The sequence below is a fragment of the Strongylocentrotus purpuratus genome, unplaced genomic scaffold (genome assembly GCF_000002235.5).
Source record: "Strongylocentrotus purpuratus isolate Spur 01 unplaced genomic scaffold, Spur_5.0 spur5_scaffold_15, whole genome shotgun sequence".
In the NCBI taxonomy this organism is placed as follows: domain Eukaryota; kingdom Metazoa; phylum Echinodermata; class Echinoidea; order Camarodonta; family Strongylocentrotidae; genus Strongylocentrotus; species Strongylocentrotus purpuratus.
Window position 1 is genome coordinate 27628271 of NW_022145600.1, and position 72089 is coordinate 27700359.

Consider the following 72089-nt stretch of genomic DNA (forward strand, 5'->3'; position numbering starts at 1 on the left):
TGCAAAGGAAAATGGGAACATGTCGAAGGAAAAGGGGCACGTGTCAAAAATAAAAAGGGTACTCGTCAGAGGTGAAAAGGGGGAAGGGGCACTTTTACTAAGTAATAGGGGCACTTGTCAAAGTAAAAGGGGCACTTCTTACAAAATAAAAGGGGCACTTTTCCTATGTAAAAAGGAGCACTTTTGGGGTATCTGAAAAAGTGGGGGGGGGGGCACTGTGCCCCCCTGCCCCCCGGGAGGGCCGCCTCTGCAAGATATTGCATACTTGCAGTTGGATGTGATGGTATGAATATTTACTTGCGAGCGAGCGAAGTAAATTTTTAAAGATTTGTGAGGTTGCAGGGCCAACAAATTACACCTTTAATTATAAAGAGGAAAAAACCCAATCCTGATAGAGTTATAAGCACATTCTCATAACGGAAGACTGAAAAGACCTTTGACAAGTTTATTGTATCATTAATAAATGCGAGCGAGCCTTGTCAAAAGGGATGATTATTAGAAAATAAAAGGGGCATGGTTGTGTCAAAGTACAAAGGGTGGTTATCAAAGGTGAAAATGAGATTTTTCTTACACCTGAAAAGAGGCACTCACCGGGGATGAAAAAAGGCCCTTATGATAATGAGAAATGGGCATTTGTCGACGGAAAAGGGCACCCAAAACATTTTGATAGGGGCATTTATAAGAGGTGAAAGGGGATAGGTCCCTTATCAGAAAGGAAAAGGGGCACGTATCATTGTTAAAAGGGAAATTATCAGAAGTGAAAATGGGCCTTGACCAAGTATGAAAAGGGGCATTTATAATAAAGGAAAATGTGCATTTGTTGAAAGAAAAGGGGTACCGATCAGATTTTAAAAGGGGCACTTATCAGAGATGAAAAAGGATAATTATAACCAGGCACGTAGCCAGAGTTCGATGTTTTTTTTTTTTTTTTTGGGGGGGGGGGGCACATGCATGTAATCGATCAAGGTAAAAAAAAAAAAGAGGTCTAAAAAAGTTCAACCGATCTTGGAAATTTTAGGCCCCCCCCCCCGTGGCTACGTGCCTGTAGGAGGGAACACGCATATGCGTACCTTAAATAACACTGAGTGGGGCGCACAAACCCGGAGTCCAAAGGAGACTTGTACGTGTCCCCCCCCCCCCCCATTTCAGACAACCCTGTTTATATGTTTTTGAGTTTTCATCCCCGGTAAAAAAAACTTTAAAAATTTTAACGAAAAGTGCACCGTGTTATGAATTTGACTCAAAATATTAAATCCTCGTCAGTCTGTATCATTAATATCATCATCGTGATTACTATTACATGATTACATGATTAAAATGATAGTTATGAAGGGAGATTTTAAATTTTAACCCCCCCCCAACTCCGGGGTCGGAATGACCGCATGCGGGTTACTAAAATGTCCGGTAAAGGGGTACTTTTCACGCACCAAAGTCCGGCTGGTACATACACAAAATTGACTTACACACCGGACTTAGGGGTGTTTTCATTACCAGGCACGTAGCCAGAGTTCGATGTTTGGGGGGGGGGGGGGGGGGCACATGCATGTAATCGATCGAGGTAAAAAAAAAAGGGGTCTAAAAAAGTTCAACCGATCTTGGAAATTTTAGGGGGCACGTGCCCCCTGTGCCCCCCGTGGCTACGTGCCTGATTATAACGGAAGGGGAAGGGGCACTTGTCAAAGTAAAAACGACCATCCCTCAGATTTGAATAGGGGCATTATCGGAGGCCGGGGGCACTTTTCATAGGTGAAAAAGGGGCAATTATGAGCATGAAAAGGTTTTTTTTTTTTCAATCGGGTAACTTATCATAATGAAAAGGGGTACTCATTTACAAATAAAAGGTGCGCTTATCTGAGTTAACAAGGGGTAGTTATTAAAATGGGAAAGTGCAACTCTCTGATAGGAATAAGCAATTATCAGAGGTGAAGGGGGGCACATATAAAAAGTGAAAAGTGGGAGTTCTCGTACCTGAAAAGGGGCACTTACTAGAGATTAAAGAGGGCACTTATGAGAATGGAAAATAGACACTTCTTGCAAAGGAAAATGGGAACTTGTCGAAAAAAGGGGCACTTTTGGGGTTTTTGGGAGCGCCGCCTCTGATCCACATGTCGCCAATGTTATTGTCCTGGGTCTCGTCTTATAAGGAATTGCGACTGATCCGAATCAATCCAAGTCCTCCAATTAATCGCAAGTTTGCAGTCTCTTATCTCTATCGATCTCTTATACCCATGTACCGTGTGAGTAAAAAAAAGGTTACCCTAAAAAAATTGTCATTTATTTTAAAAGTCAGCTATGAACGAAAGGTTCTCATACATGTTTTGAAAGATAGTTATATCCCGAATCGTTTGGTATCATTTTTGTGTAGTATGTGTTCACGCTTGGATGAACAGGGGGCATTGTTTGCGAGAGTGCAAAAAAGGCGACTTGCGTGAAAGTGAAACCTCCTTTTTTTCTCACACCCACCCCCGCCTTTGAGAAACAACAAAGAAACAACATTTTTTTACTCTTTTTTTGCCAGGGGAGGGGAGGGGAGGGGCCCATTTTCGTTTTTTTCAAATGTAAATTATACGTTACCGTCTTTAAAAAAACCCTGCATTATGGCCCCCCTCCCCCCCCCCCCACCGTGGATCCGCCCCTGATCCCAACCATCCCATGCAGTGGCGGATCCAGGGGGGGGGGGGTTGGGGGGGGTTGCAACCCCCCCCCCCTTGGGCGGCCCCCCCCCCCAAAAAAAAAAGGAAAAAAAAAGAAAAAAAGAAAGAAAAAAAAGAAAGAAAAAAGAACGCACGCTGGAGAGAAACCCTTTCAAGTGCAAATATTGTGAGAAGATATTCAACTCATCTGGTAACTTAACCAAACACATGATAACTCTGGATATAACTATGTATTAAACTGTTACTTGATTTAAAAAGATGTTATCATGCACTGCTTTTTATGGTCTCCATTGTGTTAATAGATGCCAGGAAAACATCACTTACGGGGTTCAAATAAACACCCCCCAAAAAATCGGCTCGCCGCTTCGCGGCTCGTGGACGATGCTCCGTATCGTCATTATTTTGGTCAAACCCCCCCCTTAGCAAAAAGCTAGATCCGCCCCTGCCATGATATACTGTTGGTACGTACATGCATCATAAAAACAGAAACGAGAGTTTGAGAGATCGAGAAGAAAAAAAATATGATCAGCAGTAGTAAATTACTTACACTGTCGTACTACTCAGTATTTTGATTTAGCACATCCTGATTCATGTATCAATTTTCGACAGAGCCCCAGTAGTTTTCGCTGATCTCTTCTTTGCGTTCTAGTATTGGTAGCTGCGTAATAAAATTGATAGTCTACATTCCAAGTAATTCATCATTTGCATGAGTATATAATCGCCAAATTGTAATTCAAATATGCAATAACTCGACAATTTTTTTTTTGGTATTTATTGATAGATATATTAGTAACATAAAAATTGTAATTACATGTTTAACATATTCTTTTTCAGGACTTCTACAGTAATGTATTAATTAAAATGTATGAATCGCAACTATGTAAGTGTAGGCTGCCATATTGGCGAGGAAAATGCTAAGGAGCGCCTCTTATGTTTACAGAAAAACATTACGAATTTACGTCGTTCATCGAAGTAAATCGAGTCTTGAAATATTTCATTGTATAACTATAATATCACGGAAGTAGATTGAGGATTAATCATGAGTTCTTCTGACAGCAAACGCTCCAAAAGACGGAGAAATAAACGAGGTGGTGGGAATAGTCGTCCAGCACCTGCTACTGCTAGCAGCGGCAATGCTAACAACACACAGACTGCTAATGCGAAGGCAGATGGGCAGGTAAGCGAATGTGCGCTGTCTGTGTGATTGTGATAATGATAGAGTGACTGACTGAGCTGAGCTGAGCCGTGTTAGGAATGTTGATGTTTCTATGATTTGCCGAAAACTAAAGGCTCAATTTGACACTCCTTGATAAAGTAGAGTCGTAGTTTAAATTGAATGACTGAGGGATGAAAACGGTATGGTAAAACTAAAAAGTAAGACCGTTTATTAAACGGTCAACAGTAGGGACAGGGGCCAGGGGCGCTGGTCCGAGAATGAGGATCGTCCGCACAAACAAGGGTATCCTCGTAAGCGCGGACAAATCGTGTCCTAAAAAATAAGGGGCGACCGCATTTGCACCCACGATCCTTATTACTGATCTGCGTATTGGCGATGCGAAAAAAAGATTCCGTGATGATGCTCCATGAGTCGACGCTTGTCTCACTTACGCAGCAGAGAGACTTTCACGTTATGAACGATAAATCCTTGAGAAGACGGACTTCTCATAAAAGTAGATTGTTTTCGCATTGCCAGCGCGTTGATCGGTAACCCTACACCTGCAGAATGCTGAAGAAAAACAAATGTTCGCAGACGATCCTTATTTTTTAGGACGCGATTTGTCCGCGTTTATGAATATGAGCTGAGGATATATCCTCGTTTATGCGGACGGTCATCATTCTCGGACCAGCGCCCCTACTGGTCACTGCAATTCAATGGAACTTGAAGTTGGACATATTGGAAGGAGATGGAACATGTCAATGAAAAGAGAGCTTGGCTCCTTTTGCTTTGCAGTGGAGTTCCACACTTATTGATATCGTTTCATGTCATCGTTTTCCAAAGTCTTGTCAAAATATCACAATTAAGAGCAATAATGCAGACTATTTTGAAGATGTGTCTAAGTAAAGAAACTTTTAATTTGTATCATTCTATGAGATAATGAGTGATGGTGTAAACTTACAATTTGAAGATTTTTTAATGAAAAAAGGTATTATCTAAAACTGAAATGATCTGTTCTCATGTTTCTCTTTGCTGTAGCGCTGGACATAATGACTTAAAAATATGTATGTTTGTAGCAATCTGGGCAGCATTTCAAGTAGACCTGCAAGTTTGTAGACATCCCATCGAAATTGCATATTGAACTCACACACGCTTCAAAACTTCAATGGGATGTTGCCAAACTTGTTCTTGTGACTATTTCGTGAAGCGATGACCTGGTAGGCTGGTACAGGTATCTATTTTGATACTTGTACATGTAGGCTGTGCAGAAAGACTTCTGAAAATATGCTATTTTGCTAGCTGATTTAGTGAAGAAATAGAAAATGAAATTTACTTGCTGTTATTGCATGATTATTTTGATGTGGCTCCTGTAAGCATAAAAATGTGTAAATTCCTGTCTTTCTTCAATTCATGGTTCCTATTTATTTTTCATCAAATAATTTGTGTCCTTTTTCTATCTTTTCTCTCTCTATCTGTTCCCCATTATAAAAACACAACAACAACAACAACAACAGAAAAGTTATGGAAGGGGTTGGGGGGGGGGGGGAAGAGAGGGAGGGTGAAAGGATTTTGTAGATGTTTGAAACATGTAGGGAAATGTTTAAAAGAAAGCTGTCAACATTAGCGGTACCCAGATTTTTATTATACATGTAGGTGATTAGATCCTAGACTGGGAACCAAATATTATATTTAAAGATAGACTGTCTGGAGTTTCTCTAGTTCTACATTGTAGGTAGTGAGTTAGAATTCACTCACTCAGGATTTGGTCACATTCACGTCTCATTTTATGTCTCATCATTGCTTTGTAACACTCACAAATTTCCTTTGCCCCCCCCCCCCCCAAGATACAATATTGACCACCCCTACATCAACACAATGCATATACCGGTACATGTACAAGTATAATTCTTGCTACATCAACTGCTTTATTTTGCCATAGAGGGCAGCACCAGCCATGGGTATATTTGGCAAAGACACTTCCGGTTCCCACTAAGCACACACAAATACCATGGGTCTAGAACTGGAAAGATAAAACTATATTTTTGAAACCAATAAATTATGATTATGATGATGCAGTCAACATCAACGATCAAAGTCTGTAGAACTTAGCAGGAATTATAAATATGTTCTATCTGTGAAATTTAAACGTTAGCAGTGTCCTAGTATCAAAATTATGCAAGGAAACCTGTTTGCTTTCTAGACTTCACTGTCAGACATGATTGATTAACTGACTGACATTCTCTTTCCTTTGTTAATAACATACATGTACATAAAATGATCTGTGAAGGGTACACTTTTTGTATAAAGTATAAGTTTTTCAACTTGGTGCTCAGAAAGAGATTTGAAATCACTCAAAACATCGACATCATGGTAGGTAGAGAATAAGTCTTGGGTTCATTCCTTGCATCTAGTCTTGTTTCAATATTCATGTGGATTTTCACGACTTTATCACAAAAATAATCACCTAGGTCATTCACAAACTTATGTTTATCAGTATTACAAGGTATCAAAGGTTGTTTTTTTGACATGCTCATCAGAGACTTGACAACATTGAATAGCTCCTTTTGATTATCCTTATTTTCCATGATAAAATTTCTGTGATATTTTCTACAAGCTTTGCATTTCGAACTGACTTACATGTATAGTTGTCCCAACCACTATCGGCCCTAGTTTTCAACCAATGCTTTTCAGCCTTTCTGTTTTTCCTTTTTCTGTCCTGACACCGTCGGTATATCACGTTACTTGGGGACTTATAAACTATATATATGTGCCTGTTTAGTAAAAACATGTATACATACATTGTACATGTACAGTACATGTATGTAGAAGTGTCGTGGTAGAGTGGATATGTCACCGGACTGTTGATCACAAGGTCCGCGGTTCAAGTCCTGCCGCAGCACTAATATCCTTTGGCAAGACATTTGCACTCCCCACCAAGGTGTTCTGTAAATGGGTACCCGGTAGGATGCGAAAGGCTAATGTGCTTAGATTAGCAATTGTGCACTTGTAAAAATGAGGCCTGGCTGGAATGCTCCCCAGGGAGTGGAGAATGTGCATACAATACTTTGCATGCAGGTACATTTGTAAGCCTAAATCCGATGACCGGGGCAATAATATTTATCTGTAAATCTCTTTGAGAGGGCCTGCGGTCCAGGAAAGCGCTATATAAGAACAAGCTCTTATTATGTACATTGTTTTTGTAAGACTTGTCTTTAACATTTCATGTTCATTGTGTAGTATTCCTTTTATTTAATTTCTTCTCATTTTTTCTCTCTTATTTGTAGGTACTAACTACCATACCAGTTCCCAGTTCATTGACAGATTTGGACTTAGATAACATTCCACAGGTAAGAGCAATGAAAAATAACCATCATTAATTGCAAGTTCTTCTTCTCCATGATGAAACCAAAGATACAATGGAGATCCATGTTCTTGATGTAAATTTCTTGGTATTTCTTTATTTTTAGTAACACTTTACGTATCTTTACACAGTAGATAGTAACACTTGTTTAAGTACCTTTACACAGTGGATATGAAATAACAGGTTTACAGAAATTATGTTTTGATGTAAATTCTCATTCTTATTTTGACTCCACCCATCACTGTGTGTTGGCCTTTTAAGTACTAAAGTACTTTTGAGTTACTTTTGAGTTTTGAAAATGTGAAAGTCCTTGAGTTTTTGTCAGTTCAAGCTTATTATGACCCCTGTTTCCTTTAACTTACCCTCTCTAGACAGAAAGGGAAATAGGTTTGTAGTTGCACCTTGTGTGTTATGATGATGCCTTTAACACAAACACTTCCATAGTGCAGTTTCATTGTACAGTATGTATACGGGGCCCTGTTTCACAAAACTTTGTATCAATAACAAATGCTAAATTTCTCTGAATTTTTTTCTCTCAGCCAATCAAATCCCACAGTTTCAGTAGCTGATTTAGGTATTGTAACTTGTTACTGATGAGTGATAACTAGTTTATGTGAAACAAGGCCCAGAGATCCAGAGAAAGGTGTTTGAGAAGAAAATGGGTCGATGGAGGAATTTGACATTAAATCACTGAATTAATTCATATTGTGACAAATAACACTTTACCTCTTGGCAGTCATCGTTCCTGCGTGCTTTCAATCAATATAATATTGTTGCATAATGAGCTCAAAAAGGGAAACCGATGGATCAAGAGATCCTGGACCCTGCCAAACAGGAAATAATATCTTGTCTGGGCAGTTCATGTGAAAGATGATACGCTTGTAGAGCCAAAATTCAAATTGTTTTGAATGAAAGGAAACTGAGAGTTGGTCAAAATGACCTAGAGATACATGTAGACAGAAAGAGGAAAAAAAGGGGGAAATGGGGAGGGGGCATGTTGATCTACAGTGTACATGGCATTTCTAGGCTAAAGAGAAATAGGCTCCCACAGTTTTTATGTTCTGTGCCTCTTTATTCAATAATATTGATGTCTGAATGCTAGATAGTGGGAATCATATTTTCTCTGAAAGACTTGATTTTTACACATTGTACGTGTACTTCACTTTTCAGCCTTTTAGAACAGCATGAGAAGAGTCTTTGCTCAAGGCTCCTCGGTGGAAAATATGTATAATTTGTAACTGGTTTTCCCTCACATACTGTACCTCCTTTTCTCAAAACTTCTTTTGCAAATAATTTTCAGGACAATCATTCCATATTTTGTTGTTTGGCTTAATAACTTTTGATTCATTCAGAGCTCTAAAGCAACATCTGTTTTTCTTGGAAGACCATATGGTGTGTGATGAAAAAAAGAGAAATGAGCTTTAAAATCCTCAAATCCGCAACATAATGTATATATTGAGAGGTTCAAAATCTTTATTTTCCATTAAAATTTACAATTTTTAAAACTTTTGGCAAAGATCCTACACATGGATATTGTTTTTAGAGACATTACAGTTTTTTAGAACAATGTAGCATTACATGAAAACTATTTTTGTTGCCAATTTGAAGAACAGTATGTGACCAATTTATTTAACCCTGGCTTATAATAAATCCTGTCCTGAAAGTGAAAGAGTGAAAGAAAAACCACTGATTTCAACAAAAGACACAATGACCCCCTTAAAATGAATCCAAAGCCAGGTGGTATATTTGCTTGACATTCAACAATGGCAAACTGGTGAACTTTGCTATCAGTCATGTTGATGATACACGCAAATCCAGGGACGTCATCAGCACATCTACATGTACATGTAAATTTCACATCAAAACACAGAAAGTAAATACTGGCATACATGTAAGACCCAAGAATTTTCTTTCACTAGGTTCTTGTTGCCCCCTCCTACATGTATTTTTCAGTATTTTTGTTTGAACATTATAATGATTTGAGGAAATCTGGACAATAAACAAAGATGAGTTTTTCCTCGTCTCGTTTTAACCATAGCAGTTCAGTAGTTTAATTTTAAAAAAAAGTAGTGTTTAATTGACCAAGTAGGATTCACATACTCTTGGGAAAACAATATCAAATAACATTGAATCCCCTCCTCATTTTTTAAAAATCTGGAAAAAAAAACGTATGTTTAGAATTCAATTACCTTACATGAAGAAAGTAATGGTTGCCCAATGCCAAGAGTTGCTTGTGGGTAAAATAAGTGTGTTTCGGTTATGTAGACATGTTTCATCATAAATGTATGTGTTGTACATGTAGTCGTACCAGGGGGAAAAAGATGGAGAAGAAGAGTTCATCTTTTATGAATTCTTCTATGACGTCATCTAGTCAAGACAGAAAAAAACCAGTTGTCATGGATACTTACCAAAGAGAAACAAGTCACACTAAAACATTTGTGTTGTGTAATAATATAAAGAACTTAGTGCTGCCTAAAATAGAAAAGGAAAATGGCATTGAACATGACAGCAATATTTCATTACAATTTAAAGGGACCTTGTTCATGGAAAAACGGTTGGGAAAATTCAAAAATGTTTGGGAGAATATATTGTTTAGAGGCTGTCGCACCATACAGTGTAGATATCTTTGTGGTTTGAGAATTTTTCCCGGATTTGTTGCATGTTACAGGGTTAGTACAGTAAAAGGAATATAATAAGTCACATTTCATACAAAAGTTACAGTTTTTTTGTCAACCTTCAACAATGTTACCAAGTCACTTTAAGGCCAAACGTGAGGTGTTTTGATTTAACCAAGCTCATATATGTGAAAAGCCCAGCATCAAGTTGGACTCATTCAGTACAATGTGCAGGACGTTATTCATCTCATAATTCTCATGATTTAATTACATTGTAGATTATACATGTACATGTATACCGTACATGTACATGTATGTTGTTTCACTATTTCTTTTCCTGTTATGAGAGAAAAATACGAATAAACAGGAAACATGTTGAGATGAAAACTGATTAAAGGCTAATTTACACGAGAAGAAATATCATAAAAATAAAACCAAAATCAAAAAATTGTATGAAGATAACATTTTAACAAATTCATTTTGTTCCCAAAGTCATTTTAATTTGATGTACGAAATTCACACAAAAAGCACCTGATACTGTAATTATTATCTGCAATAAACATGTAAATATGTACCGTTTGTATGTATGAAATTAGTAAAATGTCCTTGTCATAATAAAAGTTATCCTTGTCATAATAGACACTCTGTAATGTGTAATCTTTAAAGTTTACAGATGAGGGGATACATGCACTGTACATGTGCAAGTATCTTGTATTTCTTTTATGAACTACTGTAAGTGAAAGGTAAAAAGAAAGTATTTTGCTGTCATATGCTCGTGTACACTCAGGACAAGGACATTGTAATCTTACCTGGAGGCATACATGTGTTGTGTGTACGCTATACATTCTACACTCTTTTGTTGAGTGTACATTGTACATTCTTTTGTCAGTAATCTCCTAGATAATGGGTACAATGGTCAAGCTAGTCTACAGGAAATTCCCCTTGGTAAACACAAAATCCACAGGTCATGCATTTTACAAGGAAACATTAAATTTACTGTACATAATGTCTGTGCATAAAGACTGCTTACACATGTACATGTACATACTGTATGTGTACCCCCTTGAACTTGATATCAGTGGTACTGTGAAAAATATAACGACATTTTTGAGGATGCTATGGACAGAGGATGGTATCGAAATTGTTCAGACTTTTTATTTTCAAAATTTCAGCTTGCAGTTACTTTTTTTTTAATGGGAAAAAGTTTGGTGGAGCAGTTGAGGAAGGGAAATTATTCATTACGTGGAATATGAAATCATATCATAAACAGTCAGATTTATTCCAGGGGATTTTGCAGGAAGTTGTGTTGTATTAAAAAAAAATATATAGTTTCATGTGTATGATAAGCAGTATTAACAAAATCTTGACTTTAGACTTGTTTACAATTTCTCTATACAAGTATATGTAGCTTTTACAATTAACTTTGTGGGTAAGCTTTAGAGAGCAAATTATATTTCTAATTTTACTAATACAATGAGAGTTTAGCGAAGTCAAGTGTAAAATTGCATGTACATGTATACACTGTACATGTATGTGTTGTAAGGTAAGGTAAGCCATGTTTGTCCTACCCTAATTTACAACTAATGTTTTCAATTTAAATTTTGACTAGTAATGTAGTATCAGTTACAATATTCCTGACAGGTGAATAAATAATTTCGATCGGTGCTTCACAAAGGCATTTTTTAATACATGTACATTACAAAAATGGACTATTAACCCAGACAAGATCTTACCATTTAATTTTACTAGGGTTTGGCCTTGTAACAAATGAACTTGGAAGCATTAGTTTTTCCAAAATAATCTAACATTTTGCATGTTCGTGTGAATTAAAATACATGGCATGTAATTTGTGGGGGCTATCGTTTGTTGTGCATTGTAGGCAGATAGGCAGACATGCACAATACTTCAGATTCTGAGAACATTTTCTGATGTTCATGTGTTCATCTTTTGTGAAGAGCTGTGCATGTTGCTGACTGTATTTTGACAGGACTTCTGAAAATCATGTGCTCCCTCAACACACAGATATTGCTGTGTATAGATAGATACATTATGTGTGTACGTAGCACAATCAACAATGTACTTGTCGTGCATGAATGTTTCAGCGCACATTGTGCCCAATACACTGCACTCTCTATGCTAGTATACTGTGTGTGTGTGTAAGTGAGTGTGCATAACACAATAGCTATTGGAAGGATGACACATCCCCATACAGTTCCCACATGTCCAAATAGTACCGACTCTACCATGTAACATTGCACATGAATGATGAGCTTGTGGTCTGGTGAGCTGAACACCTCTCTAGCCACAGCCCATGTGTACTTGTAGTAGAAGACCTCTTTTTTCCTTTTTTCCCCTTTTTTAAAATCAAATTTGTATTGTTGGGTTGGTGGGTGTGTACATGTACAAGTGCATGTCATTTTTTCCCCTCCATCTTTGTTGACTATAACATTTGCAATATAGGCTGTGGTAAACATGTCATACTGTACATGTACAGATATATATATATATGTATGTCAATTTAGTATTGGAATGATTTTTTCTTCTGGGGGGGGGGGGGGGAGGTTTGGTGTACATGTATGTAGTGCATGTTACCATTTAACTAGCAGCCCTGTTCAGAAGCATATAAGCTGATATTCAATTATATTCTCCTTTTAAATCCAACTCATATTTTCTAAATTCTATCATCTTGTTTATTATAAAGTCTTGCATGCAAATATGATGTGATAATTTAGTCACCACCACCATCAGGAACAATCTTAACTTAGGGATATACATGTACATGTAGTCATTACTAGAGTACAGTATTTTTATAGGAAAATTAGAAATTAAGAGTTGAGGGAAAATATTAAATGAACGCAAATATTTTTTTCATTAATTCAAAGTGAATAAAAATTAGGCCTACATTACAAATACCTGCTATGCATTTAGGCCTATACATTTACCTCCGTTTTCACGGCGTAGCCATATCATAGGCAGTATGCTGTATCTACTATCACATTAATAAACAAAAATCCATGTTTTTATCAGCAAAATGTTCTTTTTAAAATCTCCTTGTGGACTATTATAAACTCCTTGCTTTTTTCCTTATAGCCACATGTGCCCGATAGAATCCTATATTTAGCATTCAGCATTTATCCTTACTCTTTAATTTTTTTTTCCTTGAGCCCCCCTCAGTCCTCCCCTCTATGTTTTCATCCAAAGCACCGAGATTTTCCCACGACCCTACTCTGCTTTATACCCGGGCATTCGCAGACACTACTACCCACACACCACAATGCATACAGTGTGTGGCAGCCTGTATCATGCACCATACACACATTCCTAAGGGGCGCGAGTGCTCCAATGTACATTACACATGGCATATACAGACTATGCAACAACCAACGCAAGTCTCTGCATGCGTGTATGTGTGCAATGCATATGGGCTAGTTCATGTGTGACCGTTATTTGCACTTGTGTTTACAAGAGAATCCTAGCTGGCTCGCTAGAGAGGCTGAGGGTTGTACTGTATCAGCAGTAAGGGAAGTATAATACATGGAGACATGCATTGAATGGTTCCATAACCTTTCCTGCAAGTGCATAGATATCTACAGTGCCATCGGAACGAGATACATCATACAGGCCTCCAGGAAACACCCATAGAACTCCGTGTGTAAGGAACGAGGCAGAGTCTTGTGGAAACGGGAATTAAATTGATCATTCTACATGTGAATCTTCAGTTGCACTTGATACTATGCATCATATACTGACTAGGACGCTCCCTTTGGAGTACATGGTAATGCTTCTTTGTAGCGTAATATTAGGTTGACTGGCTTCTTGAAAATGATCCCATTATATATATCTTCTTGTATTGATGTATGGATTATTTTCTGATGTTTGTTGATTGTTTTGCAGTAATTATAAGCTTAGTGTACTTGTAAAGAATAAACAGAACTTGTGAAATGTGCTAACATATTTGTTTTGACGTCAGTAAGGATCCTTGATATTAAATTTTTATATTCCAATTTAGACTGATCAGGAATGTTGAGTACACATACAGTATGTACATTTCACAGTGTCTTTATTTATTGAAGGTATCCTTAACTCTTGAAAGTCTCCAACAGCGAACAGACCCCTAGCACTTTTTTGTTGTTGTTTGCATTGTAGATCATCAGTGCTAGTTTAGATATTGAGTTTGTCCTAGTTTATGAAATACATATGACTCTAAATTACACTGCAAAAATGCAGTACGCAGGTACGTCTATGCAATACATGTATGCTCTCATGAATGTGGCCTGCCAATATGTGCATATTTTTCACATTGTGGGACCCCAAATGGAGTCTGAAATATAGGCACCTTGCATTTACCCATCGGAAGAATAGCAAGATGCTTGTCTGTAGTGTGAATTACCAATTTGTGTGAATCGCTTCTTCAGGCATACCAGATGGTCATTTTGTTTCCATCACATCAGGTCGTCAAGTGTGTTGACCTTCATTAGAGGGAACGGTCAGACATCTGTGAAATGCCAAGAGGAAGTGTGTGGGTTCATTTACGTAGAAATAGAACAGATGGACACAATACCTTTCCAAATAGCCTTCATTCATCATGTTTTGTAGGGTCCATGCAGGGATATAAACTCACATATCCCTGGTCCATGCTTACAATCATGGACGTATATTTACATTTACAAGTAGATCAATGTTTATAATATATGTATTGAGGACAATTTATGACAGCATTGTTGTTATACTGTACCATTTGCCAACCATGTAGGTTTCACGACAGATTAATTTTGGTGCTACCAACTACATGTACATGACTGCTTCCAGAGTTATTGAGTTGCTCATTCTTTCAGCTTCAGGGAAAAAAAAAATCGGAGGCTACTTTTCAAGCTTCCCTGCATAAAAATAAAATTTGTTTTGCATTGAACTCTATGCAAATTTACGGGGGGCTCTTTTCTGATTTTCGGGGGCTCTTTTGGGCATTTCGGGGGCAAATTCGCCCTGAGCCCCCGTGTGTTTTTTTCACTGTTCAGCTTCAAAGCAATATAAGCTATGTTCACAGGGTACCGTCTTACTAAATGTTTGCGGAACCTCAAAAGTTATAAGGAACGATCAACGAACCATGACGAGGGTTGGCACAGGACCCCTAGTACTCAGAGCTAACCACAAGCTGGGGAAAGCATTCAATTAGCTCTAGGACTTAAAGCTCTCCAATTTAGCAGAAACTTGCTGCAAGTTCAAAGTAATTCCCAAGTAGGCATCAAATTTTGCTACTGTGTGTGCATGATATGTACACACATGAATTCAATGTCCCACCAAGTCTGGTGAAAGCCAGTTACAATGTGTGATAAGATGCTCTTAGAAACTGCCAATTGTATATACCCGTATTTGCCGGCGTAAAGGCCGCACCCCCGCATAGGCCGCACCCCCAACTTTGACATTTCGTAGAGAAAAAAAAAAAAAAAAGGAAAAAAAAAAAACGGACCAAAGAAAATAATTGTAATTTTCCCGTAGAACTCTATTTCTCCTACAAACTAATACCAAAATTATCAATCATTTTATAAATTTACAGGAAGTTTACCTAAGAAATGATCGTAATTTAGCAAATCTTCATCGATTTTTAGGCAGATTAGCACATTCATGGGACACTAGAGGGCGCTTCGCATGCATACAGAAACCAGAATGGCCAACCTATCGCAGGGTGGAAGCATGGTGGAAGGATGTTTTTTTTTTTTATAATGTTATCCGGTCTTACCCCTATCGTACCGTCAAATGGAGAAAATAAACAAGCTTTTGTATTGTTATTAGAGATCTACCGAGGTTAGTTTGTCGCTTTAATTAATTAGATAGTCTCAATTATAATTCAGAATTATCTTACTGAAAAGTTAACAACACCGATGATTGCGCTCTGTGCATCTCCGAAGGTGCGTTGGATTTGTTAGCAACTCCAGCCCCGTAGCTCCCCACCACAGAGTGTGTGAGTAAGGTACCAAAATCATACCTTACTCACACACTCTGTGGTGGGGAGCTACGGGGCTGGAGTTGCTAACAAATCCAACGCACCTTCGGAGATGCACAGCGCGCAATCATCGGTGTTCTTAAGGACATTTTTACAACTTTACAAGTACGAGTTTCTGGTCAGTTTTCTTCTTATTTCTTTGGTTGCACAACGATTAAAAAGATAACTTCTTCAAATTTGCTGCTGACGTGGTTCAGAAAAGATCTTGTCCGATGTGTTTTCAAGTCAATTTTGTTAATATATTTTGTTGTATGAAGTTGCCTACAAATAATGGACGTGATGTTTTGACCGCTGAATTTTGTTGTTGTTGCGTATACGCCGCACCCCGACTTTTTGATTTTTTCTCACCCGAAAATACTGAGGCCTTTACGCCGGCAAATACGGTAATGGTATACCCTGCAATGGAAATCCTCTGCATTGGTAATTCCCACACTTGTCATAGGGCCAGGAATTTGACCTCACTTTTCAGTCGGATCAGGGATACTACCGAGAACTGAAACTATGTGTATATGTTCTTGTACATGTACATGCAGCTCTCATTTCCATTTCATTTAAAGCCCTTTCCCATTGCCCTGTATGAAATAATAAATCACTTTCTTTTCCATTGCGGAGTAGAGTAACATAACATGTACAGTACTGTACATGTACGTGTCATAGACCCACCCCATCAATCCTTGTAGTTGTACAGTAGTCTCATGGTGCAGACTTGAATTTGATAATTCAATGATTTGATATGATCCAACTACTCCGGAGTAGGTTTGTTGCTTTTTGTTGTATCTGTGGACGAGAGACCCACCCCCTTGACACATTAAAAAAAAAAAAATGCTACATGTAACGTTGCTAATGCAGAATGCCTCACCCACAGTCCCACACCAAATGAAATTATTAAATAAACTAAGCATGTGTATGTAGACATGTAGAGCGCCCATCTATCCCTTGCCCCTCAGCTCATCTACAAGTACATGTACATGTATGTTTGTCTGTCGCTGTCTCTTTCTCTGTCCCTTTCCCTTTCTCTGTCTCCCTGTCTCTCTCTCTTTCTTCTTTCTACTTTATTTTTGTCTTCCTGAGATGTGAAGAATCTATTTTAGTGCTGTAGCCGAACCGCCGAACCGAACGGAAGTTCGCCGAACATGGCACTTCCGAACCGAACCGAACCAAACCGAACGCAAAGGCCTGGTTCGGATGTTCGGCAGAAAAATATAAAAGTTTTTGCAAGCTAATAAACTTGCCATTTTGTACCTAATTTTCATGTCATGATTGCTCATTTTATATTTACTTTTTTCCCATTTTCCGCCTTTGTGATTTATGCCTATCCAGGGGTGGGCGCGACTTCACTGGCGCCATTTAAATCCCAAATCCTGACCATGCTACGTCGCGATCGTAAGCCATTTAACAAGAATACATGTGCGTGATCAAAATATGTTCAGCTCAAACCCCTTCAACAAAAAATTAATATTTTAATTGTAACAATATCGGACAAATTTTACAATATAAATAATGAAATATATATATATTATAGTATGGTATTTATTTATTTATTCAGGAAAAATAGGGATTTTATATTTTTCCTATTAAAAATCAAAACTTATACAAAACAGTTATTGACGAGCCTGAATTTTTATTCAAGATGGCAGCTTTCATGACTCTAACATTAGACAACAACTGTCTTGGAAAATCTTTAAAAAATATCATTTATTGACAAATTGAAAACATGATTCATTTGAAATTGAAAATAAAACACGATTCAAGACGGAAATACGAATGTAAGTAGTATTTTTCTTCACAAATAATTACGTTTAAAGCAGTGGCTATAATGCTGCTTGCTATTATATTACCGAACTCTGCCGAACCGAACCGAACACGAACATAGCGTCGGACTTACAGCACTAATCTATTCTTAGGCCTTTGTTATAGTCATTGGAAGAGCAATACTAAAAGTGCATTTTTCAAGGTCACTTACATTACATGCACTACGTCTACTTTGCGTTAGTGATGTATGCTCCTTGAACTATAATGCCTTCGAATGATTATTCATTATTTTTCTGCAAAACAATGTAACGCATATTTTGTAAATCATTGTGTTTTCTGACCAATAAAACAAGATAAAAAAAGATTACACAAAATAATATGCCTTCGAATACATTTGAAGATCTGTATTTTGAATTAGGCTTCTGAGTTCCAGATGGAATGTCATCGTAATATTACAGGTAAATGCCTGATTAAAGCGTGTGCTGTATTGTGCAAATGTCAGAGGTACCTTGTTGCCTGCCACTACAATTTTCCATTTTTGTTTTCTTTGGATCTCCCTCCCTCCCTCCCTCCCTCCCTCACCCTCTCTCTCTTTCTGTCTCTTTCTGTCTTTAGATACATCTTTTGCTTTATGTGACACGGCCCTTTTCATATGTGATTTCAATGGATATTGTATAAGATATCAGAATTCCAAACGAATATGAAAATGCATAATTCTGTAGAGCCTCTTCTCCATACAAAGTGCTTAAGAAAGAGAAGAGGAAGAAAAAGAGAAATGGCTGTACTGTATTAGTATTTCAAAGCGATTTACTTTTTTTGCAATTGATGATAAATGGAAGTTAGCAAGTTCATGGATATTACATTGTATGTATTCAATCTACACAGGTTTGAATCAGTTAGACCTACACATGGTTATACTGTTTCCTTACTACATGTATATTATTACCATCCTCCTGTTCCTACATGTACTCTGTACTGTAGTTCCATCGACACGGAGATGGATGATGAAATATTGATTGGAGACCGACCTTTGAAATGAAGGGTAAAAGTGAAGTATAATTTGTTGCAGAAGGCTAAGGTCAGTTGACTGTAGAAATAAGACGCAATTCTGAGCTGGACGGCATCAGTTTATACAGCTCCATCTCGTCATCTTGAGGGTAGCACTGCCATATATCTTCCTGTAGCCCCTCCCATTTTGCTTTATATCTGTCTACCCCTCTATACTGATCGTATATTTTACTACATTTTTTAGAAAAGCGATGCTAGATAATTTTTGTTTTAATAAGAAATAAAATCAGATTCACATATTGCAGTGTACATGTGTATTTGCTTATGTAGGCAATAAACATTCATATTTATGTACAGTACATACAAAGTGACAGTGTACATGTACATGTATGTACCCCCATTGTGTCGTAGCTCTGAATTCATGACATCACCATTGTATCATTTGTTTAAACTGGGATTTCCCCAAATGCAAAAGATTGCATTATTACCAACGCAAAGGGGAAAATATCTTTAAGAGTACATGTACAGGTGTACATGGAAGGAATTGCATTATTCCTCATTAGTATGGCCCCACGTTAAGTTTAAGGATTCTCATGAATTATTCTGACCTATATGTACTGTAGATGTAGATATTCTCGTGCCCCCCCCCCCCAATCAATTTGCTGATTGCTCCCTGCACAGCCACCCTCAAAGGTTTGTGCAGATCACGGACAGACAGGTGTCTATGTTAAGCCTCGGTCACAAATGCCATTACGAACTGCTACGAACGCCTTACAAATGATTTTCAGACAATGGAAGTTCGGGAAGACAATGGTAAAACGGAGATTTGCACGAAATTATCGTTCGTACAAACCTTTGTGACCGTAGCATAATGTACATGTACATGTAAAAACTGTACAGGCACATGGTGGCTCAGGCATAGGCCCGTGGGTTTTTTGCTTGTCTGATGCATGCTGGGGTTTACATCCTGGGCCTGGGACATGAATTACATGTATGTGTTACATTTCATTGTTCAATATTCTATTAGACTTAGAGGAAGGGAAAAGATAAAAACAAAACAAAACACAAACTGATAACTTATATTTACACCTATAGAAACGCAGGCCCTGTTTCATAAAACTTGTTGAATCAATAACAAATGCTAAATTTCTGTAACATCTTTGCTCTCAGCCAATCAAATGCCACCATTTCAGTAAACTGTCATTGTAACTTGTCATTGATAACAAGTTTTATGAAACATGGCCCAGGTGCAATATGGTGTGAACAAGTACACTGAACCACCACAGCACATGGAGATTTACTCATTCCTGTACGTTTCTCCTAAGGAATTTTAGAAATGCAACATGGGGAAAAAAGAGCTGTCAGTCATAGTTGAGGTTGGGGGCAGAAGAAGGGTATAGGAAAAGGGTACAGGGAAACTAAGGATACAAAGTATAGGAGGCTGACATTATTTGCTTACGGATGAGATTACGTATACAGTACATGAACGTATACATGTTTGTAGGTTAGGATTGGGGCGATGAGGGGCAACATTAATCCACAACTTTGCAGTCTTGACCACAGATTTGACATGTAAATATATTTGTTAAAAACATTTTTGAGCATTTTTTAAAACTATGTACATGAACGAGTTGAATTTAATTTGTCCTCAGTAAAATGAGTTTGTATTCAGGAATGCCCATCTTTTACTTTCCATTATATGCATAAGCCTGTAATGAAAATTTTCATAGAAAGAATTACTTGTAAGCAGTTTTGAAATGGTAGCAGCCATGCAATAAAGCAGTATGTGTACAGTACATTGTCAAATTTAAGAATTGTAGGAAACTCAAAAGTTCTAGAAACAGTGCTTTACATGTAGGAAATGTGAAAACAATTGTAGCTGATATTTGTTTTAAATTTCAAGAAATCTTGGAAAAAAACTTGCCAATTTGCAGGAGAAAACAAAAAGAGGACAGACAGAAAGAGAGATTGGCCTTGCTGGTATCCCTTTAATTTGTTGTCCCAGACGGCTTCCTGTTTGGCAGGAATTTTGCCAATGAAGGAGAGAGGATGAATCAAACATTACGCCAAGTGCCAATGTTTTCATCTTATTAAATGAACCGTAGTCTACTTTCAACTGCCAGATGTTTTTTTTTTTTTTTTTTTTGGGGGGGGGGGGGGGGGGGGGAATCAAGGTGCATCATGAAATTCATGTGTGTAAATAATACAATCATTGTTTACAAGGGGAAGAAATTGTGCACTAACTTCGTCATTAGTGTTTATGCATGGCTAATATTGGGCATTAATATGGATTGGAGATTTGGAGGAGGGCTGTGAAATTGACACCAACATTCATGATGGTTAATTTTGTTAAATGTGAGCAGCATTTAATAAGGCTACATACATGTAGTACATTTGTAGATCAATTCAGAGAGACTATTTTCTTTGTGTTGTAAACAATTCACATTGTAAACAGCTTTGCATGACTTTACAAGTTGTAGCATCTAGGCAAGGAAGGAATAAACTATTACATGTATGATTGATGAGCAATGTTTTTTTCCAAAGTTATTTTTTATTTTCTACATTTCATGCAGCACTACCATGATTGATAGCGGGTGCTGATTGCTTGATTTATGATTTTAAAAAAACAACTTTGTCTGATGTTAAAACAATTATCATTACAATAAAAATTTCTTTTCACTTTTGTCTTGCAGCCGATGAGCCAGATGCCTCGCAGTCACAACCCCTACCTGGACAGAGAGCATTGCCTGCTATGTCGCCGTGAGAGGCCAGACCCTCCAGCTAATCGCATCCCCCCTGGGGTCGGAGGAAGTGAGAAGGAAAACAACAGGCAGTTACCCATTACACAGGTAGGAAGCTGTGAGGGATGGAGAGTGGAATGGTCGGGGAAATTTCAAACTTACTGACAAGTTTTGACCAGATGCCTTTTGGGACGCATTTGAACCGTTTGGTAGCATTCATGCATATTAAAGATTTTGCTGATTTTAATATGTTAACTATCTGCTAAAAATATTTAGCAAAGTGCATTCATGATGCACTCTGAAAATATGAAAGGTACCATAATTTTCTTGTAATTTGGTTTTGAGGAAGTCATACCCAGTTTGTTTGTACATCCATGAAAATGTTCAAGGTAATAACACACAATCAAGGAAATGTCATTTAGGAAGGTGTGATCCTTCAGTTTCTGTACATTTCCTTGTATTTGTTTACCAAGAAGATGGAGGGAGGGAGGGGGGAGGTAAAAAGTGGAACAGCTCACATATGTACATTTAACCAAATTATTCATACCCTTGTAATTTTGATTCCCCCCCCCCCTCCCGTAACTCAAGAATGACAAGTGGACTTGTTGAATTAGGGCTGTTGTTGAATACTGCTACATGTAAGCTTTAAAATGTCACATTCTCAAGAAACATAAATCAGGAATATTTATTTTTTCACATACTTGGAAAATTACAAAACTTAGTAAGAGTATGAATAATTTAGTTGTTGACTATTATACACATGTATAAAATGGTATGGTAAGACATTGAGAAAAATAAATATTTGGGTTAGCATTACATATCAGTTGTGACAAGAGAATGTGTGAGAATGAGATTGCAGTGAAATTGAAGCTGCCCCTCCCTACAAAAATAAGAGAAAAGGGGAGGATATCTCATGAATACATACAAAACCAGGAAAAAGCATGGTACCTGTAGAACCTTGATTATGCAATATGCATGCATATTGTGAGTCATATTGCATTTGCCATGCAAAGTACATCTTCATCATTTTGGCAGTGTACATTAATTTTCCCATGACTTATGTGTGAACTCTCCTTGTGAGTTGGCTAGAGCTTGCCTGTTGTGCATTCAATTTAATAATTGGCATGAATATGTATAGAGGAGGTAGTGTACTCTGTGAGAGATAAGGAGTGTGTACATGTACATTTTTTACTACTTGATGCAGAGAGGTAAACAGAACATTGTGATAATGTGACAAACAATCAAATTGATGCAACATATCTTTAGAATGTTCAGCCTGAATGAGATAGAATTTGCATAAATTAAAAGGATTGTACAGTTCCCCCTCCCCATTTCCTCAGAACATGCCCCTTCCCCAATAAACTCGTCCCCATAATCAGGGCTCCACAATAACATTTTTGTTTAGGGTCTGGACTTAAATTTGTTTGGCCTGTATGTAGTGGGCCCTTTGTAGAAATTAAGAAATTTGGGGGCCTGGACTTTGATTTGGGGCGCACATGTGTCCTGGGGTGCCTGTTTATAGTGTCAAGCTCTGCCATAACGATTACTTGCAATTTTATGCCTTTTTTATCTTCTTATTTGTCTTCATGTAAAGATGCCCCTTTGGTTGTGTCCCGACTGCCGTCGTACTGTAGAGGAGGAAGAGGCTCATTCCACCAAAAACTTTGGTCCATCAGCCATTGGGGTAAGTCAGAGGAGGGCTCCACCCTCACCAAGATTGTACTTGCCGTCTTACTAAGAGCAACATAATCTTGTTAAAATACCCTGTTATGGGCAAGTTGGTTTCAGTTACTTTTTAAAGTTTTGACTTTTGATAAGAAAGAGCTTTGGGGCTGGGTTTTACATTTTAGTAGGATTTGGGCCAATTTGATTTTGAAGAGAGAAAACATTGCACTACAGGAGTTAATCTGAAGAGTAAATCTTTCTAGCTGCCCGTAGAGGGAGGTATTGGTCTAGATTTAGTATAAATCTTAGAACAAGAGTGCAGGTAAAATCTTGAAATAGGAGGTAGGCCTACATGTATGTTTCTTTACAACCATTATTAAAATGCTCTTTTGTTATTGTGATCTATTTAGATATTTTTCTTGCTAGACCAATATGCATTTTTAAATGACTGCCGTATGTTAAAGGTAAAGACCAGTTATGGTCATGCGACTGCATTGTGAAAGAAACGTTGTGGAATCGATCAGAAAAGGTTGATCATCTAGCATCTAGCATCTGCAAGGTTCTGGAATCATTAAAATGATAAGAAATTTGGCCCATTCTTCGTAAAGTTACAAGCACTATACACAGAAAGATGTATATGGGACTACCCTATATCTCTCGCAGACCATGAGAGAAACACATTTACCAAATATATGAATTAGTAGGCGGTTTCCCGGCAAATTTTTTATCATCATGTATTAGTCAAAACATATCCTTTCACATGATTGGTAATGAGAGCTTCCATTTCATTTTTTGAAATTGGGGCGTTTCCAATACTGGTCTTTACCTTTAAACGTACATCTAAATTCAAACAATTTGGTCGTGACGTAAAGCAGATTGATTTAATTAGACATTGAATTTGGAGAATACCTCTCAATAGTGAAATATGTCCAGAATAGAAAGACTACTCCTTTTGAGTCATTACAAGAAATGGGCTCAGTAAACTGCACTGGTCAGGCCACCAGTAAAAATAAACTTTGATTTGATAGTAAACATATTCTTTTGTAATGGCATTTACAACATGCTTGACTGGTCATTGGTTTGTTCATGTAGTTGAACTTAATTAGATGCAGCTACTTTTCAAAGTTGACCTGAAGTTATGAGATGGCTCATATTGTGTGACAAATACATCCATTTCCCCCAAGCATATACTGCGATCCTCTATTACTACCCACCGATGAAGCATTTGTAGAGAAACCCTCCTGAACCTGAAAGAATTGTCTCGGCTTTTGTGTTCTCATTTCATTGACATTCAGGAAGTTACTTTGACACTATTTATAGTTAGTAATCAGGGAGTCACAGCGTCAGGTTTCCTTTTTCTTTTTTCTTCTTTCTCTCTGATTGGGAGGGTTAAAGCTTTAACGTTCTTGTTGATGAGTCAACTCAAGTGCCCACAGGAGGCCGATTCCCACTCATAAATACTCTTTTAAAGAAGACCTAAATATCTAGCATTATAAGCACACAGTAATCTTGCTGTTTGGTACTGTGAGTCTTTTCACCAAATGTTTGCAACATTGATTGTACCAATGCAATACGCATTTCAGGTAAAGCAAGAAGATTTGTACTTGCTGTATTAAAATTCTCTGCACAATATCATGTGCGGTATATACTTGCTGTCTTATTAAAGAGAAAGAAAACCCAGGATTAGATCTTTAGAAGTCATGGGTCTGTGCGATCCAGTGAAAAAAAGAGCAGTGAGCGAATTAGCTCTGGAAAGCCCCCAAATAGCTCTTATAAACTGAAAAAAGAGCCCTGGTAATTAAAAAAACCCACATAAATATCACTCTGAGAAAAAACCTTTTTATCACCCCGAATCCAAAAGTAGCATCTGTGGACAGAAAATCATTTTTTACACTAGTGTGAATGTTTGCAAGAGTGCTTTAAAGGTACTATGTCCCATTTGCAGGCCAAACAAAAGAAAAAGTTAAATTCCAACTGCATTTGAAAGATAATACTAATTTAGAACTTCCCCCAAAAGGGTGGGGCTTGAAAATTTCTTCAAGTGGGAAAATAACGACTATTAGTTGTCAAATCGACTTTAGGGCTATAGAGCCCAAAAGTAATAGTCTTGATTTTCAGATAATTGTACCGAATGGTCATACGTTTTATGCTGCACAAAGATTCTATCAGTTTAATTTTGGCCATCACAAGAAGTGGGTTATTGATGTAGACAAATGCTCATGTACCCTTTACAACTCTTTTCATGTACGTTACTACCAAAGAAGAAAAAAAGCCAGTCAGTCACTCAATAGTGTCTGACAGTGAAGTCTAGCAAGTAATCGGGTTTCCTTGCATAATTTGAATATGAGGACACTGCTAACGTTTAAATTTCACAGATAGGACATACATGACATATTCATAGTTCCTGCAAAGTTCTACAGAATTTGAGGTTGGCTGCAAAAGGGACATAGTACCTTTAACAGCTCTAGATTTATGTTGGCACCACCTCCTGTGTTTATCAACATGAATTCAGAATAGTAGACAGCAAACTCGATGTACATGTACATGTACATGTATCTTGCCCAAAATTGAGTACTTTTCAAGGAACTATCTCCATGCTCCATGTATTGTGACATTTGTCAGGTGAGGGAAATGAATTTGTAATTGACAGTGGTTGATAATTGGAAGTGCCAGTATAACCAATATCTTGTGGTATTTTCTTAAATGTAACAACCTTCAGAGGCAAAAAATGGCAGTGACATTAGCCTATGAATATGTATTATATGTCACATGTACTGTAGAACAAGGGAATGCTTGTACATGAAGTGTGTAAATTATTTGATCACATCTTCTACACAATTTTTAAAAATTAGTGTTTATGACCTGAGAGCTTGGCAAAGGCTAGTCCATTATAGAAAAAATGCAAAAACCTACATTCTGGAAATTTGTGCCAGATATATTTCCTGTGGAGTATAAAGGAAGTTGAATTAAAAAAAAAGGAGGCTGCTGTACATTAGCATTTTTCTTATTCAGTTTCTATCCTATTGCTTGTTGGGCTCAATGTGGAAAAAATGTGTTTGATAAAAACTGTCTGTTTTCAATGTACTTGAGTCAAGTGTGGAGAACATACATGTTCAGAAATGGAACTAGGTTTTACTTTCTGATTAAAATGGTCTTGTATACTTTCATGTTATTCATCTGAATGGTACTTCTTAATTACAACAATCTCATATTCTTTAGTCTTTATGATGTGTTTTGGACTTTGTGATCTTAGTTATTTTATATTCTTTCAGCACAATGGTCTCTGTTTTAATAGACCAGTTCATGGTTAGCACATGTCCCAAATGACCCTGAATATCTACATATCTTCAAAACATGAAGAGGTCCCACTTTGTACATTTTGAAATGATCACTCTTACAGTGATGGAGGTGCTACATAATTAGCCTTTGTTTCCCCTTTTCAAAGAATACTTCCACCTGTGTATCATGGAGTGCACTGCTTGTGCATAAATGAATATTGATTACATAACTTTCATGAGCACGTATCCAGTATTTTGTCTCCGTGTATTTCACAACTTGGTTCGCAATGAACTTTATCTGCTCATGCTCAGACTGCAACTACATGTATGAATTGGCTTATTAATAGTCCCAATTGTATTATTCATAATATTTTATGTTCTCAGGAGTTGTTTCTACCTTCAGCGCCAGCCCTCATCACCGGTCTCCAGAACCTGGACGGAGCATTCAGCTCGTCCCCTGGGGGGATGGGAGGAGACTCCTCATCCGTGGTAACCAGTACCAGTGGAGGCAAGGGAGGAGGAGGGGTTGGAGGAGGGAGCGGAGACGGGCCGTGCCAGTGCGAGCCGTGTAGGGAGAGGAGGGAGATAGCAGCTGAGCAGGAGCATTCTCGACAGCAGCTGGGGGAGTGCTGGACGGAGCTCAGTCACCTGGTACGCTGTGTCTACTGGGAGGCGGGGACCTCCCTAACAGGTAGGCTGGCTGAACAACCTTGAATTTTTTCATACTTGATATAACTAAGCGTTACAATTTTTATCATTTTTTTTTACTGTATGTTGTTTTATCTATACCTGATGGTATCATACCTAAATTGATATATTTCACAAAATTAAACACAGGAGTTTATCTCACTAGAGTCAATGTAGCTTAAGTACAGGTTTGTTACAGGAATTATCCTTACTCTTGCTATCAACACATGTATCTGTATTACATGAATATGCTGGTATCCTATAACCAGACAGTTTTTCCAGATGTTATAATATGTGAGGGTTGCCCTAAAGTATGCCAGCTGTCTGTTTCATATTCTTGAGACAGCTCATGAGATTTTTCCAGCCAAAACTTGTAAACCACGCTGATCGCATTATCAATTAAAAAGGAGCTTGAAGAAAGGCCTTGCCCCTCCTCTGACACGCCCTAAAGATAAAGTGGAGTACAGTTCATGCAATTGCATATTCAAAGAATCTGTCAAGAAGTTATTACATCATAGGAAAGGTTGATATGTATGCGTATTACATTGCAAATTTACTACATCGAGCTGAAAATCAGAGTGGAAAAAAAAGAAAAAAAAACAACACATTTCCATGTATAGTAGGATTACACTAATGTGGAATCAAATTTGGTCCAAAGTTTTAAAATATGGGGCATTTCAAGAGCCAGCCTTTTGATGTGACATTGCTTCTATGATAACTTCTAAACAGAAATAGAAAGAATGAGATTGTTTACAAATGTTATTTCACCTCTACCACAACTTCATCTTCTCTTTAAATGGTGGTGGCTTCCTATTTGGTGCATTTCCATCATGCTCCTGGTGCTCCCACATTATTATCTCAGTCATAGCGGAGCAACAGGTATGTTGTGCTCCAGTATATGGGGTATCATTTACAATGTAATAGAGAATAGCAAACATATATCACTGCCTTGTCAGAGGATGTTGGTGAAAGAAAAGGACATTAGTGCCAGGCTAGGATTTGAACCCTCAATGCTTTGATTTAGAGTCAAGTGAACGAACCACTATACCTCGTCACCTCCATTTCAAAAGCCATTTCTTCTGTTATCATTTCTCATAGGTGAGGAGAGCACAACCAAGCTGAGTCTGCCGCGCATGAAGGAACTCGTCCATCGTCTCTGCGCCCACGACCCCCATCTACTCTACACGAGGCTGGAGGCGGAGGTGGAGGACTTCATCAAGGAGATGAGGGAGAGGCTACTCAAGCAGCTAGACGGGGGCTTTAGGACCCCACCCCTTGCCAAGCAGTTCATCACCATGCTCCTGGAGGAGTACGCGGCGCTATGTTCGGCAGCTCAGACGCTCCTCGCTATCTTAGAAGAGTTGGTGAGTTTTTTTGACAAAGTTAGTAATGAGGAAGTTCTTAGAAGAGCTGGAGTGCAAAGGTAAATGATATGTGAGATGTTGATTAGGCAGTTGAAGTTCATGGATCACATTACATGTGAAGAAGGACTAGAGAATCTTGCTTTGACAGGGAAAATTGTGGGAAGGAGGAGTAGGGAAAGAAGGAGGATATTTGGATGGACAGTCTGCAGAAATCGTTGGAAGAGAGAGGAGTGAAAGAACTGGGAGTGGTACTAATAGGGAAGGATAGAAGCTGAGGGTTGTAGAACAGCATGATGGCCCAAGTCAATCGATATCATATGACACTTAGAGAGAGAAATTGAAATCATGAACTTGGTCAATTGTGATTGGTTTGCTTGTTTGATATTTGCTTTTACCTGAAAGCTTAAAAGTTATCTTAAGTTTCAACCATAGGCAAGTGGAGATTGTTGTTTGCAACAGTGCATTAACCTGGTCTTGGAAGACCTTTGCTCTGTCTGCTGAACCACTATGTACAGGTACATCTGTAATATCTGAAGCGGTTGAATTGACTTAAGAAAGAATTTTGTATACCGGTAGCTCCCAATGTACCTGTATTCCAAAGCTTCCTGTGAAGACTGCAAAAGAATCAGTCGGTCAATTCAACCAGATCACCCATATAGTTGTCTAGGAATACAAATCTGTGGGTTTGCAGAGTCTAATCTTTTAAATATTTCTTGGTCTTTCAGGAGAAGGAGCACCTGCACAAGTTCAACCTAACGTGGCCGCTGCACAACAAACACCTGTTTCACTCCCTGATCTACATGGAGCCGGGTCTTCATGATAATCTGGGCACACTCATCAAGCAGCTTAGGGCCGTCGCAAGTCAGAAGGAACCTTACCACGAAGAGAGCTACTCTAATCTACTGCAGAGGTTAGTACCAGTACAAAAATACCTAGGCTGTCTTATGAAGAATTCTTCAAAATTAGAATAAATCCACAACATTCATATATTTATTATTGTTATCATTGTTATATTAATGTATTTGAATGTTTGGATAATAAAACCTCAACTCAACTCAACAACATGGTTGAAAAGACTTTTTAAAAATTCAACTCAACAGCAATTTCAATATCCTCTTTTTATTGCTTATTGAATATCATATTCAGGTACAGTCAAACCTGTCTATATCAACCACCCAAGGGAAACACAAAAAGTGGCCTTTGTAGACAGGTTCCTTTAGTACATGAGAAACCATTTTCAAGGGAAACAACAAATGTGGCCTTTGTGGACAGGTGGTTGTTGTAGACAGGTGGTCACTAAAGCATGTCTTCATAATGTTTGCACATTTCAATTGGTGGTGTACAAGGCTTTTGTTTCAGTTCTAGCATCTCTCATATTTTTACTGTTATTTTTATACTGTCTGAACATTCTGAAATCAGCAATTATATAACCAATGTATGGATGAATAGTTAAACGAATAAGGATTACATTTCATTTTTTTCTTTAAATTCTTTTTCTTCATTTTTCCAGATATCTACAGTTTGACAATGACATGTCAGTGGTAGCAGTGGTATGGAGAGATTGCCTGCAGCTTATAGAAGACTATACAGATGAACAGGTAATACAAGACTCTCTCTCTTTTACATCACTGAAATATATACAAATCGTCACTTTAATAAGTGAAATTGGGTGTAGAGATGTAAAGCTTTGGTTTATTTGCTCCTCATCACGTTTGGTAGTGTCTGATATGCTGAGTACTTCAGTGGATGGTCTTTCTTGTGTCTCTCAAGACATCGAGTTTGTCCGAACTTACATAATGAATAATACTCATGTGAATCTTGCTAGGTAGACACATTTACCCTTTGAAACCTTGTGTAATCATAAATCTTTGAATAGGAAAAATAAATAATGAGCTCACACAAGATTTTAGGCTTTGTAAGCATCTCTTTGCAGACTATATTTCTCTTTTCTGCTGCATTATTGTAGAGCGCTTAGAGACTTCTGACAAAGTAAGTGTTAGGCGCTATATAAGCACTGTAATTATTATTATTTATTATTATTATTTTCACTCAAGTTGACTAGATTTGAATTTTACTTTATGCATGTGTTCTAAAAAAAGAGAATGTAAAGGCTAGGCAAATCATGGCTGCTTTTTCTTTTGTATTTAAGCTTATTGATGAAGGTCCATATGTGAAGGTATGAAGTGACAAGAAAATTTACCACATTGGTTGTACAATTTTATTCAGTATGCACATTTTTTTTAAGCAGAGACTTATTATCACCTATCCTTTTCCCATTATCCCTCAGGAGTTGTACAAAGGGAAGGAAGCCCTCAACCGCTCATGGGATACGGGTGTCACGACGACGAGGCCACGCCCACTATCCTGCGAGGCCACCAAATCGACCAATAACAGGAATCTGTTCCAGTGCCACTCAGCATTGATAAATCACATGGCGAATGGAGGAGGGAATCAGGAGAATAATACCAACCACAGAGGCTCCACTAAGAAAAAGTAAGTGATGACATTTTAAAACCTCATCCAGGGCAGCGTCTTACGAAACCGTCGTAAGTACAAGTCCGGCAATATCCCATTGAAATGCATGTATTAAGTTTAACACACATTTTAATGGGATGTCGGTGAACTTGTACTTCTGAGGGTTTCTTGAGACGTTGCCCTGGGGATTTCTAGTTTTGACAAAGTTGAAATGATCAGGTTGTAGAATTGGAATACCATAGATGAGACTGGACCTATTTGTAATGTTTTGTCGTAAATGACTTTGATGTGGCTGCTTTTTGGTCATGATACATTTAAATTCACCCTTGAACCACTCTTAGAGAAAAAAGGTTAAAAGTTATTATACAACTATAATTGAGAAAACAACAATAGAATGGTACAAATAGTTTTAAGGGGCAAACAAAAGATTTGAAGAATTTTTGTGTGTGGATGTTGAGCCTCCTAAATATTACAATAAAATGTGAGAACAAATGCTAGGTAATTATCCCCCTTAGTCCAAGACATAGAGCTATAACTATCGTTTTTTGTCTTCAGGTGCCTGTGTGATGACTGCAGTCTAAACAGACTGACCTCCAGCCTCTTGACCCCTGACCTCTACGAAGAGATTGGTCTAAAGCTGAACGAGGCAGCGCCCGGGGGTCAGCTGTCAGCCCTGGATACCTACCTTCAGTCCATCAATCCGCCTGACCTGTCTTCCACCACCTCCTCATCGGATTGCTCTTCCCAAGGCGACAGTGAAGACGTCATCCCTATCTTCTCTCGTAGTGATCTCATTCACTCCGGGTAGGTCACTTCATCTTCTAATCCACAATGCAGAAATCATAATAATTATAATAATAATAATGATAACATTAATACGGTTTTATTTACTCAGAATAGCCTCATTAGTATTAATACCTTTGTGAAGTCAGTAAGATTACATCTCAAACATTCTAATCATATCATCTCACTATCCTGATTTACAGCTTCTGTTCTCCAAGAAGCGATGACTCTGACGACTCGGACGACCTAGACTCTGAGTCGTCGCCTTCACCGTCCCATGAGAATGCCTTTGAAGATGAAGATGACGACGGAGAAGCTAGACCGAATGAGAACTCTTCAAGGAGGGGCAGGGCGAGGTGTAGAGCATCTTACTCTGGTGGTGGGGACAGACAGAGCAATGGTGGTGGTGATGTCAAAAAGGTGCGTTTGAGTTTCATATCCTTCTTAGTCAAGGAAGCTCTCATATTTTGTTGTAAAATGCATTCTTCAAGGTCAACTGCCGAGAGGTAAAAGAGTTGATTCTCTGTAAAATGATATCAGTTAATGCTCATGTAGCTCTCAGCAGTTGAAGTGTTTCAGAAGAATGAAAGCAAGTTGGAAACAAAGACTATGAAGCATGCAGTCTCATGTAATAGAGCTCAAAACAAGTACCTAAAAATGCTTTTTTGGGGGTATAGGTTGAATAAGAGAAGAGTGTACTTTGAGAAACGTTTGCCCACATTCGATGATGTAGAGATGACGCAAGCATTCTAACTTTGGACGAACACTAATTTTTTCTAAAAATGTCTATTGTTTTTGTAGTCCATTGATACAGTCTTTGCGAATTGTTTCATATTCTTTAATTGATCAGATACATTAGCAGTCATTCAAGTTGAGATAATATGAGTCACTATTGTTGGCGTTTGTGTCAAATCCAATATTTTTTCCATCTTTTTTTTGCTAGGATTCCAATATTTCCAGTAGTCAGCCATGCGAGTGTCATGTATGTGCTGCCAACAGTCCACACCTTCCTGCTGCTGCCATGATGGCGGGCAATGTCGGGGACACCAAACCCTCGTACCTCTTCTACCCCAACCTCCAGACCCACCAACCACTAGACCTCAGCCACCCAGGCATCTCGGCCAAACACCCTCTCATCCACCCCCATCTCTACAACCTGACCTCTCAGAAACCCAACAAGATCCCCAACCACTCCCAACAAGCATTCCAGCTCAACCTCGACGCATCCGACGGGCTTCAGAACTACGGCGACTGGAACAGTGCCTACGAGAGCGCCAAGATGGTACTTCACACGCATTCTCACTCTCACTCTCACTACGGGCACGACGAGGCGCCAGACCTCATCCAGAGCGCCAAAGCGGCGATCCAGTCCAACTGCCGCGCGGAAAAGAGCGAGAACCGTTCAGCTAAGATAGTACCAGTACACCAGGGGCATCACAACTCTGAAGGGAAGACGACCAAGGAAGAGAAAGGGAAGAAGCATAGCCATGACGGCTCTGGGTCAATCAGCAATGGCATCAGCGAATGGACCAAGCAACAGAGACTAGGGCAACACCTCCACAATGACAAGGGCAAGAACTCTAGTCTAGTCGCCCAGGAGCTGTGTGCCAAGCACAATTTCCCGACAGTACCGAAGCTTCCCAACAACAATATGTTCATCTCCCCAGCCCTTCTCCAGGGTACCGATGCAACGAGCGGAGCGGTGACCCAGGAGAGTCTGGCGCAGTTCAGCTCCGGGGTTCTAACCCAGCAGGCTCTTATGACCCAGGGCATGCTGGCTGCTCAAGGGGCAGGGCTGCAGCTGCAGAATGCAGGCATTCATGTGGCTGATGTGCACCATCTCCAACAGCAGCAGCAGCAGCAGCATGTGCCAAGTGATGGCAAGAAGAAGAAGAAGAGTCAAGGTTGTGGGGAAGAGACGTTACCTACTGAACCTACAGTCCGACTACCTGGTAAGTTTACACTGTAAATTCTAAATTGGTGTCTCGCATTTATTGTTCCAAGTCCAGTAGTTCTTTGATTCTGCAGACAATCATGAAAATGACTTGTTAGCATGAAATTGGCATCAAGTGACGTACAATACATACCTACATTTCTTCATGGAATGCCACATACAATGCATGCAAATTTAGTTGTACTCTTATGAACATTCACACATTTAAATGACCTTGATTTCAATCAGATGGGCACAAAAAAGGCAGAGCTTGAAGGTAGATATAAGGCCTTGTCTTTTTGAGAGGGCAGTTGTGCTCAATGAACAAGGCAATGCACAAATATATGCTGGCCCCTGGGAAATTCCAGCCAAGCAAAGCTTAAACTTTATGATTATGACTTTCATACAGTGTCCTTCAAGTCTAATTTCTTTCAAAGTCTCTCCTTATTTAAAGAGAAGGTCGAGTTCTGGGAAGAGGTGAAAAATAATTTGTCAGCTTTATCATTGTATTATGCAAGTGTGGAAGAACATCAGATAAAATATGTTCCCTGAAAAGCATTGCTCTTCAAATGCCTTAATATTCTAAATACGGCTTAAAAATCGGGACAGATTTTTTATGACACATGTTTGTGTAGTCCCATATACATCTATCTGTGTACAGTGCTTGTAACTTAACCAAGACTAGACCAAATTTCTTATCATTTTGATGATTCAAGAACCTTGTAGTAAACACAAATAGTTATATACTAGATGATCAACCTTTTCTGATCAATTCCACAATGTTTCTTTCACAATACAATCGCATGACCAGAACTCAACTTGATCTTTAAACATGTTTCCTTTGATTTCCTCTTCTCCAGATTACCTGAACGAGCAGCACCTGCACGCCTGCTCACATCAGAACCAAATCTCCCATCCATCCGGTGTCTTGGGCGGCAATGCTGGCTTGTGTAATAGCTCCATGCAGACTACGGCTAGTACCCCAACCTCGGCTAGTGTGTGCAGGTATGTACTGCTCTCAAACGGCGGCAAATACTCACAAAAAGATGATACAATCAAACCTGTCTATAGCGACCGCCCAACAGAAACACAAAAAGTGGTCTTTTTAGACAGCTTCCTTAAATACATGTTTCAATTTCAAGGAAAACAAAAATATGTGTTCTTTGTAGACAGGTGGCTTTTGTTGACAGGTGGTCACTAAAGCAGGTTTGACTGTATTACCATAATCTCAAGTACAGTCAAATACATTATAAAGAACCACTCAAGGGAAACAAGAAGTGTTGCCCTTGTAGCAGGTGATCTTTCTGTGCAGATAGATGCTGAAGCAGTTGTTTTATAATTTTGATTGTTGAGATTCAAACTTGTTTAACTTGTTTAACATGTTATAATGTAACAGATGGAAAAATATTGAATTATAATTATACTAAAAGAATAGAATTTATATAAATGATCTTAAACCAAGTATAGATTACATCACCATCTGCTGGGAACCGCAAAGGTGTAAACTCAAGGTTAAAGGTCAGAGTTAATGCCTCTTGAGTTCTCGGATGGTATAGTGTAAATGAACTGAATAGAAGAAAAGTTGCTCTTAAACTTCAAAACTTCAAAACTTCATATGTAACCAAAAAAATTATCAGATGTTAACAAGAAAACTCCTCCCTTTGTGTTACTTTGTCATGACCATGGCTACAACCATAAAGTTAAGCATCATTGCTCTCATTGCCTTTCCACCTAACAGTAGTGAGCCAGACTACGAAACACCCAACTACCAACATGACGATGACACGCCCAGTAACTATGACGACAAGGACTCCAACGCATCCAGCACTACGAGGGAGAGGGAGTCTAAACATTGTGAATGCTGCTATTGTGAATTCTTCGGTCAGGGGGTAAGTGGAAAATTGTATCCGTATGTTTGCAGCATGCTGAGTGGTAATTATTTTGGCTTGGAAACAGAAAAGAGAAGGTTGAGTTCTGGGGAGAGGTGTAAAATAATTTGTGAGTCTTATCATTGTATAATGCAAACAAGAACATCATATAAAAAATGTTCCCTGAAAAGCATGGCTCTTCAAATGCCGTAATATTCTAAATTTGGCATGTAACATAAAAATCAGGACAGAGTTTTATGCCACATATTCATGTAGTCCCATATACATCTTTCTGTGTACAGTGCTTGTAACTTTACCAAGATTGGGCCAAAAGAACCCTGCAGTACACACCAATTCTTATATGCCAAATGATCACCCTTTTCTTATCGATTCGAAAACGATTCTTTCACAATACAATCACATGACCAGAACTCAACTTTATCTTTAAGTTACCTTAAGTTAAACCTGGCTAAAATTATTTCACTGAATCATTGAAGACTTATTGATAAATGAAAAGATGAACAAATAAAATTAATTAGGTTATAGAGTAAAAATGAGAATGTAATTTCATAGTCTTGGACAAAAGATAGACCATTCCGGGTAGAGATGAAATGTCATTTGCAAACCTATTTACTTATATTTTGTCAACATCAATTTCTTTTTATTTTACTTGTAGCCTCAACCTGCCCCAACGAGTCGAAACTACACAGAAATCAGAGACAGACTGCGACTAAGACTAAGAGAGCGAAAGGTAATGTTAAGTTGTTATCAGTAGTATGAAATGCTTTCTGTATCAAAAAGGAAATCAGCATATCGCCCGCTGAGAGCCTGGCTCTCAACAGATGATATATCCTAGTGATGTATACTGCATTCAGACCTTTATGTAAAACCAAGCTGTGAGCGCCATGTATGGACTATTAAACAAAAAAGCGCTATTAACACACCACAGGAGCTATGTGGCTTCCATGGTGCCACAGGACAGCCAGGCACTTGCTAATAAAGATCCTTGTATCGCAAAAATAGCCCTTAGGTGATGATCACAGCTAGGCTTTATGCTAAAATTATATCCAGAGTTATGAAAAGCAAAGAGAATCCAAAGCCTGGGTTGCTTGTAGGCTTTTTTTGTACATGCTCATATATGCATATTGACTGAATGAAAATATAATCAAATGTGTTGTAGTAAAATTAGCACTAGGGTTTCAACAATAGGCTGTAGCTAGACTTTTGTTACAGATATGTTCTAACTAGTACATCTTCATGGAATTCATTTAGACTTTTGACCATTATTAATTTTTTTAATATCATGATTAAATTTTGGTCCCGACAGAACCAACAAATATTTTTTCTTCAACTCTAGTGGCAGCATCCCAAAGATTACTTGCCTTCTTTTGAACTTGAAATTCATTGTGAAGAGATTGTTGTTTGATCACTAGGAAATGAGTTTTCATGTCAATTAGGCCAACAACAAAAAAGATGTTGTATTGCCCTTTGCGACAGACCCAAATATTTGAAATCTACGGTCGGCTCTTTAAAAGTTTTTTTTTTTTTACTGTTTTTTAGAGAAGAATAATATTAAAGCATTCAAAACAGAGAAATATCAGCCCAAAGAGGGAGTAAAAAAAAAAAATAAATTAAGATTTCTGACTGACCGACCCATGTTTTGGCACCTAAATGGCAATACAACATCTTTTTTTTAATGACTTATGTTCAACTTCAGTCATATCTAACTCTCTCACCTTCACTACCGCAGCCCAAAGACCATTCGCCTTCCCATGAGCCGCCAATCCAACCTCCCAATGACCTGCTACATGCGGACGAGCGCAAGGTAGAGGACCTACTCTCCTTCATAGAGGGCGCTAAGAAGACCAAGAGCAGCTCCAAGGCAGCTAAACGGCAGCGGCAGAGACAGAAAAAGGTGAGCTCCTCAGTTTTTCTTGTTCGGTCAGCCCATTTCGTAGTTTGCACCAGTTTGTGCCAGTTTGCTTCTGAGTAGACAAAAAGTCATGCCTATCAAAGTGCGAAATTCTGTATGGATCAATCAGCCTTTTGTAGGTGCCCCAGCTTACTTATGAGTGGTTATGTATTAGAAAGTTTACGTATGACTATGAGAAATGTGAAAACCACAGAGTTAAAAGACAGATAAGCATTTGAGAAAGTTGTTATACCATTATTACATACATGAAAAAGCAAAAGACACCTGAAGTGAGGTAAGATTGGTTAATACATAGGGAAATACAGTATTCCATTGTTAAGTTTTCTTTGGGGGGAGGGTCGCTTGGAATATTTATTAACTCTGATAACTCAAATAGTTAATCTATATACCATTCCTGCTTCTCATGGTACTTCATGAAATTTATCAGTATATCATGTCTGTAATTCTTAGCCTGTTTACTCATTCACAAAACTTAACTTTTTGTATTATACAAGGATGTGTTTAATGGCATATATAGCTTTCTACCATCTCTGTTTGCTACATCCAGCTCTAGACACACCAAAAAGAATAAATGTTTCTGATTGTGGGTAATGATTGCTCATTAAAATCCAATATGTCTTTCTGTTTTCTTTAATGTCTGAACAGGCTGAGCAGAAATCCAAGAGTGTGCCTGATAACGGTCACAAGAAAGACATCCATGTCCCTGTATTTTCTCACCATCACTTCCATCACCACCACCACCATCATATGGAGCTTACCAGAGAGAAGCAACTTGAGGCAGCATCACAACACAACACCCACTGCAAGGCACAACCTTCCCATCCAACCAAACAACTACATCAGGCACCTGCCAAGCAACAATCCCAGTCTCGAGAAACCCAGCAGTCAGAATCTAAATCCGTACCCACATCCAAGGGTCAACCCAGACCACAATTGGACCAAAACGCCAGCTTGGTAGCTTCTCAACCTTCGTCCATGCCGATGACCTCTTCTTCTTCACCATCATCATCGGAGCTGTCCAAGCAAGCTTCCTCAAACTCCCGAGCAGTGCCCATGGTCACTTCTCAGGAGATCGTCCCCAAAGATGACAGTACCAGCAAGAAGGGCAAAAGCTCTGGAGCAACCCAACCGCAAGTCCAGGCTAATGCACTGTCATCGAACGCTGGTAATAAGAGCGTAGAGAGTAAGGCCAAAGGTAAACAGAATGGAGCTGGGAAGCAAGGCCCATCGTTGGCTCATCCTGCGGAGGCTAGCACAGAGGGCAGAGGAAAGGCAGATCAGGATACAGGGAAATCCGCCAATAGACGTGATCAGGGAGCCAGCAATAAGACAGGCAGCCAATCATCACAGCAGAGACTCACCCAGAACCAGAAGCAACAGCAGCAGCAGCAACAGAAGACTGACAAGATGTCTAGACATGACACCACTAATGCATGGAAGACACCTACTACAGGAGGACAGGAGAGGTTACTCAATGGCAATGCTAGTGACAGCAGCAGTGGCAGTAGCAGCAGGTCTAACAGTGTTGGCAACAAGAGCATCAACAGCAGGACCAAGCAAGTTGGGGCAGCTTCTACCAACATTGATGATCCCCATTTGAAGAAGCAGGCTACTCTCAAGCCCTCACAGGGTACAGCGATGTCGGCAGCAGCAGCAGCACAGGGTAATCCAAAGGCCACTGCCACCATCCACACCAAGAAGGCCAACCAGACTTCCAGCAGCCTCAAGGAACAGCTTCCACAGAAGATGGACGAGACAGCCACTGCCAGACTCGCCAGCAAGCGATCAGAGACTAATCACAAAATGGACACCAGGACGTCACATAATGGGGGTGGCCATGAGCAGATGACGAATGGATTGGCTCTGTCCAATGGAAGTAGCACCACTAACAAGAGGCGCAAGAAAAAGAAGAACTCTGACAATCCAAATGCATCCATTGGTGAGTTGGCCCAAAGTTTAAGTTCTCATCAGTTTCATTGGATAATTTCAACTACTTCCAACTTTACTTAAAAATATAAGAATAGGTGAGCGGAAAGTGCAATGTGTACTGGAGCATTACCCTAAGCGTCGAGACTCATTGGTTGATTTCTTTAAATGGTTGATTGTAACATAAATAGAAAAACAATTAGGAAGTAGCTCTCTTTATGAATTTCAAGGGAGTTATAGATATATTAGTAATAATCAACTGGTTTCATACCCTGCCTTCTTGTGGTCATGTATAAATGGATTAGTTGTGATTGTCATTAATGACAAATTAGTACCTGATTATCAATGAAATTTATGATATATGATATATGTCGATACTTGGCATATACTTTTACAGAAAATGTGAGGAACAAAATAGAAACAAAAATGAGAAAAACAGTTGCAATGACATGAGAAATATTGCAGAAACTCTTCTTCTTCAGGGATTTGATGAAATGATAAAAGATGGTAAATAATTGTATGATATCGTGTGTTTCTTTACATAGAAAAGGTCTTATGTTTGACTAGCGAATGTGAACAAATATTGTTGATTTTGATTCCCTTCACAGATGAGATATTCCTCCCCAAGGAGAATGTTGACGTGAATGAAATGGACGAGACTGAGAGAGAGCTGGAAGCCTTCAAAAGGTGAATATAACTACCCTCCCCCAATACCTGCACCCTGCTGTTCAGTCATGTCTCAAAAAGGATTGTACAGTCAAACCTGCTTTAGTGACCACCTGTATAGAAAGACCACCTGTCTACAAAGACCACATTTTTTGTTTTCCTTGAAAATGGTTTCTCATTGAAACATGTACTTGTAGCTGTCCTTAAAGAACCTGTACTTAAAGAACCTGTACTTAAAGACCACTTTTCTTGTCTCCCTTGGTTGGTCATTAGAGTCAGGTTTCACTGTACCAGACATTCTTCTGCAACAAATGGTCTGCAGTCAATTTCATATGCTAGCCAAATTCCTAACGTCAGTCCTGAGCCAAACATGTTACCTGACCATGACCCTGATCTTCAAATTGACCTATAACCATATTTCAACTGCAACCCTAACCCTATACCTTTGACAAAATATAGCTGAAGTAATCGTTGCAGGAGCAAATCTGGGCTTACTCACAAAATCAGCCTTTCCAGTATACCTTAAATATTCTAGATGGGAATTGTTACCATTATACTTTATCATGGTCCGTTTTCAAGCCAAGTTATTATATCCTTTTATTTAGAAAATGTCTTGTAGAATAATTTGCTGCAGTGTGGTTTACTGATGAAGTTAATCTTCTTTAGTATCCACCTGTCTCTAAAGATTTTTTTCTTCTCCCCCTCAAACAATTTTTATCATGGAAATTTGCATAAACAGAACTTTTACTTAAAGACAACCTGCATGCGAAAGCCTGTTATTCTTTTAGCTCTTTTGAGATATTGTATGAGATATTTCCTCTGGCATCATTCACTCTATGTTCTGATAACCGCCTGTAATCACTTTTCTTTGGTAGATAATGAATGTTAAGCACAGTGGACACTGATCCGATTACTATCTGATCTCAGTTCAAAGAATTCCCAATGATATTAGTTATGGAAATTTGAACAAAACATGCTCTTCCTGAATGAGGTTCTGAATAATTAATTATTGTCAGCTTCAAATCCTTGACTAATTGTACACAATAGCACGACTGGTCAAATGTCACTATGATTCAGAGCCGATTTTGACTTTTTCTATTACACGTTAGCTTGCATTCCCCTGTTTTTTTTATTATAATATTTATTTGACTATTCATAATTTGATATTCAAGAATTTGCACGTTTCAATGGTCATATCAAAGGCTACAAATTTTTCAGAAAATTAGTTCGTAGTTGGGTTGTGCAGTGTGGCCTTATTTGGGAGCAGAGTAATGATAACTTTTGTCTCTTTGTTACTTTCTCTCAGGTTCTGCATGGCCTCCACTCCCCAGGAGAAGAAGGAGAAGGTGGTCTTTAACGTCAAGGACCTGTCCCTCAAGAAGAGCAGCCTTCAGGCCCACTAAGAGAAGAGACCAGAACCATCATTCCATACATTTACCAACTAGACCAAGACAATAGGCCCAAAGCAACATGTTCACTTCTATCAACCAAGATGCCAAGATATTCTGCACTTGCGATATGGCCCAAAGACTCGAAGAGTGCGACCCCAACGAACTGTCACCAACTAGACCAAAACAATGGACCCAAACCAAAATGTTCACTTCTATCAACCAAGATCTTGCACCGATGCTAGATATTTCACACTATTGATATGGCCCTAAGACTTGAAGAATGCATCCAACTAGACCAAGACAGCAGGCCCAGAGCACATTCATCCCTTCTATTCGGGAATGGTTCCAAGATTTAGATAGCACTGATGCCAGTAATCTTCAGCACTATTGATATGGCCCCCAAGACTGGAAGAATGCACCAACATACAGTCACCAACATACAGTCACCAACTTGATTGAGACAATACACCCAAAATAACCGATCACTCCTTTAGCTGTAAAGATCTAGCTAAAATCTAGCATTAATTCCAGTCATCTTCCAACATCTTTCATACAACCAAAAGAATTAACATGTACCGGTACTCCTCAACACTTTAGTACTAATTAGACCAAGTCCACAGGCCCAAAATGAATTCCTCTTTGTTTCTTTCCCTGTTCCAAGACCCCCAAGTCTAACCACCACCAGCAGCAGCAGCACTAATTCAAATTATTTGCTCAATCTTGATATAGCTCCAATACTTGAAAAATGCATGTGACTTCTCTCTCTCGATTAGGATGTATCATTCGGCTGTGCAATACATGAATAGCATACATTTTCTCAGAAGGGCATTGACTCATGTAATTTTACATCAAGTTAAAACCCCTTTGGCTCCAAAACAGATGGCATTGAACATATAACAAATTGTCAGGTACTTGAATTGTGATACGATAATAGGTATGAAGGTTTGGAGCAGTAAAATTGCTTTCAGGTGCACATAGCTACGGTAGACATTTCCTGTTAAAAATAGTGATGACAGCACATCGACTTTGGTATTCTTGCCATTGAAATTGTTGCAAAGTGAAGAGCTGCAGTTTAGTAATTTCACAGATACTAAATTTGAATGACAATCAATTATTGTAATGTCTAATGAGGTTCGCAATTCTAGAAAAGAAAATAGGTATTTATTTTAAAAAGATGACCGGTTTAAAAATAGTGAGCACTTTTAATCTAGGTCAGACTTCAAAATGACAATAATAACTAGGCCCATTTGTGTGAAGATCTGGAAAGGGAGACAGATGATGTGCATAGTGGTGACAAGTGTTAGAGGGAAGGGGTTGGATTGAATTTGCTTTACTGCTGCACCTGTCGCAAGACATATGAGAAGAAATAGTGTTGAGTTGCAGTGTGCCCACACAAGGTTTTCAATGATTTACATTCGACGATAAACTTGTTGAGTAGTTTGAAATTGAAGAAATAGGAAGATGCAGTTTGGATGGATAATTTATGAGGTTGTGTGTTCAGGAGGTTAACAGCAAATAATAGACTGTCGTCTTGTAGCCAGGTGTACATTGTTGATTTGGTTGTATTACCACTCTGTGTTTGAGAGGTGAATTGTGATGAAATGAAGCAATGGAATACGATGGTGATGTTTATTATAAGGAAAGAGAGAGAGAGAGAGATTGGGACATTGAAGTATAGATATTGGTGCATCAAATATATTTGCCCGAATCCCCTTGGGAAATCAAAATGTGCCAATTGGCTAGGAGACGAAACCCTTAATTGATCCAAATTATCAGGAAGCATTTCATTCCTATGGATACAATCCTTTCCCCTCCTTACAGCGGTGTGTCTCTGCTTCATACTATGGGCAAGTTGATGGGAAGGTCTCTTGGTACAATCTTGTGGCAGGGTGACATTTTGTATTACGACTATTGTGGTAAACACGTACTTTCGCAGTCGGGTAGGGTTGAATCCACTTCAGCAAATGTGAAATGGAATTTGTTACACCACACGTGCAGGTGGAGATGAAAATTGTAATCGGAGCAAGATAATTAAAGGAGTGAAGCAATTGATGAACAGGAAGATAGGAAGTGGCAAACAAGATACTGGTAACAAATCGCAAATGTTTTGTTTCACTCAAACATGCTTGCACATTTAGAAGATGATCAAGAAAAACCAGAATCATAATTTTTCCTGAAGAAAAAGGAAAACAATTTTGGTCTATAATATGTGGTTGGTTAGTTGGTCTATAATGGAAATCAATATTTGAATTTTTTGATAAAGTGATTAGCAATGCAAAATTGAATATTACACAGACACCAATTTTAGAAAATTGATAATTCTCTGTGATTTGAAGCTGGTCTTGTAATTGTTTGTAACCATTTTTATTTTCAATGGGTAAGATATGTAGTTGTATGCCCAAGCACATACTTTCTACAATGAAATTGGGGCATTAATAAGAGGATTTCATGTTTTCCAGTAGACCTTACGATTTGAAAACTTAATCAAATTTAACATTTATCAGAAGTGTAGCAATGCGTAAATTTCTTTGCTTCACCAGTTTTTGGTAAAATTCAGTTTTGCTTGGCTGAAGTAAGATTTCTTTTTTGGTATTCATCAAAAATATTGTGACAATTTCATTTTTATTGTAGGAACTTCGAAAAATGTGATTTATTTGTAGAAATTTGAAATGATGTAAAATGAATGTGACCAATAATGCTATCATTTGTCTCTTGAAGATCCATGTTGTATGGTGTATATCTGTGAAGGGCCAAAAAGAACCCACGCTTTTGCTCTCTTTCGGGTACACAAACGTTTCTTAGAAGTGGAAGAAATGAAATCGAAATCGCTCAGACAAGAATGGAGGGTTCCAGAGTACTTTAAGCACTTGTCATTTCTAGACGAAAAAGAAAGAAATGATTTGGCAGACTTGACTTTTTAAGACTTGACCACAAAGAAGGAATTTAGTCAAGAATGATGGCCTTGTGATGCGTGTTTTATTGATAATTTGATTTGTTGGAAATGAAGATTCTGAGATTGTACTTGTCTTGGCCCGTGTTTTTAAAACCAAGACTTAAAGTTTGTTGCAGACGTACGTACGTTTCCCTCTCTATATTTTTTTTTTCTTGACGATGACTTTTGTAGTGTGGATTAGATGATGCATATGACAAGAAATGTTGCGTTTATTATTAATGCGAAAAATTCCAGTGCATATTAGCCATTTTCATGATATGTAAACAAAATGCTAACAATAAAAGACATTGATATTGCAATGAAAAATTGACTTCTATATGTCTTTTTTTTTTCTTGATTGTTATAAAAAAGAAGCAGGCCATATTCTTTGGACAAAATCTTTTTGTCAACAGACCTGGAAATGTAAGCACAATAGGTATTATATACATTTTGAAAAGAGAATATCCACATGGTTCAACAAGAATAATTTGTTTATGAGATAAATACATGGTTCAATGAGAATAATTTGTTAATGAAATAAATACATGGTTTAATGAAATTGGAAAACCATCAATAACAATATTACATTCACTTTGACATTCATTTTGAATTATGTAATTATTATTTATATATTACACATCTGATAATAAATTACATAAAAAAAAAGATTAAACGGCTGAAACTAAAATCTTGTAGACATCCTAAAGTGATTTAATCAAATACACATATATTACTCTTGCATTTCATAAATTACTCTTTTATGATACAATCAAATTTGGCATAAAATGTGACCAAGGTGAATTTGAACTATCAACACTTAGCCTTTTACAATAATACAGTCAAGTATTACCTTATGTTATAAGAGATTAAAAACGACATATATTTGGCAATAAGACAAGTACTGCAAAACTTTTTATCAAAAACCTTTTCAGAAAAAAACATACGAGGTAATCAACACAATTTATTAGACTAAAAATACCCCACTCTATAGATATTGTAAGAAGAGTTTTCGAAATATTGAGAGCACATTGGCAATGTCGAGATCTTCTCATTCTATAATTATTTCAATTATTCCATGCTGACATTCAGACTTTCTTTTTTTGAATAATAAATAGAGCACTGCGGGCTCGTGATTCAAATTCACAAATATTTCATAACTTCTAAACGCACAGTGAAAACAGAAATCTTTTGTCAGTCAATCAAATTTTTAACACCATCGATCTCTGGCTCTGCTAGTCCAAAATAAAAAAAGTATTTGCATAACCATCTGCATTTAAAATCATCTAATATGACAGCAATTTCACTGTAAAATCTTGTCATGTTGAACAAGTCGGCACTATACGGTAGCTTTCCTGAATCTCTCCCGATTCCTCTTTTTAGTTTCACCTCAATTTGGTGTACATAATATACAGTAAACCAAAACCATGGATGTGTTTAAATCCATAAAAAATGATGTTACTAAGAGCCTTCAATCGTGAAGTCGGGGATCGTTAGTGATAATAACCGACTTTTTAAAGCAAAAGATCAATATTAAAAGGTGTACAATTTTTAAATTCTAGGCCAAATAATATTTCCTAATTATAATTTCTTGAATAGTTTGCAATTAGATTTATTCTTTGTCCCCCAATACAAGTACAAATACATTATGTCGTGTTTTAAAAAGAGGACGAGGAGAAAGAGTTAAGTAGAGGATACTAAAGAATACAAGATGAAGAATTCATGGAGGTTGTGATCATCGATACATTCATTATCACGGTTATCGAAAATGTCAATATTTATTGATTTGTACTTTTAGTCTCAATTGCATGCGAAGGGTGCATTCACTGTTTAAAAAAAAAATAGCTGCGCCATGTGCCGACATATCGTGAGGTCGACATGAAATAGACCGATAGACAATTAGCTTTAGAAACTTCTGATATCTTGAATACACAGTTTTGATGACGACAGGAAAGTAATTGTCTTTCGCTTGGGTATTTCCAGTGCTGTAGCCCACCAGTTCGGAGAATGTTATTGATATCGATGTTTTGAGGATAAAGAAGTACACTGTCGCTCATAAAGTTGGACAATAATTTGACAATGTATGTTTTGCGCGACTGCTAAAGCATGGGGTAGGGTAGGGGGCAGTTTTCATAAATTAAAAAAAAAAAAAAAAAAATGCAATAAATTTTCAATAATTTATTGCATTTTACCCCGGTTCCCAACATAAAAAAATCCTCTGTGTGCCCATGCCTTGAGCCATAATCCATAATGCATGGCCGATCCTAGCCCCCGCTGCGTACAGTCATGGTTCAGCGACAAAGCAATGGCCTCGCAACTGAGGCCCCAGGATCAAAACCGTGTCGATGCGCTATATTAGTGCCCTTTTGTGGGGCATTAATCCTTATTACTGTCATTTATGACTTAAGGGCAAAGGTCCCCTAGTTGATAAGCATAGTAGCATACATATGCTTTAGCAATCACGCAAAACGCACATTAGCAAATTATTATTTAATACAATCTGAGAATGTATACTAGTATCTAGATCTATTATTTTTAAATTATTTTAAAAATAATTCCATAAATTGGGGTAAAACAAAAATATTCCAACTTTATGAGCGACAGTGTAATTAATATCATTTTAATGAATACCTGGAATAATGGTGCAATATACATCTAGGTATTTTTTGTTACCCCATTAGAATATATATATATATATATATATATATATATTAATACACTCAGTTTGGAACCTTTTGAATGTATAAGAACAAAACAAAACAGAAAATTGCAAATCAATTTCACCATTCATTTTTATTTTTTTCTTCTTTGAAATACAGATTATTTGACATTATTTTAGATCCACTACACGTATTATGACTGTGTGGCATCTGAATTGAATAAAAACGGGCATTTACGTTGCTTGGAAATTATGAACTGGTGTATGTAATGAATTAAGATGAGATTGATAAAGTATGGTGGCCCTGAAGGGACATCGCGAATAGACTAAATCGTGAAAAATATGCGATAAAATTCACGATATCGTCAATTTTATCGCATATTTTTCACGAAGAAATTCACGAAATTGACGATATCGTGAACTTTATCGTGAACTTTTCACGATGAAATTGACGATATCGTGAATTTTATCGTGAAAAGTTCACGATATAAAGTTCACGATATCGTCAATTTTATCGTGTACTCTATCGTGTACTCTATCGTGTACTCTCCTGACGGGCGCTTCGTAAACAAAACCAGCCCTAGCTGGGGGAGACAGAGAGAAGGAAAAAAGGGAAAGGGAAAGAGAAGATAAAAGGAAAGAAAGAATAATAAGAAGAAAAGAGGGAAACGGGGGGGGGGGCGAAGGGCTCTTGCCTCCTCCTCACTCCCCCCCGCCAAAAAAATAAATAAGAGAGAGAGAGAGAGAGAGAGAGAGAGAGAGAAGGGAAAGGGAAAGAAAGAAGAGGAATAAGAGGGAAACAGGGGAAGGGCGAAGGGCTCTTGCCTCCTCCCCCCCCCCACCAAAAATAAATAAGAGAGAGAAGGGAAAGGGAAAGAAAATATAAAAGGAAAGAAAGAAGAGGAATAAGAAGGAAAGAGGGAAACGGGGGAAGGGCGAAGGGCTCTTGCCTCCTCCCTCCCCACCCCCCGCCTCAAAAATAAATAAGAGATAGAGAGAGAAGGGAAAGGGAAAGGGAAAGAGAAGATAAAAGGAAATAAAGAAGAGGAAGAAGAAGAAGAAAAGAGGGAAACGGGGGCGCAGGGCTCTTGCATCCCCCCGCCCAAAAAATAAATAAGAGAGAGAGAGAGAGAGAAGGGAAAGGGAAAGAGAATAAAAAAGGAAAGGAAGAAGAATAAGAAGAAAAAAGGGGCTTTTGCCTCCTCCCCCCCCCTCCCGCGCCAACAAATAAATAGGAGAGAGAGAGAGAGAGATAGAGAGAAGGGAAAGGGAAAGGGAAAGAAAATATAAAAGGAAAGAAAGAAGAAGAAGACGGAAAGAGGGAAACGGGGGAAGGGCGAAAGGCTCTTACCTCCCCCTCCCCCCTCCCGCCATAAAGGGAAAGAGAAGGGAGAGGGAAAGAAAATATAAAAGGAAAGAAAGAAGAGGAAAAAGAATAAGAAAAGAGGGAAACAGGGGCGAAGGGCTCTTGCCTCCTTTCTTTTCTTTCTTTTCCTTTCTTTCCTATTCTCCCTCTTTTTCGTTTTTCTCTTTCTTTCTTCTCTTTCCCTTTCCTTCTCTCTCTCTCTCTTATTTATTTTTTGGCGGGGGGCGGGGGGACGAGGCAAAATCCCTTTGCCCCCGTTTCCCTCTTTTCTTCTTCTTCCTCTTCTTTCTTTCCTTTTATCTTCTCTTCCCCTTTCCCTTTCCCTTCTCTCTCTCTCTCTGATTTATTTTTTGGCGGGGGGGGGGGGCAAGAGTCCTTCGCCCTTCCCCCGTTTTCCTCTTTTCTTCTTCTTCCTCTTCTTTCTTTCCTTTTATCTTCTCTTTCCCTTTCCCTTTCCCTTCTCTCTCTCTCTCTGATTTATTTTTTGGCGGGGAGGGGGGGGGGGGGGGGAGTGAGGAGGAGGCAAGAGCCCTTCGCCCCCCCCCCGTTTCCCTCTTTTCTTCTTATTATTCTTTCTTTCCTTTTATCTTCTCTTTCCCTTTCCCTTTTTTCCTTCTCTCTGTCTCCCCCAGCTAGGGCTGGTTTTGTTTACGAAGCGCCCGTCAGGAGAGTACACGATAGAGTACACGATAGAGTACACGATAAAATTGACGATATCGTGAACTTTATATCGTGAACTTTTCACGATAAAATTCACGATATCGTCAATTTCATCGTGAAAAGTTCACGATAAAGTTCACGATATCGTCAAATTCGTGAATTTCTTCGTGAAAAATATGCGATAAAATTGACGATATCGTGAATTTTATCGCATATTTTTCACGATTTAGTCTATTCGCGATGTCCCTTCAGGGCCACCATAATAAAGCGTTAATAATAAGATGGTCTTATTATCTTGACTAGAATGTTTTTTCTAGATATAAGATATGAATATTTCCTCTCTTGTTAAAAAAAAAAAAAAAATCGATGCCATACAAGCGAAAAAAAAATCTCTATTATGTACACCTTTCATCAGGACCTTCAGGGGTTTCCCCTTTTACGGCCAACAAACCTCTTTCTTCTTTTGTTTTCTTTAGAAATGCGTGGGGGCGGTACCATGCATCGACAAATATGAGTTTTAACGTCGATAGTCTCATAGTGTCCCCTGACAAAGAAACTCATTTTCCACTTGAACTTCTGAACAAACAATGCTGACTAAAGGATAATATAAACATCGCACGACAGACTTTTTGGGGACATTTCAGTTCACGTTTCTATTATTTACAATGAACAAATTAACCCATTGCACTATTCGTATAAGAGTAGGGGGAAACCCCGGTGTAATGGTCCAGCTGCACGCCCCAATCAGGCCGAGTATACGGCATCTGCAAGAATCTTCAGTATTGAAGGAGGCAGATTATCTTGAAATAGAAGAAGAAGAAGTTCTATATTCCTCGCTTTTTTCAAACAAAATAGCACATAACCTTGCCCCTAAATATCTTCTTGACCTAGTCTCTCTTCTACTGGTTAACAATACAATTACCAAAAGCAGATTACGTTATCGTGTCGGGTATTTCCCTTTTGCAAAACTTCAGTTTGAGGAATTAAAGTTAAACAGAAACTTTAAACTTGGAATGCGAGCACTTGAGGGCATTACCCCGGTCATAATAACAGTTTTTTTTTTTTTTTTTTTTTTTAACTATCAGCGAAATATATTTCTACTGGTTAACAATACAATTACCAAAAGCAGATTACGTTATCGTGTCGGGTATTTCCCTTTTGCAAAACTTCAGTTTGAGGAATTAAAGTTAAACAGAAACTTTAAACTTGGAATGCGAGCACTTGAGGGCATTACCCCGGTCATAATAACAGTTTTTTTTTTTTTTTTTTTTTTTTTAACTATCAGCGAAATATATATAGGGTACCCAACTACACATAGGTTTCAGTTCAGTTTCAGTTTCAGTTTATTTTCATATTTCTCACATGTTATATAGTACATCATTACATATAGCATGTTACATTTTGAACTCATTTTAGGATGCGTTTATACAAAAAAAAAAAAGAATGATACATAAGACTAAGTTGAATAAGGGAAGAAATATGATGGAGCCTAAAGAGAAAGCAATGCTTGTAGGTCATAGGCTCCGGAAGTTACAACAATGACATAGTAATAAAAAAAACGTAATTTAATTAAATTGAAACTTATTATGAAGAAAAATAAACAATATTCATACACTTAGCAATATTTGTATAACATTTTCACCACCCGTACGCAATGGCAATTCTCATAGGAACATACCAAGATGTCGGAATCAATTGACAGGGAGTGTCGCTGGCTATGTGCCGGTAAAGTACGATGTCGTAGAAAATTTAAGTGTAGCCGCGCTGGCGAACGGACTGGTTGTCAATGACGCCAGCATCTTGGTATGATGGAACAAAATTGAATAGAACATTTTTTTTTATATGTTTTTTTTTAATTTTTTTTTTTATACACATTTATGTAAAACTAAATATGTTAGCCCGATGACAAGCCGCCATATCCACCTGTAGTAATCACTGGAACTCAACAGCAGGAGCGCGAAGCGCATAACCCGTCGCTGCTAGGTCGAACAGACATTAACAACAAACAAAGCATGCACCTCGCTCCCCGGCCATCGAAGCACAATGACATCCCAGCAGGTGAAGGCAACGGCCCGCCACCAGGCACAGGGTAACAACAGCAAACTAAAAGAAACATTCAGTTTGAACATCGACAGTAATTATTAAAAGTAACATCATGCTTCTTCTACCATTAAAGCGTAATTGCTTAGGAGATGACATTTCAGCTTGCGCTTGAACGAATATAGTGAGGTTGATTCTGTGAATTCAATGGGGAGGTCATTCCAAAGTTTAGGGCCCGTAAAAGTGATATTTTTTGAGCAAACAAAGTTCGTGTAAGGGGAAGGTATACGTTGGCGAGTGGAATAAGAATGGATTGTATTATTTCGTATGAAGAGTGCACAAATTACAGCAGGTAACTCATTTATAGTTAATTGATACATAAACACCCCTACGCTGTACACATACACATCACCAATTCGGAGAACTTTGTTATTAAAAAACAGTTGACTAGTATGGGAAAGGAATCCCGCATGATTTATGTTTCTTATTGCCCGTTTTTGAATAATGAGAAGTTTTTCAAGTTGGGCTTTGGTTCCGTTTCCCCAGGCAAGAATACCGTAGTTAAGGTAAGGTAAAATTAAGGTGTTATACAGAGATAACAAAATATGGGTTGGGAACTCGTGTTTTAGTTTATTTAAAATACCTGTGTTTCTAGAAATCAGTTTGCACAAAATAGTTAACGTGTATCTTCCATGATAAATCACTGTCAATGTAGATACCAAGAAATTTTGTGGCAAACGTGGATTCATGTCTTGTCAAAGGACGATTCGAAGTCTCCACCTAGCTTGGATTGAGAGCCAAGGGAATGACCTTTTATTACACGAAACCTCCTCGAGATTAGACGAAAGACTACGTGAAGGTCCTACAAACTGTTGATTAGACCAAATAGACAAATTAAAACAAACAAAACAGCCACCAGAAAACAAAACAAAAAAGAAGAAGAAAGAAATGGAAACGGGTAAAAAGTGATATCAAATTTACATTATATCAGCTCTATAGACAAGGCTTTAAAGTCCCACTGTACTACTGTCTTGTAGCTACTTGCTCCCTCTTATACATTACAAAACAATGCCTAAAAATCGATGATTAGTGGTCCCCCAAGCATCCTCGCTCTTTTTCTTATGTTAAATGAGGGCTGAGTTGATGAGATAGCCACCTGTCAGTGACCTTCCTGGGTGGTCTAATTAATCGCTCCTAGCCAAGCTAGTATATAGGCGGCCTTTATGATGTATTATTAGAAAACTACGAATAATGAACACAAGCAATGACAAATAATTATTCTCACAACAATAGCCCAAATCAAAATCGGACACGTAGCCTTAGTTCGGGTAGGGAGGTGGAATGTATTGTGAGGATTGGAGGCATGCGTCGTCATTATTTTGTTGTCGCTCTTCGGAGCCAGAAGTAGAATCCAAGTGCATTGACTTTGGCATATTTTTACCGGCCCGTCTATAAAATCAACCAACGAATGAAAAACAGTTTGAATTTCTGAGATGAGCAGAGGGTGAAAAGTGATGCTCTAACTAAGGTCAGTTTAATTCTTATTCGTCTTTTAACAAAAACATAAGCTTCCATGTCGGCTAATTTTTTGTTCTTGTCTTTTCTGTTCAAGCGTTTGGTAAGAGGAAAAAACAAAAATCGAATAATGCATTTTACCGTACATTATGAAAAACGTTATTGTTATTCTTTTATGATCTAAGTTTTGAATGTAAATTTGAAATATATACATGTAATAAGCCATTTGTTCTCCCACTACCCCCCCCCCCCCCGGTGGTGTTTGTGTCTTTCTCTCTCATATAAAATATTTCATGAAACATTCTTAATTTCTATATCAGGGATCTCAAGATCAAAGAATCATCCCTGATCCCGCGAGAAGTTTGAGGCGGCCAACCTTGATAATGTATCTACCTGTGAAATATTCAGAGGCCCGCAAAATAATAATTTCCGAAAGATTTGAAAGATTCCAACCACAAAAACTTTTATTGGCCTATACCTACAACAACAGTAGGATATGAATAATATAAATAACGATGATAATGCTGCTAATAACTAATCGTGACACGAGGTAGTATCAAACCCAATTCAATCATTCCGTATCGCCCAGCATGCGTGCACTATTACGGAGCCCTAAGGGGGCATAAAACGATGTGAGAATTTTTTTTTCTTTCTCGTGGCCACTACTTATTATCTCGAGGCCACGACTTAATATCTCGTGGCCACGACTTAATATCTCGAGGCCACGATTTAATATATCGTGGCCACGACTTATTATCTCGAGGCCACGACTTATTATCTCGAGGCCGCGAGATAAGTTGACACATGTGCGCATCATATCAGCGGCTAGTACGTACATGCTTGCTGGAGTTAGTAGTACAAAAATAAGTAAAAGAAAAAAAAAAGGAGGAAAAAAAGAGAAAGAGAGAGAGAGAGAGAGAGAGAGAAGGAAAAGGAGGGGAAAGGAGAGAAAGGGAAAGAAAGAAGAGGAAGAAGAAAAGAAAAGGGGTAAGAAGGAGATCGGGGGAGGGCGGCGAAAGGGTCTCGCCACCCAGGCTGTTGCATCCCCCCCATCAAAAAATAATAGAGAAGGAAGGAAATGGAGAGATAAAAGGAAAAGAGGAGATAAAGGGAAGAAAAATTGAGGAAGAAGAAAAGAAAAGAAGGGGGTATCAGTGGCAATTTTCCCGCCATCAAGTTGTGGATCGGGGTGGGTGTGGGGCAAAAGCCCCTTGCCTCCCCCCGCCCCCGCTAAAAAAAGAGAGAAGGAAGGGAAAGGAGAGCTAAAATGTAAAAGAGACCGAAAAAGAGGAAGAAGGAAAAAAAGGGTGAAAAGAAGGGGAAATAGATCATTTGCGGTTAATCCCGCCAACAACGTGTGGAGAAGGGTGGGGGCAGAAAGGACCTTGCCCCCCCCACCCCCATGCAAACCTTAAGGAGAGAGAAGGACGGGGAGGGAAAGAGGAGAGAAAGGGAACGAAAAAAAGAAAAAGAAGAAAGGTAGGGGAGGTCAGTTGCGATTTTTCCGCCAACAAAGTGTAGATCAGGGGGGGGGGGGTCGAGGCACTGGCGTAATGATCGGGAAGGGGGCTCGGGGAAAATAAAATTTAAACGTGGTTTATTTCTAGTTCCATAATGGTGGTTTACACATAATGCTGAAATGTCATAATTTTTCCTCATTTTTTAGAAAATTATATTTTTTATGCGTTTGTTGTAAAATGACAAATTCCAAAATTTACAGCCAGGCAAGAAATATGCTTCTTGAGATGCCTACATCAGGGCCCGCGGAACGGCGGGGATCCGGAGCCTCCAGCTCCCTCCCCCCCCCCCACACTTTTTTGAAAAAGAATATTTAAGAGAAATAGAAAGAAAGAGAGCAAGAAAGAAAAAATAGTTAACTGCCAGTGTCCAAACAAAAAAAAGTATCAAAATATGCTCATCTAACCGTAATTAAACGCCTAAAACCCCTGAGCCTCCGGGGGCTCTGCCCCCGGGACCCAACCAAGGGCCCTAAGGCGGGCCCCTTAATACTCACCTGACCGTAATTTAGTGCCTAAACCCCTAAGCTTCCGGGGGCTCTGCCCCCTGGACCCCGCCTAGGGCCCTTATGCGGACACCTGGATGCTAATATGATGGTAATGTAATGCCTAAAAACCCTGAGCTTCTGGGGGCTCCGCCTGCTGGACCTCACGCCAATCAGTGTCCTGCCAGTGTCACAAATAAGATATAAAAATATGTTCATCTGACCGTAATCAAATGCCTAAAACCACTGAGATTCCGGGGTTTCCGCACCCTCGACCCCATCAGGGGCCCTAAGGCGGGCCCCTGAATGCTTATCTGACCGTAATTTATTGCCTTAAACCCCTGAGTTTCCGGGGCGGACAAGGTATCAAAATATGTTCATCTGACTGCAGGCTTGCAGCCAGGGGCACGGCCCCCCCCCAAAAAAAAAAAAAAACGCCGGCCAATAAAAGAGAGGAGAGAAAAGGAAAATGACGTAGGAAGAAAAAGAATCAGACAAAAAACAGTTTTGAAATTCACAAGGATTAAGAGTCGAAAACGGTTAAACGAATCGTCTTCTTTCTCTAATGATTTATTGAAACGTAAAAGCTTCCGCGCTTTGCGCGGGAGTGGGGGGGGGGGGGGGGTAAACTGAATTCAGACGAGGATTATTTTCGTGAACGGTACAACGAATCGTCTTGTTTCTCTAATAATTAAATGAAATTTCAACGCTTTCGCGCTTTGCGCGGGAGGAGGAGGAGGAGGGGGGGGGGGTGGAACTGAATTCAGACGAGGATTAAGAGTCGAGAACGGTACACCGAATTGCCTTCTTTCCCTAATGATTTAATGAAATTTCAAAGCTTTCGCGCTTTGCGCGGGAGGAGGGAGGGGGGGGGGGTGGAACTGAATTCAGACGAGGATTATTTTCGTGAACGGTACAACGAATCGTCTTGTTTCTCTAATAATTAAATGAAAGGTAAAAGCTTCCTGGCTTCGCGCGGGGGGGGGGGGGGTAAACTGAATTCAAACGAGGTTTAAGAGTCGAGAACGGTACAACGAATTGCCTTCTTTCCCTAATGATTTAATGAAAGGTAAAAGCTTCCGCGCTTCGCGCAGGAGGGGGGGGGGGGGGGGGACTGAATTGAGACAAGGATTAAGAGACGAGAACGGTACAGCGAATTGTCTTCTTTCTTAAATAATTAATTGAAATGTCAAAGCTTCCGCGCTTCACGCGGGAGGGGAAAACTGAATTCAGACGAGGATTAAGAGTCGAGAACGGTAAAACGAATCGTCTTCTTTCTCTAATGATTTAATGAAACGTAAAAGCTTTCGTGCTTCCCGCGGGAGGGGAAAAACTGTATTCAGACGAGGATTATTTTCGAGAACGGTACAACGAATCGTCTTCTTTCTCTAATAATTGAATGAACCGTCAAAGCTTCGGCGCTTTGCGGAGGAGGAAGGGGGAAATCGCCCCTCCCTGCACCCCCCATTACGTCAATGCTGGTCAACATTACGTACCAATATTTGGCTCACATAATTTCAAATTTGGCCCCCCCCCTAAGAAATCCTGGATTTCGCCTGATTGATGACATTGGTAAACTTGTTCCAGTCCTTAAGAAAGGAGATCCGTTAGAGTTGGCAAACTACAGACCTGTTTAATTGCTGACATCTTTATCTGTAGTTCTTGAAAAATGGTATGTGTTCGTATTGTGAAATTCGTATGTACTTGTAAAATTTCCTTCAGTCACAGTTTGGCTTTCCGGGAAAAGCACAGTACAACCCATACCCTTGTGACTCTAGTAAGGGGGCTCTTTCTATTGACAATTTTGAACATATACGGTTGGGGGTTTTATTGGATTTATCGAAGGCCTTTGACAAGATAAATTACGAAATACTTCTTTATAAACTGTCTAACTACGGGATCATACGAATAGCCTTGGAGTGGTTCAAGAACTAACTCCACAATAAAAAGCAATAGGTGCTCATGGATGATGCACATTCTTCTATAAAGGCATGCCTCAAAGTTCTATTTTAAGTCCATTCATTTTCATTGCATTTTACCCCGCCCCCCCCCACTCAATGTTATTTAGGGTACGCATAATTTATGCTTGTTCCCTCTTTTTGAAAGCACCCCCTATCTGAGGACTGCCAACATTTCCGAACCCCCTTTCGCGGGCTTTTCACGGGCTTTTCCTGCCTTGGAGACCCCCCTAAGTCATGAAAAATGCTCAATGTAACCCCCTAAATTTGGAATAATTTCTCAGGAGTCCAAAGAGATGAGAGAAAAAAAAAGAAAAAACACCCCCTTTTTAAAGAAATCTCCGGGTGAAAAGTTAATACACCCCTTTTTTTTTTACAATTCTCGGGCCGGACTTTGTCGCGCGAAAAGTACCCCTTTACCGGACATTTTGGTAACACGCATAGGGTCCGTCCGTTCTCTGAGTGGGGGGGGGGGGCGTGCATTTTACATGTCCACAAACAACCCTGTCCTTCATTTTGTTTGCTGATGACTCTAACTATTCTTTAATCATCAAGACCCAGAGATTTTACTGTCATTGAATTTAGAAAAGCAATAATATGCCCCTAAAAAGGGGCATTTATGAGAAGGGGAGGGGAAGGGGCTCATATTTTTTAATGAGGGCACTTATCGTTTGGAAAAGGGGCACATTTGAAAATATAAGACGAGCTTATCCGAGTTTAAAAAGGAGGATATTACTAAAAGGGGAAGGGGCACTTCCTATAAAGAAAAAAGGGCACTTGGCAAAGTAAAAGGGGCATCTCTCAGATTATCAGAGGTTAAGGGGCTTTTATTTAGAGTGAAAAGGGGTACTTCTCGTACCTAAAAGGGGCACTTACTAGATATTAAGAAGGGCACTTATGAGAAAAGAAAATGGAAACCTATTGCAAAGGAAAATGGAAACTTTCTGATAAAAGGATACCAGTACTAGATTAATTTAAATCATCTTGCAGCATGATATAAGAGGCGTATATAGCAGTGTGTTACGGAAGTTATATTGTCATATTGCCGAGGTCCAGTAAACAACTTTAGCAGGTGGCGAATACTGATGTCGCAATGTCACCAAAAAAAAAAAAAAAAAAAAAAATTCCCTTAACGTGAAACTTTACACGGTTGGGTGTTTCTGAAAGAGCATACATTCCTGCTAGCCTAGTGTATTTTAAGCCACTAAGACAACCCTCGATATACACCACTGGGACAAGATCAATGTTCTCAATGAACATTGGACGACTAATTAGCTTGATGCAGGCGCGGATCCAGGGGGGGGGGGGGGGGGCGACGAGCCTGACCCCTGGCAAAAAACAGTTTTTAAAAAGACTTTTACTTGTCACACGATAGCATTTTACACCAAGACAAAAGCATACACGCAAAAGCATCCTCACTGTTTCCCCTTTAATATTTAAATACTTTCACACACACTCACCATCACACTTTTTTCTCTCTATCTTTTTCAAAACTCTGTTTTTTTCTTTCGCGATCGTAGAATCTTTCCAGTTAACTGTGATGATCGTAGTTATGCAGTATTATCATGATAACAAAAAGGTTTCTACACCATTTTGATATGGATGATTAATATTATGGGAACAAAAATATTTTTAGGGCCGTCAAGCGATCGAACTCTACACAAATGAATATAGGAAGTGTTTGACAGTGCTTGAGCATTAAAAAAAAAAAAAAAAAAAAAAAAAAAAATCGCTTTGAGTTTCCTAAACAGCATTAACAATCCATTATCGTTATTGGTCTCAATATAACAATTTGTTAAAATTGTAATCTACCCTATCCTTTCAGATATCCAACAAAACGAGCGCACGTGATCAGAAGCTGGTATAGGTACGTTCTACCTCTGTCACCGTGTTCGGAGAGATTATCCGCTTAACCTTATTCAATCATCACTTTATCCAAAGACGAGTACTTATATTAGACATTTTCATGGAGCCAGTCCTAAACCATTTTGGAAAGTAAAAACCTATGTGCTCTAAAACTTAGGAACGGGCTGTCTATTTTCATCTCTACGAAACAAAAAAGACGCGTGTATAAAGTAGATGCAGAGAAAGAAGAGAAACTATACAGAACACTATCCTGATTATTATCATCATCACCGTCATCATCTCAATTGACTGCCAAGGACTTCTCGAGAGAGTTTTTGCGCCTTTTTTACTTGTCCTATTTCCGACCAGTTATACATGTATATGTATATGTTTTTCAGGCACTATTGCGTGCTTATTTCATTATTTTAGTGTTGACATAAGACACTATGTGTCGGTTTAAAGAAGCTTTCCTTCCTAGGGCTTTCATAATTTTTGTTTCTTTAATAAGATCAATAAGATGTGATTCGTTTTCAAATGCCAGAGAGGGAGAGTCAGTTATGCTTCAATTCCCTTATCCATGTATCAGTACAAAGATCACATTGCAGTATGGAAACAGGCTTCCATTTCACAATTCAGCAAACCCATTTATTCTGGAATCGAATCCAGACCAGTCTGAAAGATTTACAGTTGAGAAAACGAATGAAGAAGATCACTGTTTCCTCCAGTTAAGGATAGATCCAGTGACGAGAGATGATGGGGGAACATATATTCTCCTAACATATAATGGAGACTACATCACAAGGGTTGGTCTAAGTGTTGATTTTCTTCCCGGCGTGGCACATTGTAGTTTTGGTGGTAGTAATGATTATACAGGAGACTGGATAAAGCTGCATTGCGAAGCTTCACGTGGGAGTGTGTCGGTAGGGCAGATTCAATGCTATCAAGGGGGAACGCAGATGCCTCAATTAGATGCACCTTCTGAAAACGATAACTCATTGCAACAGACCATTCTGGTACAACAGAATCGCCACCATGTATACTGTTGCTCTTCCCAGCTGATAGAACCCAAAGATAGATGTGATTGTAATGACTCTGTATGGGACCCCTTATCCCAAGGCGAGGTACATAACCCAGGAGACCCGTGTCCAGCTACCGCACATGCGCCAACTGCTCCCCTAACCACCTCCTATCATCAAGATCATACTTCCTCAAATATGAGAGCAATAATACCAACTAAAGGTGAAGTTAAGGAAGAAACTTATCCAACAAAAAAGTACGTGATTGTACTCACCGTTGCTTTTGCAATGATGATGATACTTTTAATCGTTTATATAATGTATTTGATGCAATCTAACTCTATGCGTCATAGGAGTAACGCAATGAAAAATAAATATTCATCGTTGCTTTTGCAATTTTGATGATATTCTTAATCGTTTATATAATGTATTTGGTACAATCTAACTCTATGCGTCTTAGGAGTAACGCAAAAAAGAGATATTTATCGAAAATATTAATTATATCATAAATCGCTACCATAGAGAACAGGAAATTAGTAACTATAAATCACATTCGTAAAGATGAAATATATGACATAATTATGTTACAACTATTTCCGTTTTCAAGTAAATATTCATTACAAAATCACAGAAAATAGTTTGGGTAAAAAATGTTTTGGATGATTATGTGAGAACTTGGAAACGCATAGAAATAGAAATGCTTAAATATTATTGTTTCATGATGATCCATACATGCTCTGGAAACCAGAAGTTCTTTTAAGTATACTGCAAAATTTGAAACATTGTCATTTGGTTGAAACTTTGAAAGACTATTATGAATATATACAGTTTTAGTTGTAAGAGAATTGAACTTAGATACTTATCATAATTATGCATGCGCAGGATTATATTTGGTATAACAAAAGTGTGAGTTTAAGGCATAGACCTTATTCTTTATTATCATGCATGGTATGAGAGAGGAATTATATTTGTCTCTCATTTGTATTATGGTGAAAACTTTTGAAGACTTGGTTGTAGAATTTGATATCCCAATAACTGACCAACGCAAGTATGATTCCCTGATAAATGCAATATATTTAGATTGGTCTGTTGATCATCACGATGTTCATGATAATAATTTTGATAAAATTGTTTTTGATTTGCATAGGAAGTTGAAAGTGCCTGTACATAGTGCCTGGCTATGCTTATTCGTTACTAAGTAACAAAGATAAATCATTACAGGCCAAGATTGGTAATAAGTGGGAAGAGTGGCTTGGTTTGGATAGAGATGAAATTGAATGGTCTGTTATACACAAAAATAATTTCAAATGCACTATAGAAACTCAGTTAAGGTCTTTTTATTTTAAAATGTTTCATAATGCCATAGCCCTAAACTCATTTTTATATAAAATTGGAAGAAGGGATAGTCCTTTGTGTTATTTCTGTCAGGAGCTTCCTGAAACCTGGATTCATATATTTTGTAAATACAGTAGTTACTCCAATGTGGAAAAAGCTTGCAGCTTATATTGATAATAAGACAAAGGAGACAACACTGTACTTTGAGTTCGCTCATATTGATATCGGTGGCAGGCATGATGTATGTATTAATTTTTGTATTCCTGTGCCTCAAGAGGTAGAATTAAATTTCCAGGGTTCCCTTTCTTTTGTAAAAATGAAACAAAAAACAGCAGAGAAGAAAGGTAAATTGAGCTCCCACTTTAGGAAATGGTCACTTTATTTCTTGTAGAATTTTGGTCCCTTGGTATTTAATAAATTGTATACTTCCTTATTGTCAATTAAGTTATTCTATTGTTAATATTACTGTATTTCAGTGGAGCCTCTCCTTGACGAGTCCAGTCTCGGTTTTCTTACACGACTATAGAGTGAGGCATTTTTGTTGTGCTGTTTTGTGCTCTGTATACATCCATTTACTTTATTGATACGTTATTATTGTAAATATGTGATGTTGTTGAGTTTTATTTTCAATACAAAAAAAAAAAAAAAAAAAAGTAAATATTCATTATCAACTACCAAAGTATTTTTTTTTTTTTTTTTACTAAGTTCTTGATATGGACAGAATAAGTTGTTTACAGTATCTATATTCCACGAGGTCGTATACTCGTTTGTTTTAACTGCTTTATTAATGTTTACTCTCGACCTTAAACTGACTTCTATTCTGAGCAGAACGGGGCAGGATGTGAAGTTTTAAACAGAAAAAGTGTTGTATTTATGTACTGTATATATTTGGAACACTAAGTATTACATTTTTATTATAGGAACTTCGAAAAATGTGGGCCAAAAAGAACCCACGCTTTCGCTCTCTTTCAGGTACACAAATGTTTCTTAGAAGTGGAAGAAATGAAATCAAAATCGCTCAGACAAGAATGGAGGGTATTATTAATGCGAAAAATTCCAGTGCATATTAGCCATTTTCATGATATGTAAACAAAATGCTAACAATAAAAGACATTTATTTTGCAATGAAAAACTTACTTCTATATGTCTTTCTTTTTTCTCTCAATTCAAATAATGAAGAAGCAGGCCACATTCTTTGGAAAAAATCTTTATTTCAATGTGGCTGGAATGTAGGCACAATAGGTATATACATTTTGAAAAGAGAATATCCACATGGTTCAACAAGAATCATTTTTTAATGAGATAAATAGGCACAATAGGTATATACATTTTGAAAAGAGAATATCCACATGGTTCAACAAGAATCATTTGTTAATGAGATAAATACATGGTTGAATGAAATTGGAATACCATCAATAACAAATATTACATCCACTTTCAAAGTGTTGAATTATGCAACTATTATTTATATATTACAAATCTGATAATAAATTACATACACATAAGATGAAAAGGCTGAAACTATAATCTTGTAGCCATCTTAAAGTGATTTATCTGATATGTATTAACTATTTTCATAAATAATACATATATTACTCTTACATTTCATTAATTACTCTTTATGATACAGGCAAATTTGGCATAAAATGTGACCAAGATGAATATGAAGATGACATTTGAACTTTCAACACTTTGCTGTTTACAATTATACAGTAAATATTGTGTTATCAAAGATTAAACATGACATATATTTGGCAATAGCATGGCAAAACATGGTAAAACAAGTAAAGCAAAAGTTTTTTTTAAAAACCTTTCAGAAAAAAAAACTTACAAGATAATCAACACAATTTCCTAGACTAAAAATACCCCCCCTCTACAGATGTTTTAAGAAGAGTTTTCAGAATTTTGAGAGCAAATTGGCACTGTCGAGATCTTCTCATTCTATAATTATTCCATACTGACATTCAGATTATTTTTTGAACAATAAATAGAGCACTGCGGGCTTGTGATTCATATTCAACTAGATGGAACTTCGACTGCGCGCAGTCGAAATGATGCCTCCGTCATAGAGCAATTTACAAACCAAAACAGAAGAAATTTTTCAAATTCAAGTTCAATTGTAATCTAGGTTCTCAGAATATCGTGATTACAAGCAATTTCTCATATACATATATGACCCTTTGATCTTTGACCTCATGACCCTAACATCTACTCAGTTCATTGGCTCCGCAAGATGTCCCGAGTTAAATAGTAATCCATCTGTCAGTTCTAATGAGAATGCATTCACAAGCTATTTTTGCATACATAATGAGCCCATGACCTTTGACCTTTGACCTCATGACCCAAGAATCTACTCAGTTCATTGGCTCTGCAAGATACATACATGATCTAAGTTTGGCAGGAATCCATCAATCTGTTCTAATGATAATGCGATCACAAGCTATTTTTGCATACATAATGAGCCGCATGACCTTTGACCTTTGACCTTGTGACCCCAAAATCTAATCAGTTCATTGGCTCTGCAAGATACATACATGACCAAAGTTTGGCAGGAATCCATCAATCGGTTCTTCAGATAACGCGATCACGAGCTGTTTTTGCATACATAATGAGCCCTGTGACCTTTGACCTTTGACCTCGTGACCCCCAAATCTAATCAGTTCATTGGCTCTGCAAGATACATACATGACCAAAGTTTGGCAGGAATCCGTCAATCGGTTCTTCAGATAACGCGATCACGAGAACGGGACGTACGGACGGACGTACGGACGTACGGACGGACGGACGGACAACCCGAAAACATAATGCCTCCGGCTACTTCGTAACGGAGGCATAAAAATATTTCATAACTTCTAAACGCACTGTGAAAAGAGAAATTCAGAGTTTCAAGGTAGAATATGAAAATAAACAATTTTCTGACACAATTGTCTGGGACTGGTGACAACTGCACCCCACCCCCATTAAAGAACAATAAAGAGACAATAATATTATCGGCTTGAGAGTATATCCAAAGTCTAGCTAACAAGAAATTATTCTCCTTTTCTACAGAGTTTTCTTAAACTAGGATTTGCATTATAGTGAAAATCACATAACATGTAAGAGGGTCAAAATGTTGAAAAAAATATCACAATTGAAAAACTGTCTTGAAAGTATGATGGCAAAATTCCAATCATTTTTCTTTTAACTTTGAATCTTGCAAATGGCTGTGATTTATTCGCCCTATTTGTTGTGTACAAAAAAAGGGCTTTAATTTTCTCTCCGGAGATCTGAAATTGTGCACATTCTTTTATAAACTTATCTTGCTGCCACAGAAAAGTTTTAGAGGGCTTGCAAATCCATAATAGGGACTTCAATTTATTCTTTTGATGAGTCATAGACATAGCTATAGTCTGTATAATCCTGAAAAGCCGAAATATTATGAGCAAACATTCAAAATGATGGAATACCTGGTTTTATGAGAAGAGAAAAGTTGTCGCATCACATCAGCACACAAATTTATGAATAGCAAGATAACAAGGGAGGCAATAATGGCACAGGATTGTAATTATCTATGACTTAAGAGTTATATAAAATCTTCTGTTTTTCTTTACAGAAGGAACCTTTGAAAACATAACTGTTGTCTTTTCCCTATAATCATTGACAAATAAATACCTGTAATACAATCACTTTCATGACCATGTAAAGACATGAAAAAGTAACTTTGATACAGAAGTAAACCAGTCTCTAATTCGGCATCAATACAATGATTTATCTGAAGCCGACACCAAAAGAAATACTCTTTTGTCATCATACAATATATCTAGTTTACAGAATGATACTGAATTTTGCTCTTGTATCAGCAATGTTCCTATCTTCATCACACACAAACTTTCTTGCAAGGTAAATAGGCACTTTTGATTTATAGCAGTTGAGTCGAGTCCGCCAAGTACCTAGTTTTTATTGGTCCACTTAATCAAAGTTTGGTCCTCTCTGGATATAGATGTCTCCAAAAGGTCTGTCCTGAGTTAATGTGATCAGTCGCATGGCAGCATATTCTGCAACGAGATAAAAGCAAGCAAAAGATTGTGTAATCTATAAGAAACAGGAGGCACAGTTGTTCAGTAGAAGAGCAGTGGTCTCGTAACTGGGAGGTCCCGAGTTCAAAACCAAGTCGATGTAGTGGCCTTTGGTATTAAAGGCATTAATCCTCATTACAAAGTCCCTTGGAGAGGGAGCTCTTACATAAATGATAGTAGAAAAATTCAACTTAGAATAGAATGGGTCTTTTAGGAGATCCGACATTATGCTCCTGGCTTCATTTTGTCAAGGAACTATGGTTGGGATAGGATTGAGATCAGGTTTGCAGCTAACCATAGGGTAAGGGTTAGCTGTAGGGAAAGGTTCAGGGTTGTAGTTAGGAACTTGATAGACCAGGTGGGTGTTTCCACAAAGACTAAGATCACCTTTAAGTTGGACTTAACTATGGCAGGCCATTTATGCCACTGGTTGCTCTCACCATTATGATCTTTAGATACTATCGTTTCCTTCAATAGTGAATTATCACCAAATGTAAATTCTTTAGATTTGTGACCACAAATTGTACGTCTCTTGAGAGACCAATGCCAGTAACTGATGAGAGCAAACAGTGGCATGAATGGTCTGCCATAGATAATTCCAACTTAAAGTCGATCTTAGTCTTTGTGAAACAACCTCACAGGGTAATAATGCTGGAGTGCCAGGAGCCTCACGGCACGATGGACATGGGAACTACATAAGAAGCCATCATCATCATCATCATCATCATCACTAGTGAGGAAGATTTACCACATAGCAACTGTTGCAAACACAGGTTAATTGTGTCGTAGAACCGTTTTTCTTTTACAGTCATAACTTACCCAAACAGACGGAAAAGATCTTGACTGCGACTGATCTGTACGTCCTCGGTGGGACCAGATCTTTGAAGCTGATCGAGTCTACTTCTTCTGTAAGCACACCAATGCCCCTATGTGATTGAGAAACAAAAAGTGGTCTTACATATAAAGAAAAGATGCAACAGTTTTCCTTTTTGGCTTCACAATTGGTTTTATGAATAAGGTGACAAATACAGCCTGAAATGTTGAGGTTTGTAGAAAGTCTCTCTCTTCCAGTGGGTCTCACAAACCAGGAGGGTGTTTCACAAAACTTGTCATCAGTGTCAAATGACAGTTGTTGTTATAAGCTACTGAAATCCTTGCTTCTGATTGGTTATCAGCAGATTTGTCACTGATATTTGTCATTTGTCATTGAAAAAAGGCTTTGTGAAACAGGTCCCTGGAACCATGCATTACACTTTACACTAAACAGTTGAAGTGACTAATTGCAATGACGAACCTTCGTCATTGCCTTGTTTTCGTTCACATTCTGCCCCATTAATATTCTCCTCCTCCTTTTCCTTGTTTTCCTTATCGTCCGGAAATCACATTCGTTTTGCACATAGTGTTTGTTATTCCTAGTTAGGTGCCTTCATCATGTCCATTTCCTTTCAAATTCCGTAGGCCTCATCTCTATCATCTCATCCAGGTCACCTACTTTTTCGTTTTCTGAAATCACTCATGCGTAAACGTCCAGGCGCCATTTTGTCCTTTTCTGGTCCATTTTAAGGCCTTTCTATCTTCCTTCCTATCTCCACTATCCTAGATCCTACAAACTTCTAACAAATTTCTCTAGATAGTCTAAGAGATGTTCTTTAATCTGCTACTTATAACCTGCCCTTCAAAATGCCATCTTCATACTCAAAATTCAAATCTGAAACCGACTCCGTCAACAATCTCTCAAATTCTTGAAAAATGGACCCCTAAATAATCTAAAACTGCCATAACTTTCTCATATAAATTCAGTTTCGTATATAAATCTTACAGTATCTTTATCTCATAATTGCACATAGCCATGCAAAATTTCACGCTCCAGTGGCTTTGCAAAACATAAATAGCGCCCTCTAAAGTTCTGGGAATTGGCTTTCTTTCTGTGGCCGTATCTCCATTATGGCTTGGCAGATCCGTACCCTTTTTTGGATTTAGATACTTGAGGATATGCCCTTTCTAGCCATATACAAAATTATATACCCTAACACTGACCGACTTTGCGAAAAATGCCCTCCAAATTCGCCATTTTCAAAAAAATTGAGAAATAACTTCAAATTGCTCTAAAATGGCGATCTGTATACCTACGTCAATGAAATTTGGCAGACATATGTATCCATATACGTGACAACTGTCTGCCAAGTTTGGTAAAATCCAAATATGTCAGCGCAAAGTTATCGCCAAAAATGATGAATTTACTATGCATTACGTAATAGCGCGTTTAATGCGTGCAATACATTGCGCGAAGATAACAATGGTGTCAAACTGACCGCAATGAAGTGCCCTTTCGAATGATACCAAGTATAGTATATGTTCACACAGAAAATTGTGAATAAATCGCATTTGAACAAAGGTCACTACACGAATTCAGCCGAGTTTCCGCCCGAATCTAACACGTATCGGCTATGACGTAATTTTTCAGACTACTTTTTGCCCCTTAAACGTCCTTTTTTTTCCTTGAAAATTTGCAGTGACATGCCGAGTTCCAGTACGCAGGGCACCTCTTGGCCGGATTTTTGAAATTGGTCAAGGGGGCCATTCAAGACGCCATTTTGTTCTATAAATCTATTTTACATCATGTGTTTCGATAGGATTATCATAGAAAAAAAGAGAGTGGTTTACAATATCAACCATGAAATTCTCTTTCTAATGATACCAAATACGGCCCATAAAGAGACATAAAGAGAGAGAGAAAAAACAATTTAACTCCGGTCATAATACAGATCTTGGACGTTTTCCGCCCATGCATTACACGCATTGTCTATGGGGCATATCAGGTTCATGCTTTTGGCCCCCAGAACGATCTTTATTGCAATGACGAACATGCACCAAATCCCATTGGTTTTTACACGCAGTGCTTGCGAGCCCTTTCTAGGTTCCCCTATCCCAATTTCTTTCAAGCTTCGTAGACATAGCCACTACCATCCCATCAAAGTCCCTGTTGAGGCCTTTCTTTCGCCCTACCTATCTCCAGTATGACAGAAGCTACAGACTTCGTACAAATTGCTCTGGATAGTCCGAGAGAAGCTCTTTCGTTTGACACGTAGAAACACGGCGTCATTGCACGCACATCGTTGTGACACGATTGCATTTCTAGTTTTATTTATTGTTGTTAGATCAGGTCTAGTTTTTAATATTTTTAAAATAAATTTAGAGTTGGATCGGATATGCAATATATTTTCAAAGAAAAGTCTTTCAAAATAAACGTGTTGGTGTTTGTTTCCGGATGAAAGAACAAATAATTCATCAATGTCTTCTTGGGTGGGATTTCCCTCCAAAAGGCAAATACTGTAGGATATAACCCTCTCCACAGTTTCGTGGGTTAGCCAAATAACTGTTGATTTAGAGCCCTAAAATATACGAGATCATTAGTAGAAAGGGCAATTTTTTTGGCTCTCATTATATCCATTTTCGTGGAATGATTATATTGCATTTGATGCCAGAAATTTTTAAAGGAAAATAAGTTTTTAAACTAAACTACCAAGCACATGTTGAGAGGTAAAAAAATCAGTGTGTTTAGACCAAATTGGCAATTTGAAAGATTTTTCAACAAAAGCTATATAAATGAAATATTTTCAGAGACATTACATTAAATTAGAGCAATGTAGTATTAAATCGTAATACAAACTACCTGTCCAGAAATATGAACAATGACCCTGTTCCCCCATCGCGAACTGTATTTGAGAGTTGAGTGCTCTCAAAACATATTTCTTTCTTACTTAAGGATATTGTCTTGAGGAACAGTCGTCTCTGTTTGCGTCTTCGTCTTCTTTTTTGCCTTTCTCATCTCCTCATCTTCCGAGGTGCTTATCATCTCGGGTGCGGACGGTACAGCAGGCTCCTCCAGCTGCTCCTCAAGCTGATCCATCATGATATCCTCCTCTGGTAACAATGGGAGCTCCCTGATGTCCATTAGTTCCTCTTGGATGGCCTCTTCCATCTCCTTGAAGCTGTCTCCAGTGGGGCGGTGCAAGCTCCTGCAGGACGGAGGGACGGTAAAACATGTGAAAAATATGTACAGTTGGAAAGTCAATGTTTGGTAGTTGAACCGTATTTCAGCCCCACTGGAGAAATTAATCACTTCAAGCCATTAATACATATGATACAGTCATCACTTTTGGAATTATATGGTTGATAAATACCCATGATCTTTACTCGGTTCATGCTAGCAAGCAAACAGAAGAATTATTGTCTTAATGTTAAGGTACTGTTAAATTTAGTAGTCGATGAGATGAGATGAGACTTCAATTTACCTATGTGCTGTTGGGGGATCAGAGTGGAAACTCTTCACGCGAGAACTGTCCTTGGATTCAGATAGATGACTCGCATCTGGAGAAAGAAGAGAAAAACATAAGAGTAATAAAAAAAAAAGTCAAAATAATGTCAGGTAGGGAGGAAAGGCAAAAGGACGTCATGAAAGATACACACAGGGAGGTTTGAAAGACAGACAAGGAAAGGAAGAAACAGAGGACAAGATAAAGAAACAAAATATATTAATGTAAGAAAGTGAATTTAAAGAAAGTGCATTACAAGGAGAGAAGAGCATGTAGATATTTTAGCGAAATTGTATCATCTGACATTTTGATAGTAATGAAAGGAAATTAAAAAAAAAGAAAAAGGAGGAGAAACCCTCTCAGTGCATATATTTAGTTTTAATCTATGGTGTCAAAAGTAAGGCTCATCATCCTGTACAGTAATGATCATTTTCACTTCATAACAAAATTTAATCTATTTTTTTTCTCACTTCATCTCACATAATTAAAGTAATGTACTGTGTATAGAAATTAAGGCCTGATCTTAGGCCTTCTATAAATCAAAAGACTAAGCTAAGCCAAGATTAACTTAAACCTCCTTCAAGAACATGGGACAAGATGTCTCTATCTAGTAAATGTAAAGGATCTGTTATTTACCCGAGACAATGAGGGAATGGGGAGTGTCTTCAAACTTGGTCCTGGGCTGGCTCGTTTCCAGGGAGATGTCTCTCAGGCGCTCCGGGCTCACTGAGATTTCATGGCGCAGGACCTAATATGTAACAAAGTTAAAATACAAAGTTTATTCAGTGAACAAAGCAAAACTGTGGCATCAGATGCTCATTCCATTTTTAGCTTGCCCTTTAAAAATTCCCTTTTTTTCCAATTCAGTCAAAGAATTGTAAATGTATGCCCACAATACAAAAAGAAAAAAAGAAATCTTCCATCATCCAAAGCTGAAAAAATGAACTAAAATTGCATTGATTTTTTTTGCACAAAATCCTCTCAAAAATGTATAAATATTTCATAAAATATGAGATTCTGATAATTTACAAAGCGGAGGGAGTGTCATCATGGAGCAAAAGTCAGTAACCCCTCATAAAAGGGAAAATGCTGAATGCTGATGATGATCCAACTAATACTATAATTGATTGATATCGACCTTCAAATCATTACACTTGAATGTTCACTTGGCTAACCTCTGGTATTTCCTTGAGCAGTAAAGCCCTCTCATCTTCCTCCTCCTCCTCCTGTCCTTCTTTGCTGGTGGTATCCGAGGATGATCCTGGCATGGGCGGTCTTGGTCTCATGTACGCGGTGCTCCAAGCAGGTGCGTCTATATCATCTGCCTCAGGGTCTGTAGTGACTGTCCTAAGCGCAGAGTGATTCTTCCATAGCTTGTATAGGACGTTGGTCTTCTTCAAAGCTACAAGAATGAAGAAAATGCTATAGTGTGAGAGCTCTTTTACTCATCAGTCAATCCAATATGGACTCAGGGCCCTGTTTCATAAAACTTGTTTTCAATAACAAGTTACAAGCTACTGAAATCATGGCAAATTTGTCAAAGAAATTTAGCAGTTGTTAAATAGATAACAAGTTTCATGAAATGGGCCCCAGGTTATTATGTAGTGCATGGATTCTCTGCCTTAGGATCTGTAGTGGTTATCCTCAACTCGGAATAGTTCGTTCATATGTAAAGAGGTGCTTTTCTCCTTGAAAGCTATGCAAATGAGGAGATTTGTAGGGTCAGAAAGTTAGATTTGGGTTATCATATAGATCCTTGGATCTGTAGAAATTATCGTCAGTTCTGATTGGTTCTTTCATAGGTCGTATAGAGTGTTGTTCTCTTACAGAGCTATATATTATGAATGAAAAGAGTTTTGTAATGTTTATAAGAGCTTCTTGGAAGAACCCTTGCCAATACTTCCATTCAATTTGGACTTGGGTTATCAGCTAGATTTTGTTTAAACACAATACAAGTGTACATCAACAATAAAAACATTGACAGATGGAGCCTGTTTCGGATAGTGATCAAGAGGCCAGTTCTGTGGCATGCAAAGTTTGCTCTGATTAATTCATTAAAAGGGTGGTTGCCAAGTTCTTCCATTAAAAAAAAAGGTAAGAATGTAAGGGAAAAAAAACCTAACCCCTGAAAGATACCTTTTCTTGCTGGTTCTTCAAACAGTTCCTTGGCAGATGGGTGACTGGGTGATATGAAAGTCTGCAAGATTCAAGCAAACAAAAGAAAAGTGATTAAGACACATGTTATCTATTTTGGAATTTTAGATTGTTTCCCTGGTTCAACCCCCACCCCCGAAAAAAGAAAAAAAGAAAAAAGAAGAACAGACTAAACAAACACAAACAGCAATAAAAAAAAAGGGAAGGAGAGAAACCTCTTACATACTGACATCCAGAAAGATAAAAAGAAAAGGTAGAAATAAGTGTGTGTGATAGAAAGAGAAGGGGAGAGAGAAAAACACACTATGGAAAAGAGAGAGAGAGAGAAAGAGAGACAGACGGACAGAAAGAGGGGAGTTTATCAGAGCAGATTTAACTTTTGAATAATCCTTTCACATTAGGCTGAAAACCTATCAGCGAACATCCCTCAGTGCAACTTATCAGGACTTGAACAAGCTCGTAATACCCTACTTTCACTGTTCTCACCTCCTTGCGGGCAAGTTCCCCCACAGTTTCCATGTTGTGACGTATGTCCTTCTTACTCAGCTGGGTGGAGTCATCAGCAAACACAAGACGTCTCTTACGACCTCTTCGAGGGACAGGGGTTGGGGAAGCGGAATCGATGGGAGACAGTCTCAAGATGTTCAGCATCACCTTCAGACAAAGATATAGTTTTTAATAGATTGGGTCTTTTTTTCCCCTATTGCTTGCAAAAGATCCAAAGATGATTTTTTACTTTGATAATCCTTAAGAAGATTGTTAAAAATTAGGCACTTTTCTGTATAGTCATACGATCTATTTCTCTTGTTGAATCGTGGCATACTAACCATCAATAACACTTACAAAGCAAATTGCCTTATGAGAGTTATTGTAGACTTACAAGTTTAAAAGTAATCCTGATCCCGAGTATACTAATTAAAACTTAAGTACTCTCTCATTTTCCATAATCACCTCTAAGACCCATAGGTAAATCCTGAAAATT

General features: G+C 38.2%; 2 protein-coding genes across 3 annotated transcripts in view; one reads left to right on the top strand and one right to left on the bottom strand.

Moving 5' to 3' along the window:
- Positions 1–3544: 3544 nt before the first annotated feature.
- On the top strand, positions 3545–41698 carry LOC115917977 (protein FAM193A-like). Of its 2 annotated transcripts, XM_030986085.1 has the most exons (19): positions 3545–3831; positions 7095–7157; positions 21241–21396; positions 22883–22972; positions 26616–26922; positions 28017–28282; positions 29008–29192; positions 29793–29880; positions 30570–30775; positions 31313–31561; positions 31744–31960; positions 32484–33492; positions 34334–34478; positions 35212–35362; positions 36018–36092; positions 37092–37256; positions 37920–39213; positions 39809–39887; positions 41173–41698. In XM_030986085.1, exons 1-19 carry the CDS (start codon positions 3694–3696, stop codon positions 41267–41269), a joined length of 4980 nt encoding a protein of 1659 aa, XP_030841945.1. In that variant the 5' UTR covers positions 3545–3693; the 3' UTR covers positions 41270–41698. The 2 variants fall into 2 exon arrangements, with proteins under 2 accessions (XP_030841945.1, XP_030841946.1); XM_030986086.1 differs by lacking the exons at positions 3545–3831; positions 7095–7157 and adding an exon at positions 13314–13561.
- Positions 41699–63424: 21726 nt separating this feature from the next.
- LOC764218 (meiotic recombination protein REC8 homolog) overlaps positions 63425–72089 on the bottom strand; it is a 19046-nt gene continuing 10381 nt past the window's right edge. The window contains exons 10-17 of the mRNA XM_030986027.1: positions 71594–71761; positions 71090–71150; positions 70129–70355; positions 69590–69701; positions 68933–69008; positions 68399–68656; positions 65457–65563; positions 63425–64616 (exon numbers count right to left, since the gene is read on the bottom strand). Of these exons, the coding sequence (XP_030841887.1) occupies positions 64531–64616; positions 65457–65563; positions 68399–68656; positions 68933–69008; positions 69590–69701; positions 70129–70355; positions 71090–71150; positions 71594–71761 (1095 nt within the window). The 3' untranslated portion in view covers positions 63425–64530. The remainder of the gene's footprint in view (positions 64617–65456; positions 65564–68398; positions 68657–68932; positions 69009–69589; positions 69702–70128; positions 70356–71089; positions 71151–71593; positions 71762–72089) is intronic.

What these genes read in the sequence shown, in the direction of transcription:
- LOC115917977 (XM_030986085.1), top strand. Translation starts at nt 3,694, where the DNA reads ATGAGTTCTTCTGACAGCAAACGCTCCAAAAGACGGAGAAATAAACGA. An exon ending in AAGACTATACAGATGAACAG is followed by an intron (nt 29,881 to 30,569) that starts GTAATACAAGAC and finishes ATTATCCCTCAG; the next exon opens with GAGTTGTACAAAGGGAAGGA. An exon ending in GTGAATTCTTCGGTCAGGGG is followed by an intron (nt 35,363 to 36,017) that starts GTAAGTGGAAAA and finishes TTTTACTTGTAG; the next exon opens with CCTCAACCTGCCCCAACGAG.